We start from the raw sequence: 72089 nt of genomic DNA on the forward strand, positions 1-72089 counted from the left end.
ATAATAGGATTTGGTATACGAGTAATGTGTGATTCATAACACATTATAAATGGTAATATACATTTATATTGGCGTTTATGTACATACTATTCATGAAATGTTGCAAATTAGGGTGTTTGATACATAATTGGCAGGAGTAGAAGTAATGGATTGCAGCAAATTGGCAGAAAATGGGACCCCTGAATTAGGAATGGAGTTCAACAGTGAAGAGGATGCGTACAAGTTTTACAACAAGTATGCCTTTAAAATGGGTTTCAGTGTACGTAAAGACTATCTGAATAAAGACAAAGACGGCATGACCACGTCTAGGAGATATAGTTGCTGCAAGGAAGGTGTGAAACGCAAGTACGAAGGTGATGTGATGCCAAAGAGGACACGAGCGCCGACGAAAACAGGGTGTGGAGCTAAGATGGTTATCGTGTTGTTTAGAGGGACAATGAAGTACCGTGTGCATGACCTTGTCTTAGAGCATAATCATGAGTTGCACATTGCTCAATGTGCTCACATGATGCCATCACAAAGAAAAGTGAGTGTGGCTCAAGGATTCCAAACTGAAATAAGCGAGGATGCTGGGTTTTCATTGAAACAGAGCCATGAGCTTATGGGAACGGAAGCAGGTGGGATGGGTAATGTGGGATATACTCGGGATGATCTTAAACGATATCTTCGAACAAGACGGGAAAGGAGCTTGAAATATGGAGAAGCAGGTAGCATGCTGAATTATTTTCAAGAGCAAACACTCGAGAATCCATCCTTTTTTCATGCCGTACAGCTGGACTGTGAAGAACAAATAACGAATATCTTTTGGGCTGATGCAGGAATGTTAATTGACTACAACTTTTTTGGAGACGTAGTCACATTCGACACAACCTACAAAACAAATAAAGAATACCGGCCACTTGGAGTATTTGTGGGTTTTAACCAGCATAGGCAAATTGTGATATTCGGTGCTGCCCTTATGTATGATGAGACGATAGATTCTTTCAAATGGGTGTTTGGTACATTTTTAGAAGCAATGTGCGGAAAACATCCAAGTACCATACTAACCGACCAAGATCACGCCATGGCAGCCGCTCTTTCAATTGTCATGCCTGAAACATTTCATGATCTATGTACGTTTCACATAAGGCGTAATTTTATGAAACATCTTGGCAATCATTACAAGGAAAATAGTGATCTTCCATACATGTTTGGTGCCTGCATGTATGAGTTTCAAGAAGTGGAACAATTCAATAGGGTGTGGGAGGCGATGGTGAAGAAACACAATCTTGAAAATAATGAATGGCTCTCGGGGTTGTACAAAATTCGTGATAAATGGGCAAGGTGCATGATGAAAGAAAGATGGACTGCGGGAATGCGAAGCACCCAACTCAGCGAAAGCCTAAATGCAGCAATTAAAAATCATTTGAAACTGGATCATGACCTTGTGCAGTTCTTTAGACATTTCAATCAGGTGGTTGATGAAAAGAGACATAATGAACTGATCGCAGAATATGAAATGAGGCAAAAGCTCCCCATGGTAGGGTTAAGGCAAACACCTATGCTTGTGCATGCATCAGAGACGTATTCACCAACCGTATTTGTTGCATTCCAAAATGAATATGGCGAGTCAACAGCTATGGTTATATTGAGACAACAAGATGCAGCGATGTTTGTGGAGTTTACGGTCATGAGGTATGATGGAGGACCTGAAAGAACAGTAGTATTCAATCGGAATGATCTAAGTGTACGTTGCAGTTGCAAAAAATACGAGAATGAAGGCATTTTATGTGGGCACGCGTTGAAGGTGTTTGATACCGTGGGCATAAAAATAATTCCTCCTGAATACATTAAGAGGCGATGGACAAAAAGAGCTCGGGCTGGAGATTGTTTTGATCGGCGAGGACAGGAAGTTGTGGCTGATCCTAAAGTCATGATTTCAACTCGTTATCGGGAGCTCGCTCCAGCCATGATTAAGGTCGCAACTCGAGCAGCAATGTCGAAGGACACCAGCAAAGTAGCAATCACTGTCATATCCGATTTGTCAAAGAGAGTTGAGCTCCTCCTCTCAGAAAGTGAAGAGCAACATTTGCAAAATCAAAAAAATCTGAATATGGAGGAACGAGATAAAATTGAAATTGTAAATGAAATGGGGGAGGCAGTAGTCGCAAGAGACATTAAAAAACGAGGCGGTGGGAAGAAAAGTAAAGTGATGCGAAGTTGGGTCGATAAATTTGACAGAGTAAAAAGAAAATCTAGATTATCAAGAACTACACAGACTACGGTATGGATCAAATTTTGGTACTTGGGGAACATTTATGCTAAAACTAAGTTATTGTTATACTATTAACTAAAGTTTAGGTAACATTCATTATGAAATAATATTATTGTCGTGTCAATACTGTAGGTCTCAGAATCGGAGCCGACATCGGTTTCATTTGAGGAATACATGTTTATGGGATGCCGTTCATCTACTGACTCTGTTTCGGTTAATATAAAATGGACATAACTCTTACTTTTATTTGGATGTTTCTAACAACATAAATAGTTGCATTGATGTTACATTGTGTGATAATGTTGTTACGGCCGTCATCCCTCCTGATATATGTATTTTGTTTGTCTTATACAATGATTTGGCCCATACGAAACTTGTAGACGCATTCAATGAGTCAGACAGTGAATGGCCCTCCAAATGTTGTTGCTCCCGATACCGATGAAAGTCAAACGGTATGCATGCATTTAGTAGTTAAAATAAAACCTTCTTGTTCATGTAGTAGAGCTACCTTTTTTTCTTTAATTGTAACGGTGGGCTCCCGAAGGCTGTCAAATCATGCAAATTATGTAGTTAACGTATGTTCGCTTTAATAACGTATTATTTTTTATTATTTCAAGATCCACCGTTTGGCTAATCAGGGGCCTCCTGCAAGTGTCCCTACAGAATGGATGCATCTCAGATTTTCTATTTTTTTCAAGCATAACTCCATCAGAGATGTCTTAATGGTCTGATATATCATTTTTGTTATAATGTCTAGTCCAATTTAACTTTATAAGTGAGCAATATAGGCACTGGTAATGATTTGTTGACAGTCGATTACTTATACTATATAATGTAGGAGGAGCGTGGGATAATTTCAACACACTGTGATGTTGATGCATATCATGTATTTGCACCATCACCTCAGGTGATAAACTTTTATCGTTACAGCACATATTTATGTAATGTTATTAATTGGAGACTTGGATATCGTATATCATTAATCGTATGTTTTATTAATAATATTTGCTGATTTGCCATCGTTACGCATTTCAGGGAAGAAATAACACACAGGGATTGCAACTACGCGTTGACGTCGCCTCCCCCCAAAATGAGGTTGATGAATGATGTGTAACTATACATTTTGAACGAGACATTAAGTGGTTATCCCAACTTGAGAATGCTGCATATGTACGTTACAAGCAGTTAATAAGCTGTTACAACTTGTTGACGAGATTATACAGGCACCATTGATGTTTCACTCTTTTCAAATTTAGACAAATGGATTACAATTGTAATCGCATCTAATGTTAGTAGTCATCAATAGTTTGTATTGGGTTGTATAAAATTGTTAGAAAATTATAAAGTTGGTAGAAAATTGAAGTAACAATTTTACAATAGAATTAAACGTATTTTTTGTGATCGGATATTTTTCACTAAATCGACCATAACAGTTGAATGGTTATCGTGATATGTATACCATTCTACTACATTCAATTGCATACCTTAATAACATATTTATTGGCATAGATCGCACCGCCAAAGGTACGATATATAGGATAACACAATCTAAAGTCTAAATTGTCTTGATTTTGTTATGATGATAAATTCGAATTATTATTGGGCTATTTTTATAAAACATTATCATTTAGGCCATTTGTTTTGCATCGCTTGGCGAATTTAGTGCACCATTGACATGATATATCACAGGCACATCAATTGGTATTACAAGTTTTTAGGTTAATTAAATTATGGTCAAGTCAGGTCACGACCACATGTTGGTAATAGGTGCGCATAAGAAAATGATTTCTTGGAGAACTAATTTGTAACGTTAAAATGAAGTTTTACAATGCAACAAAAAAGGAAGAACGAACAGTACACAATGGATTACAACCAGTTAGGGATATGTTACTGTTACGTTACAACTAGTTACGACTGTTTAACAGGCATGATTAATATCCAAATATGGTAAGCAATTTGTTTGAGTAGAGATTATAATGAGTATAGTTTTACCGCTACCCTAACAAACATTGAACTACATCCCTTGTTATCAGTTGTATCCCATACAACACCTGGGAACGCCGTCATGCATTAGACAATGGGGTATGTACCTTTGAAAGTCATCGTCGCTTGATTCAGTAAAGTCAGATAGGTCCGGATCGGATATAAGCATGGGATCTGCTAAAATGTGCTGAACATCAAATTGTTTTCTAATACCATGTCTTTTTGCGGCTTGGATCTCGTGAAACCTGTGAAGCCTACGCTCCATCTGCATAACTTCTCGCTGTAGTCTATGTAATACGCTTGCATCATTGGCTTGTGGTCCTATAATAAGATCCGCCGACCTTGTTCTCGGGACGCGGAGGCCATGCCAGCGACAAAGTACCTCTAATTCCATTCTTCGCTCACGAACAGGCTCCCATATGGGTTCATGGTTCATAACGGAATAGCCAGACGGTAGATGATTATTGACGGTATTTTTAAAAATGTGACCAGCTAGTCCCAGAGAGTTGTTGGTGTTAAGCGGAGCATTCTTGAACTCGCGTTTGGTACCATATAAAATCCTCCCGTCTGGTGTTTCGTACTTGCTGATGGCATTTGTTGGACCCAACGATACTTTCCGTCTTTTTTGCCGAACATTTGATGGTGAGCTTGTATGAGATCCTTCGTTTGTGGATTGCATGACTATGCTGATAGCTACTGCTTTTTGGTTGGATGAAAGAAAGGATCTACTGATAAAGAAAAAGGTGGGAGAAAAAAAGAGTTAGAAATTTTTAACGGAGCACCTGTTTCAGACCATGCATAGTAAATGGTTTCTTCTGGCAACTTGACCAACTGCTTGCTGTGTCATTTCATGCTGTTCTCCACAGGATAGTACTCCTGGGTGAGTTGATGAAGCCATGGCAACCACCTATTAACGAGAGAATAGACTCAACGTTTGGTCAAATGTATAGTGTGTGGATGGAATAATGGTTCAATTCGATTGGATCATGACCTGTACTCCAACAACCATTGGGTCGTGAATACCCAGTTATACGTCAGTCACCTTACCTTTCAAGTGTAACAAGAAGTTGCAACCAGCATATGTACGTTACAAGAAATTAATAAGCTGTTACCGCTTATTGATGTGCTTGTACAGGCACCTTGTCATTTGCTTGTATGTTAAAACTTAGACAATTTGTTTATAATTGTATTAATGATAAGTATTACAGATAGTACTACAAGCACTTCAATAGGTAGTACTCCTTCAGTACAGAAATGAACTTACAATTGGCGGCTCAGCTTGGTTCCACGTGACCACATAATAAGTAACAGTTTCACAGAAGAACATGATACTTCGTTGGGACAAGTAATTCGAAAGTATGGTAACTAATATTTAAAATGCAACAAATTTTGATTACGCCATGTACCATTTTGAGTTACAACTAGTTATATATATGTTACAATTCATTACAACTAATGAATTTGCAATCGGCAGTTTTTCGTCTTATCTACTTAAAACTAGTGATATTACAACTAGAAATTTCCTGATATTACAACTAGTGATACTACAACTAGTTAATATCTGATGAACCTTTCCTCTTCTCTTGTTTGTGCAATTGCACTTGGCACAAACAACAAGTCCTCCCCCCAACACATAAAATTTCATTAGACACTTTAGTAAGTGTCTAATGAGAACATAAAGATGATCGATTCGAACCCCAAAACAATTGATGTAGCGGGGCCTTCTCGAACATCTCATTAAATTAGCGAGATCTTCTCGAACATCGTACAACCTACTGGCTGCTATTTGGCAGCCAAGAACTTGATTTTTGTGTGAACCCTCTATTGATGACACTGCAATTGAAGTTAGAGGCGGGTTGAAGAATAGTAATAATAAATTTCAGGCACGAGTTCATTGCCACCCTTCAGTAGAATGATATGGGAAGTGTGAAGTAATTTAAAATGAAAAATGTTTGTGCAGTAATGAAAGGTGGATGAAAAAATTTTTGTTGTTGAGGGATATACTACTGCACCCGCGCCCTTTTATAGTCCGCCAACAAAGAACAATGTGCTAAAATATCACTGGACAATGCATTCCAGGGCAAACAATTTCGTCCTGGCAGTGGAAGCTGTAGAGTTCAATGCATGCCATTGAACTGTGTCACATCTGTTCAGACAATAAAACAAATTATGCAGCTTTTGTCATGAAATGACCTGTACACCAATATTAAGGGTCACGTGGATAAAGAGTTACACATCAGTGGCCTGTACATTTCACTATGTACGGATTGCATTACAACCAGTTGAGTGTATGTTACAATTAATTATAACTAATGAATTTGCAATCTGCAACTTTTCGTCTGCTCTATTTAAAACTGAATAATATTCCAACTAGATATTCCCTGATGTTACAACTAGTGATAATACAACTAGTTAATATTCGATGAAACTTTCCTCTTCTTGGAATTTGTGCTATTGCCCTTGGCAGAAACGATAATTCCTCCCACTGACACATTAAATTTCTTAGACACTTTATTAAGTGTCTATTGAGAATAGTTACAATGATCGTTTCGAACCCCAAAACATTCGGTAGTGAGGCATTCTCGAATATCTCATTAAAATAGTGAGATCGACATTTTTGCATATGAAGCCAACTAGTATATCACGGGAGAAGAGACTGTAGACTCACATGCAGTGCTTGAACCATGTCAGATAAGTTTCGTTACATACAAAGCGTTAGATTTGTAGTACCGACAGTGAATATACGTGTTACGTGCTGTTTCTAATCGTTTACATGACAGCAATGTCGTCCCAAATGTGGAAGCATCATGATGGGTCACATGCTGCTACTGAATTATTTCAAATCAATTCAGACAATAAAATAAATTTTGCAGCTGTCTTCTTGTTCTGGTCCTGTACACCAACTTTGAGAGGGGTGGAAGACTACTAATAATAAATTTTGTATTCGGGTTCATTGCCACCTTTCAGTAGTATGAAATGGGAAGTGTGAAGTGGAATACAATGAAAAGTGTAAACGATAATGAAAGGGGGATGAACAAACTTTTGTTGTTGTGGGATATAAAAGTACAACTGCGCCCTTTAATTAAGTGACGCTATCCCATTCAAACTGATTGACAATCTACCAATTGTCCTTAATTTGCCAAATTTAGGAAATTATGAGGATGGAATGTGTATTTATGAACTTGAAGGATGAAATTAATCAAAATTATAAAATTACAAGGATCAAATGTGTTGTGCATGAAACTTTAGGGATGAAATTGGTTAACACCTTAAACATTAGGGGTGAAAAATATATTTTTGTCGACGATATAAACTAGCAAAGATGCTTCTCAGAAATTAGTAAGTATGAAATAAGTAACATGTTGACTGGATCTAACACAAAAACATCTCAGACATCAAACGACACGTTTGCGAGCTGTTCATGGCTAATATTCGGCCAAACAAAATTAGTCCAGTTTAGATATCATCTTATACCACATTTTTTAACAATATGTGTGGAACCCTCCTAATTTTGTACTACAATTACACGTTGTCGAACGGGAGTTACACCATGTGCAAACAGAGTTATGGAGTATACAAAATGCACACACCTTCAGCAACGATTGCACTTGGAACCTTTCCTGTGTATGTCCGCAAATTTTTCATTACTGCACCTATGAAATAGGCATGCCAGGAAGTAGGTGGCGGGATTGAAATCTATAGAGTAACATCCTTTCTTGGAATCATGTCCATTTGATTTCACACCTACTTTGAGTACAAGGCATACAGGAGATAGTGTCGAGACGTTTGATGAGTGTTACGGCAAGTTACTAAACAGTTACGGAAACTTGCCCTTTTTTTATCATGAAAGGAACTTAACAAAAACTCAGCAGGTCATGTGCGTTGGTTGAGGCTTCCGACCTTCCGTATACCGTTTATATGTGTATAAAGTTTTTTCATGCAGTATTTGTTAAAATCAAGAATTTTTTCATGTTTTATGCCTTACCTGTACATTATTTCATCACACACTTTATCATCTTGACCCCATATTTAATATTTGATGCACAAGTACTTGACGTGGCTTTACACCTTGTTCAAAGAAGTGTTATGTTTGAGCAAGTGTGGTAGTTACTGACAATAAATGGATACAGATAATAAAACCTCCAAACTTTAATGCCTGTGGTCGGTATTACAAGTTCTTAGCATATAGTTACGTTTTGTTTTTATAAAAATACTTGTACAAGGGAGGTTATTAATGACAATAAATGGTGTCTTTGGTTCATATAATAGGGAGATTTGGAAGGGCAGCGTCCTTCGCACCAAATTTGGACTTCATGGATGCATCTTAATGCTTTGAAAATGTAACTAATTTTTTTTCATTGTCCATACTCTTCATCGTACCTCAATCTAAATGGCATTGGTGCCATGGGTCTTCATTGTCCATACTCTTCATAGTGCCCGTATTACAAGTAGTTGGCATAGAGTTACGGAAAATATACATAAATATACATGTTCGGCTAATGTTATTACTGACAACTGCAACTCGAAGAACACAAAATACATGACTTAAAATCAGATTTTATGGCCAAAACCGATAAATAAACAGTATGTTACAAAAAGACGCACATTTCGTCGCTAATATGGCCAGGTCGAAAAACTACTACTTCAAAAACATCCTTTGCTACTATACAAAAAGAGTCCTGAATTTACATTCTTAACAAGGATGATCTTGCAACCTTTTACTGTTTACTCCCAACCGTGGCGACAATAGTGTCCTGAAACTTTGTATTATGCTCCGAACTACAAAGCCGCGCGGTGAAGATAATTCGATATTTCGCAACATTTTCCTGCACAATTTCACCTCTTGTATTAGTAAACCCGGGGATTGAGGTATTTATTACCCCTTTTTATTGCCACAAGTAGAAAAACAGATAGTTATAGAATATGATCACACCTCAGTAATTCGCACAGCCAATCTTCCACTCCAGTGTTCAAGAAAGGTCATCGTGAAAACTCCACTATCGAACCTGTACAGATCAACATATTGTGACTCAGAAATATGGACAATATACTAAAGTGATTGGAGTACACATTGCAATAGTAAGGTATCGGGGTGGTATTGAAAGATCCCATATTTTACATGCGATCGGGTGACACATGAGGTACATCAGCAACTAAGAGTTTGAAAGTTGCAAAGTCAAGTTCCATCCCAAATTTAGCTGCCATTATCAGTCCGAGGGCACGTTGCTGCATGAAACAGAGTCAAGTAACTATTTGTACGATAAAAAGTAATGAACAATTCCTATAAACACTCATACCAAGCGCTTTAGAACTGTAATATCTTTGCTCTTTGCTTGTTGTGGGTCAGGGTCTAGCAGATGCACTATGCGTTGTGAGACATGGAAGGAGTACACAAACCAGCAGCTGTCTACGAGGACAGGAACAAGAATCTGCAGCATAAAAAAAAATTTCATCAGCACGAGCATAATAGAGTAGTTTACCAATAACTTGCCAATATATAGCATGTCTCATCAATAGTTACGATAAGGTTATATCCATACCAACTGACACTTAGATGGATCAGCCGCTTTATCAGGCCCGCGAATCTTGAACAACTTCATAAGCTTAGTAGTTAGGATGTCATCGGGTTGTGTTTCGAATTTTCGAAGATTCAAAATGCCATCCTGTTAGCAATCAGTACAAGGGGATATAGATGTTTAGGGTGAATTTCACTGACTCGGGTAATAGATTGGTACATGCATTTGTGTGAAACTTTGATAATATTTTATTGAATGGTACTTATTATCTAACAATAATTTTAATACTTACAACTGCTATAGGCTCGACAATATAGCGCTTGAGTCTACTGGTTGTACTAGCCTCCCCACCCCAGTTTATATGCCTGGCAAATATGTCCATGACCTGCGTACAGTTACAGCCAAGTAGCAGAATGGGTTTAGTTACTGCCATTTGGAAAACGTATCGCTTTACCTTACCAAACCAACACAATGTATTATTTCTCGGGCTGAAAAAATATGCCTAACCCGAGTCGACACATGCATGCCATCACAAAGAGTCCTGAGGTCATCTCGTGTTAGAGAAAGTTGGAACATCTGAATGAGTGTCTCCCTGCCATTAAGTCAGACAAAGAGTTACTTTTAAAATTGGCAGTTGTTAGCAACCATGTTCTACAAAAAGTAAATGCTTTATCATAACGTTACATTCAACTTCAGCCAACAAATACTAGCGCTAATAAACCATGCATTCCCTAATATTCATCAATTTTACTACCTTATGCTAGTTCTTCATTACAAAAAGGATGTTCAAGAAACGTAATTCGGGACAAATGTTACAATCTTATGGTTACAATTGATACCATTTTAGACTAAATTGAATTCCAATTCGAAGAGCATAAAAATGCATGAATTGATTACGAATGGACTGGAGGGATGCATTTAACAAATAGTGGCACCAATAAATCCTTAAGTGCCTGTATTATAACCTCATAATCGTATGATAAATATATAGGAACCTTACTTGGGATTCTTATGTACCTCCCACGCGAATGCAGCGATCCTTTTGTCGTAAATGCTGATTGTCACGTGCGAAGGCAGAACATACTCGGCTGACCGTAGCATGCTGCTTTTCTTCATTGCCCGAGCTGGCCTGTGCTCATTCTCATCTTCAACAACTGCTGCAGATATCAATACATCAGAAAATCAAAATGTTATGTAGTTCACACTGACAGAATAATGATAAGGGGTTAATATCAGAAACCTACCTTGAGGTTTCTTCTAATCACACCTAGCACCCCTCATGTTTTCGAAATCACACTTAGTACCCCTGGAATGACAACTTTGGTATCATTGTCAACCCCTCAATATTTTTGTTCCACTTTTACCCTCCTTGTGAACTCTATTTATGTAGAGTTAATTTCGGAAGTCTCCCTTGAGGTTTTCCCTAAATTATGAAAAACTATTCTGTAATTATGTAATATTTTTTGTAGAAAGTGTAACTCTAATTGAACTATTTATAAAACTTATTAACACAAATACGATTATTACATATTGGACCCGTATGTATACTAACAACTTATCACACTTCTATTGTAATAGTGTACAAGAAGTTTACATAAAATTATAAAATATTCAACAAATGTTACACTATTTAGGGATGGTTGATCTAACAATTGTTCCTATCCCACTCTCTAATATTAAATAGTCATGGAGTTTCCAGTGACGTTAACTTTTGGCAATGGACATAGTGCCATTGCTAAAATTGCAATTCCTAAGTGAATAAAACACAATCTAGAAGTAATTCAAAGATGATGCAAATTCATGAGTATATAGCATCAGCAAGCCATTTCTACTTGACAATAGGGTATCGCAATATTAATAACTTACAAACTCCATTCAACTAGGATGCATAAAAAACTATTTATACTACCTCATTTTCACAAAAATGAAAGAGCAAGTTTATTTACAACTACAACCACATATTGAAACTATTGCTGCCATTTTGACAATCCATATTCACATTTTTTTTTATCTTCATTCAGATCAATGTAACATTTTTTAAACAATGTATAACTCTATGTGAATTATTTGTAAAACTTAATAACAGAAACGCAATCTGTTATAAAGATGTACAAGAAGCTTATATAAAATTACAAAATGTTCAAAACATGTTACGCTGTTCAGGCACGATATTGTAGTGTTACTAAAGTTGAAGGGATGTGAGTTACATAAATAGAGTTCACAAGGAGGGTAAAAGTGGAACAAAAATATTGAGGGGTTGACAATGATACCAAAGTTGTCATTCCAGGGGTGCTAAGTGTGATTTCGAAAACATGAGGGGTGCTAGGTGTGATTAGAAGAAACCTCAAGGGAGGTTTCTGATATTAACCCTAATGATTAGGTATACATGTTATACAAAAATTTAATGGGGCAGCACATTGCAATAACGTTTAACCGATCAGCTAAGAATTCTTCAATTCATATGCAAAACTCAAATGTAACTATTAATTCAGACTAAATACTATCAAGGTTTCTATCTTCTGAACACAACATAATAAATTTAATTTATGAGTACTTGTACATCAAATTCAAGACACTGTTTTTTTGTTCACTAACCTTTCCTTTTGCGACTATAAGACCGCAACCTTCTCGGTGTGTGTGGCAGATCCAAAGGATGCTCAATTCGAAAGGGACCTGTTCAGTCATATTGGATGATTGTTGGGGTATCATTTGACTTGTACACACTGTCTGAAATGTCCTTCCCATCACTTGTGTTGCCAACATTTTCTGCCTCCTTCCCATCAGTGGTTCTCCCACTTTGCTCTTTTCCAACTGTCGTCTACCCCATCGAATGTCGATTTGTTGGTTCAGTCTCATCTATTGCTCTGGTTGAGGTCCCAATGTCATCATCATTACCGCCTGCATCTTGTTCTTTTTCACTATCACCGTCATGGTCAGCATTGGAGTCCTTTCCTGCTTCTGTGGATTGATATTCCGAATGATCTTCACTGTCCATATCAAGATGTATTTGCTCTGAATCAGACATCCTCTGTTTCTGCTTTTCGTTTGAAACGACCTCTGTTGTTGCTGTTTTGGCCCTAGGATGAGAACACAGCAATTCTGCAATATTTAATATCCTTTTTTTGGCAACTCACTGTCATACTGTACACTTCTGAAAGCTCAACCTGCTTATACATTAACAAACCACAATGAATAGCCCGTTTCGACTTAATCTGAACAGATGAATTCATCATATTATGCATTGATCTGTATTAATTACTCATGGACCTCATGAAATCTGCCTGTTCGCTTTCAGGTGGTGAAATATTTTTCAAGAAAAGTTACATGAAAATGACTAAGCTGTATTTGGCACACGAATTGCATGAAGTATACAATTAACTTTGTATTTTGCATGAATAATATTCGAGAATTTTTTTTCTCTCTCGTTTCTGTCATAAAATATGGAACAAACGACATGAGCACACTGCGTTTCAAATGTAGCTAGATTATAGCTGAGCACTAGTGTTATTTGTGATCGGCGTTCGAAAAATCTTCCCACCTTTTTTCAAAGCTTAACTACTTCTTTGTCCCATACTCGATTTACAACTAACTTTCCTGATTTTGTATGTCAAGCATAGCAAACGCAAAATGATTGTATGCTGTACGTCAACACTTAATGATTGTATTTGACAAGATTACTTTCCTAAGTTACGTAGCTGTGGCTGCTTACGAATGATTGTTCAAATTATAAAAAATGTATAACTTTAACTTAAGCAACAATAGCGCATAATGAAGTATCAGTTTTAACAGTTAGGCAGCTTACTGCGATATCATGATGCCCGCTGTCCATCATTATTCCAACTAGTTCAGGGGGTAGTTCATTTATCTGTGCACCAGATTCAGCCTCTTCTTCTTCATGCGTCCCAATCTACGAAAACAAAATCAAACCATCACTTCATAAGTACATGGTATGTGTGGCCTATACATACAAACTAGTAAGTTAAAATCCATCAAAAAAAAGTTATCGCTCTTACTAGTTTTCCTTTTCCATAACCTCCGAGATTATCGATCTCCAATGCATCCCGTTCTGAAATTAAAGCATCTGTCCATGCCTTTACTCTTGGTGTAACTCGAGCCACTCTGTGCTTCAGTATTGTCACTCGATCAATGTAATGCACCTGCAATATAATTAGACACTGACACATCAATTATATCACCTACAATTCAAGTACTATGCATAAACAACCTTCATGTGCCTACTTAAAATTTCTTTTTGTTGCATCCCCTACTACTTAGATCACTTACTAACTTTCAATATCACATAACTAAACTTACCAGTAGGACAAACATGCAACCCCCAACATATTGGTGCTGCTTTCCGCTTTTCTTCTGTACTTCTAAAATCCTATTGCATAGTACATTTCTAACGTACTCTGCCCAGTTTAATGAGGGCACCTCAGTAACCACCTTCGTGCAATCCCATAGTCGAATTTTATGCTCAGCCCGTGTAGTTGGAGCTAATAGACATCCACAAGCAAATGCAACAAATAGTCGCTTGAACTCGTCCCCACCGCTCATGCTTACTAACTCTTCGGGCAGCTCTTTCCATTTGTATGTTCAGCGACTTGGTCCAGAATCTCCACCCTCACTGCTATCAGTATCTTCAACTGGTAAGGGGCCATCATTTGGGATTCCAAGGATTAAACTGATGTCTTTTGCTGTTAAGGGTAGCACACCATCTCTATGTAGCTGAAAGCTACTTAGTGTAGGATTAAAATTGTCGATCAGCCAGGTTGCTATGCCGTTCGGAATGGAGCGACACTTTATTTCCAGCAGCCCTCCAAACCCCAAATCTCTGATTTGCTGTTTTTTTGTTTCATCAATGTTCGATGCTAACCAAACCATCTGATTTGGTGAACAACGAATGGTGTACTTCGGATTCTATAATTAAGTTCAAGCACAAAAACTAGTTAGATATACACACATTATCACGTAACAACCTATTTCAGCATCCATGCCTTGTGCTTACCTTAATCTGCTGTTTTCCCGGTATAGTCTTTCCAAGACGCGCCATTTCTCTCTTGTACTCTTCTTTCTCTTTTCGATAGTTCTCTTTTCGATTCTGGACTTCTTCCTCGCTCAACTTATCATATGCTGCTTTAACCATTTTATTATACTGCATTGGATGCATATAATCATGAATCATGTTATATGTAATTCAATATTTTCTAACACAGATTAATATCAGAAACCTCCCCTAATGTTTGTTCTAATCACATGTAGCATCCCCCAAGTTTTTGAAATAACACATAGCATTCCCGACAGTAGGATGTGACAGGTTCTCCTAATCAAAAGGTGAGAAATTATCCAAAAATCACCAACATCTATCCCATGCCACAAACAACCTTAACTCGTTCAGAGGCAAAAAGAAATTCGGATAAGTATTGTTATACCATAACCAAAGTTGAACGGTCATAATTTAAAAATAATCAATGCAGTATACAGAGACCAATACTCCACTACAAGAACTAAGAAGAAAACTGCATACCAAAAAAGATTTTAAAAAATCAAAAAATTCTTTTGACAAACTGCTGATAACTGTTCTGAATTATGTAATATTCTTTGTACAACGTGTAACTCTAATTGAACTATCTGTAAAACTTACCAACACAAGTACGATTATTACATACTATACCCATATCTACACTAACAACTTATCACACTTCTGTTGCAAGGATGTACAAGAAGTTTATATAAAATTACAAAATGATGAAAAAATGTTACACTATTTAGGGATGATTGATCTAACAACTGTTCTTATCCCCCTCCTTAATATTAATTAGTCATGCCGTTTCCAGTAATGTTAACTTTTGGCAATGGACATAGTGCCATTGCCAAAATCGCAATTCCTAACTACATAATAACACAATCTAAACGTAGTTCAAAGATGATGGGAATTCATGAGTATATACCCTAAGCGAGCCATTTGTACTACATAATGGGGTATCGCAATCCATATGTTTCCAAAACACCATCTACAAGCAATAATCTAGACACTGAGGATTGCAATATTAATAATTTACAAACTCCATTCGACTACGATGCAGAAAAAAGCTATTTATACGACCGCATTTTCCCAAATATGGAAGAGCAAGTTTATTTACAACTACAACCACATTCTGAAACTATTGCTGCCATTATGAGAATCCATACTCATATTTTTTATCCCCGTTCGGATCAATGTAATATTTTTTAAATAATGTGTAACTCTACGTGAATTATTTGTAAACCTTAATAGCAGAGACGCAATCTATTGTAAAGATATACAAGAAACTTACATAAAATTACAGAATGTTCAAAACGTGTTACATTATTCAAGGATGATTGATCTAACACCCTTCCCTACCTCGCATCCCTCCAAACGATACATATCAGCATACTCCATGGTGTATGAAGATATGTAATTGTGTTACAACCCTGATGCTATCCTATTATTTATTAGATGATCATTTACATATACTAAAAACCAAGATTTAGACCTGTTTTGCTACTAGGAAATAAACTCTTTTTGGGCTATGGGTACAGGTGGAACAAAAATAAAGTCTCTATCCTATAATTCATTTTTTTCCTATCATTTTGAAATAGAGAGGCTGACAATGACACCAAAATTGTCATTGCAGGGGTGCTAAGTGTGATTTCGAAAACATGGAGGGTGCTAGGTGTGATTAAAAGAAACCTCAAGGGAGGTTTCTGATATTAACCCTTTTCTAATAGTGTTTTTTACTTTTACCGTGCAACAACTATAAATAATTAATGCTTTATTTAGTTCTTAATACATACCTCTATTATCTTAATGCCTTTCGCTGGAACGGTGCTTTGATACTCCTTCCTACACACATTAAATATTAACCAATTAGCTGTGCATTCTACTCATGATTATTATTTTCAATAAACATCAATATTACCTAAACTTCATCCACGCATTCAACGGTGGAACTGGTTCTCTAACTTCACTTGTATCCGCTGCCTCTATTCCTTCATTTTCGCCTAAACTCTTGTTCTGTCTTTCGCTTCTTATTCGTGCCATCCTGTTCATGCATAACAACAAATACAATAAACATATACCACCGAAGTCTCAAATACGACATACGAGTTACACGCTAACATTTCTACTCTGTTTCTTCTATGTACTTGTTAATCCACACCATATAACATTTATCCAATAAATAATACAATCTAACATACATCAATGCAGTCCAAAATACGACATTCCAATTTCAATCTAACAATTCTCTTCTCTTTCTCGCCGGTACCTGCTAATCCACACCATGTAACATTTATCCAACACCACGTAACACTTATCCAACACTTTGTTCATGCACAAGAACTAATACCATAAACATACATCAATGCAGTCCCACGTACGACATTCAAATTTCAATCTAACATTTCTCTTCTCTTTCTGCCTGGTATCTGCTAATACACACCATGTAACAGTTATCCAACACCATGTAGCATCTATCCAACATTTTGTTCATGCACAACAACTAATACAATAAACATACATCAATGAAGTCCCAAATACGCCATTCAAATTTCAGTCTTAACATTTCTCTTTTCTTTCTGTCCTGTACCTATTAATCTACACCATGTAACAGTTATCCACCAATATGTAAGATTTATCCAACATTGTCTTCATGCGCGTGAACTAATAAAACAGATACACTAATGAAAATCACAAAATGATACATACCAATTTTACACTAACATTTCTACTCTTTGCTTCTCTGTGCCTGTTAGTCCACGACATGTAAGACTTATCCAACATTATGTTCATGTACATCAACTGATACACTAGACATACATCAATGAAATCTCAAATATAACATACCAATCTCCGACTATCATTTCTAATTTGTCCTTCGCCTCTACCCTTTGTCATTTTCTACATCTTTTCCTTATACTATGTACTACATCTCACAAGTTTTGACTTTCTTATGTTAATGTTTTACACTTTAACACACCGTATCAATGTTTCTCCATGTCACTTTTTTCCTACATAACATAATTTTTAGCCAACGTGCTATATTACCCTTCATTGCACTGAATTATCTTGCCACTATTTAGTTTCGCAGTGTATGATACACTCAACGCATTGTACTATCTACTTAGCATTTTGTAATTCAGCATCTACACCCATTTTTACGCCTACGAAATCCCAAACCCATTCACACATTTTATCAAGCAGTTGTGCCGCAAGATTTCCCCCTCCTTTCCCATCTCCTGTTTCAATGATCACATACAATTTTACATAACACTTCTATCACGCTGAACGTTTTTACTTACTATACACAAAAGCGTCATAGTGTACACCAAAAACAACCACAAGTAAGGTCCTTCCACTTTGAAGTATAAATTACACAACTGTATCATCCCAGGTTTCCACATGTTTTACCTTTACGATTTGTGGTCTTTAACTACTCAGGATCCCACGCTCTTCAACTTTGAAGCTGAGGTTCACGTTTCTTCTTCTTTTACTAAAGCCGATTCACAACAAAATTGGCCTTCTACCACCACTTCTTCCTTCTGCTTCCTCTGCTCAGCCTTCAACAATGCCACAGTTCCACAGCTTGACTCCAATGTCACACTGTTCTTGCCAATCTCCTCTTTTTCTCTATTATTTCTCCTCTCGTCTATTGCCCTAGTTTTTTGATAGTTATGAATTTCGAATAGTGGCAACTGCTTCGTGGGTTTGGGAGAGGGTCTAAGTGGGAACCTTCATTTTCAACCTTTCATTTTGGGCGGGAGGACACTTACCAACGTTGCTGCCGTTCCGTAACTTGCCGTTACCCCAGATACGATTTTAGATTTTTTTTTTCCCTTCTCAATTAATAGAACGTCGTCGTTTTGGTCTCACCTGAAGGCTTGCTGACTTGGACCATTTCTCGCCTCACGTTCGATTTTGTGAGGGGACCGTTCAGGAGCGGTCCTTCTGAGGACCGCTCCTGCCCCGTATCCATTTTTCCGTTTCCTACTTGTCATCTTAACTTTCCCAAACCCTCTCTGCATTTTGACGACTTGATGGGATCTCTTGATGGTAAGAACGCGTTGACCGCTCCTACCGTAGGTAGGGATGCAAAGAACGACACGTGTTGTAGTGTAATGTGCTGGTAATAGAAACGTTATGTTGTGACCAACGTCGCGTGGAGATGAAACAAAATGAAACGTGTTCGGATGCAACCAAATGCCGAGGAATACCGTACACCCATTAATATGTGTCGTTTTTAATTTTAATATAATTAACCAATTGCAATGATATTTCCCTAACTTTGTTTTATAGGAACTAAATACGTCAAAATAATTTTTTTGTTAAGTCTAATACAAAGACTAAATCAATTGGGGAAGATTTCGTTATTATTAAGTTGAAGCATTTAATTGTTCATTCTTATTTTGGCAAACTTAACCAATATATATCAAGCACGATCATATTTTATTTTTGTAAGTAATTGAAACTGAAATTATATTGCAAAATCATTGCCAATGTTTCCTACTTCTTGCTATGGTATGTTTGGAAGACTTTAACTTTACCAATTAAACTTAACTAATACAACCATATTTTTGGGTTCAATCCAAGCACAAAACTAATAATGACATTTTAAACATTTCCAAAAATTTAAAAACTTCAGAAACAATAATGGAGACACAAAAGCTCAATGGCTGCTTAGGATGCAAATGTTGTCTTCAAATACACGCACAATACATTTATGTCTGTGTCTATATGCATGGATTTATATCACTCTTCTAAGGATGAAAGAGTGGAAAAAAATGCCAATACCTCGGCATTAACGTCACATATTTTAGTAATAGACATAAAAAACCAAACCAGTACTACTATTCAAGGACTGTTATCGATTTCATTACACAACAATACATACAATTTCATGGACAACAAATATAGAACACACAATTAATACAAATTTATATGAGGTAGGTCATCAGTAGAGTTGATCAAATTGAATATAAATGATGAACCATGGATTTGGGAAGCGTGTGAAAAGGAGGGGATTTATTTTAAATCAAAAAAATATAGACATAATAAAAGATAACAAATTTTAAATACGTCCACATGGCGAGAGGATACATATTTTACTTCACACAAGGTTGGTATCATTAAATCATTAAATGGTTCATGGGCATTTTTAGTGAAAACAACCAATTGCAAATATATTTCCTTAGTTTCGTATTACAGTTCTTAGATTGTCATGCTTGCTTTTGGTAAGATTCGTAAAACAATAAATGAATTGAGGGAGGTTTCCTTAACACCGGTTTATAAAATTTAATTGTTGATTTTAATTTCGGTAACGTTACTAACCAATACAATTTTTGATTGTTAATTATAGTCAAATAACATTTCTTTCCTATTTTTCAAATGCCACATTTGCAAGTGTAGACTTTTACAGACTATACTTAATGAATAAAAGCACATATTTAGTTCCAATGCAAATAAAAAGACATTAATGATATTTTGATCGTTTCAAATCAATTAAAAAATTGAGAAAAAAGAATGAACAATTCAAAGCTCAATCGGATGCTTAGGCTGAATATTTGGGTACTAAATATATATATTATATATATGTGTGAATCCTTTTCTATTTTAAGTTGACGCACAACTAGTACATTTACCTCCAGTTTTTGTTCTTCCAATTTCTTCTCCCCCGCACGTGTCAAATTTATAATTATTATCTATTTTAATTTCGATACTTTCTTTACACACAATAACATTTAAAGGGAGTTGTCGTATTTTTCCATTCCTTACAGGAAAATGGGCAAATGCTATGTACTTCTGGTTCAATCCTACAATTATCCCTTCCTCTACTATCCAAACAGTCGCTAGCATACGCTATTCCTTGATACTTGGTTGCATCCGGACACGTTCTATTTTGTTTCATCTCCACGCGCATTGGCCACAATATAACGTCTCTGTTACTAGCACATTATACTACAACACGTGTCATTCTTTGCGTCCCTACGATAGGTACGGTCCTACCATGAAGGGATCCTGACTTGATGCCTCAAAACTGTTGGTTATTTGAAGCATAAACAAAGATATCAAAACTATATTGAAGGCTGAAAAAGGAGCTTTATTTCTTCATTCATCAACACCCTATTTATAGTGCTTACAAAGAAACAAACTAAAATAATTTCAGCTAACAATTCTCTAGAAAATCTAACAAAAACTACTTGATAACATGATCTTCTACCTGGCAAATCTTAGCAAAAATATTTGATCCTAACAATAAGACTTATTCTTCTACCAATTGAATGATTCTGATATCAAACTTAATCTGATAAAATCTGTAGGAAAAGCTGGCATATCTCAACACTCCTCCTTGGCACTTTTACTGTAGATCCCCAACTGTCTTCTTAGGCATTCAAACCTTGTTTTGGACAAGGCCTTCGTAAAAATATCTGCAATCTGATAATCAGTCTTGCAATGAACTAGAACAATTTCTTCATTCTTTTGAACTTCTCGAAGAAAATAATATTTAATTTTGAAATGCTTAGTCTTCCCATGAAATACTGGATTGTTGGAAATAGCTATAGCAGCTTCATTATCAACAAAAATTTGAGTAGCTTCTTGTTGAACTTGATTTAGATCAGCTAACAATTTCCTAAGCCATAAGGCTTGATTAACAACGGCCGTAGCAGCAACATATTCTGTCTCAGCGGTAGATTGAGCTACCACATCTTGCTTCTTAGAATTCCAGGAGAAACATCCAGAACCCAGGTTGAACAAGTATCCAGAAGTGCTCCTCATATCATCATATGAACCAGCCCAGTCACTATCTGAATAGTCATGTAACTCTAATTTTTTTGATTTTTTGAAACAAACTCCAAAGTTAGCAGTGCCTTTGACATACCTGAGTACTCTTTTTGCAGCTTTGAAGTGCAACTCACTTGCACAATGCATAAATCTAGACAGTAAACTCACAGCATACATAATATCAGGCCTTGTTGCTGTAAGATACATCAAACAACCTACAAGACTTCTGTATAGGCCTTCATCAACTTTGGCAGCTCCATCATCTTTACTAAGCTTCTCGTTCTCCATCAATGGAGTGCTAATTGATTTGCAATTTTCCATATTAAACTTTTTCAACACATCTCTTGCATATTTGTGCTGACTTATGAAGATTTCTTGTTGAGATTGAATAACCTCCATGCCAAGAAAATAGGACATCTCTCCCAAGTCTGTCATTTCAAAGACTTGCTTCATCTGCTCCTTAAACTGATTTACCAAGATTGGCTTACTTCCTGTGACAAGCAAATCATCAACGTATAGTGAAATAACAATTATATCATCATTGACAATTTTGACATAAAGAGTTGATTCACTCAAACTCTTCTTAAATCCAATCTTCAGAAGATGATCATCAATCCTGCTGTACCAGGCTCTTGGTGCCTGTTTTAGGCCATATAGCACCTTGTGAAGTAGGTACACCTTGTCTTCTTGACCTTTCACTACAAATCCTTAAGGTTGCTCCACAAAGATCTCCTCTTCCAAGTAGCCATTTAGAAATGCTGACTTGACGTCAAGTTGATAAACTCTCTAGTCCTTTTGAGCTGCAAGTGCTAGGATCAACTTGATGGTGTCAAATCTTGCTACTGGTGCAAATGTATCCGAGAAGTCCATTCCAAATTGTTGAGCATATCCCTTGACGACCAACCTTGCCTTGTGCTTGTTGATGGAACCATTAGCATTTAATTTGGTTCTAAAAACCCACTTTACACCAATGGGTTTCTTGTGAATTGGTCTGTCCACAAGCGCCCAAGTCTGGTTCTTTTCAATCATTCTCAACTCCTCCTTCATTGCCTCGATCCACTTCAAGTCTTTGGCAGCTTCTTCATAATCTGCAGGTTCAAGAACTGCAACATTACATTTGTTATAAATGTCAGAGAGTAATTTGGTACCTCTAACTGGAATATGATCTATTGATTCATCAATATTCTCCTCCTGCAATTCTTTAGATTCTGATCCCTTGAAATGTTCAACTTTGGAATTGATCCAGTCCCATGTTGCGTATTCATCAAAATGGATGTCTCTACTAACTATCACTTTTGCAGTCAAAGGTTGATAAACTTTATAACCTTTGGTACTGCTGCAATAGCCAATTAGAATCCCAACTTCTGCCTTTTCGTCAAGCTTGCCTCTCTTTACATCAAGAATATGTGTGTAGCAAATGGAGCCGAACACCTTCAAGTTTTGTACTGAAGGTTTATATCCAAACCAAGTTTCAAACGAGGTTCTGCCATTCAATAATTTTGTAGACAACCTGTTTAAAAGATACACTGCAGTATTGACAGCTTCTGCCCAAAACTTCTTTGGCAATTTTTTCTCAAACAACAAACACCTGGCCATCTCCATGATTGTCCTGTTCTTTCTTTCACTTACTCCATTTTGTTGTGGAGTATAAGTGACAATTAATTGATGTTCAATTCCTGCATCTTCACAAAACTTGTTGAACTGATTAGAAGTATATTCTGTTCCATTATCTGACCGAATCACTTTAATCATCTTGCCACTTTGATTTTCAATCCAATTTTTAAACTTCAAAAAAATAGCAGCAACCTCTGATTTTTGTTTCATGAAATAGACCCAACAATATCTACTGAAGTCATCAATGAAAACTATGAAATACCTGCTGCCATTTAATGAAGAAGTTCTCATTGGACCACATACATCTGTGTGAACACGTTGAAGCCTTTCTGAAGCTCTCCAAGATTTGTTGTGAGGAAATGACAATCTGCTTTGTTTTCCCAATTGACAAACTTCACAAACTCCACCTTTATCTTCTATAAAAGGCAAGTCCTGCACAAGACTATTCTTATGCATGTAGTTAAGTGCAAAATAGTGATAGTGGCCCAATCGTTTATGCCATAATTTAGATTGATCCACTAAACTTGGATATGCACTTGAACCTGCTTTCAACCAATTTAGAGAAAAACTGTTTCCATTCATTTTTACTGAAAAAAGTTCACCTCCATTTTGATCATAAATGATGCAGTTCCTATTTTTGAAGACAACAGAATAATTTTTCTCAAGCAACTGTCCAACACTCAACAGGTTTTGATTAATTTCAGGTACATATAAAACATCATAAATTATTTTTTTACCTGAACCATAATCAATAACCACATTACCTTTGCCTTTCACCCCAATACAATCTCCATTTCCAATTTTAACTTTGGAAATATATGATTTATCCAATTCCTTGAATATGGACTCATCATATGCCATGTGATGAGTACAGCCACTATCAATTAGCCAAGCTTCACTGGAGGTCTTGCTTGCAAAGCAAGTGGCCACAAATAATTGCCCCTCCTCTTGTTGGTCAGCTATTTGAGCATATTAGTCTCTTCTGTTATTTTTGCATACCTTTTCAACGTGTCCCTTTTGATTGCATGACCTACATTGGATGTCAGGTCTCCACCAGCAATATTGTTACAGATGTGAAGTCTTTTTGCAATGTGGACATTGAGGAAATTTTCCTCTTCTTCCTTCATCTCTGCTAGACTCACCTTCTTTCTTGCTCTTCTTGTTCCACTGCTGTTTCTTTTCTTTGCCACCTTGTTGATTTTGAATTTGTCTCTCACCTGAAAAGCACCTTCTACTACTTCCTCCTTTCGGATAGCTCTTCTCTGCTCTTGTGCTTGTAATGCATTGATTAGTTCTGGCAAAGTGATTTGAGACAAATCCCTTGAATCTTCAAGGGAGCAAATCTTGGCCTCAAACCTTTCAGGTAAGCTCACCAAGACTTTCTCTATAACTCTGCTATCTGGTAATTGTTCTCCAATCGATTTGATTTTATTCACAACATCTAAGAGTTTGTCAGAGTACTCTTTGATGTTTTCTGTGTCTTTCATCCTAAGGAGCTCAAACTCTCTCATAAGGTTCAAAACCTGCATTTGTCTTGTTCTGTCATTGCCTTGAAAAGCCACTTTGAGAGTATCCCAAGCTTTCTTTGCAGTTTCACAAGTCATAATTTTTGTGAATACTGCATCAGAAACTGCTAAATGAATGCACGTCATAGCTTTTGATCTCCCTTTGGTTGCATCTCTATGGGCTCTCATTTCTGCAATAGTTGGATCTTCCGATAATTCAGGAACAGGATCTGTCTCTACCACATCCCAAAGATCATTAGCATCCAAATAGGACTTCATTTTGACAGCCCAGATTTGGTAGTTTTCACCAGCAAAATTTGGAGGATTGGACAAGAAGTTATTTCCTGGCATTTTGATGTTGAAGGCTTAAGTGTATAATTTTATAGTGAAAAGGGTTTCTCACCAAGTTCACTCACTCTCAAAGAAACAGGCCCTTAAGATTTAGGCTCTTGATACCACTTTGTTGGTTATTTGAAGCATAAACAAAGATATCAAGACTATATTGAGGGCTGAAAAAGGAGCTTTATTTCTTCATTCATCAACACCCTATTTATAGTGCTTACAAAGAAACAAACTAAAATAATTTCAGCTAACAATTCTCTAGAAAATCTCAACAAAAACTACTTGATAACATGATCTTCTACCTAACAAATCTTAGCAAAAATATTTGATCCTAACAATAAGACTTATTCTTCTACCAATTGAATGATTCTGATATCAAACTTAATCTGATAAAATCTGTAGGAAAAGTTGGTATATCTCAACAAAAACAATAACACAATCAAAAACTCCCTTTTCAAGGCTTCTTGTGTCCCTATGGCCTCCCTTTTAAACATCCCAACTACATAGTATAGTTAATATAGTGCTATCCAAACACTCCCATAGTAAATATTCAGATATTCAAATTCTCTCTCTCTCTCTCTCTCTCTCTCTTCCCCTTGTTACTATCAACCGATTCTGCCTTCTGAACTAAGCGTTTGAAATTTGGAATTCATTCTTAAAGACCCAAATTTCAGGAACAAAATCCTATTTTTCATCCATTGAATTTTTAAAGAGAGAAAGGAGACGAAAGGGTGTTTTTGTGGTTTGGGGGGGGCGCATTTGGGTAGAAAGCCTTGTGAGAAGAAGAGAGGAAGAAAATTCATCACTCCTACCTTTCCTCTGATTTCTGGATCTACAAGAAAGATTTCGTGGGGGAGGAGGATGTTTTCATTGGTAGGAGTTGATGTGTTTTTCATGAGTCTACAAATGTGGGGTGTGGTGGTGTTGATCACTGTTGATAGTGGTGGCAGAGGAACTCAGGAGAGGAGGTGGAGATGAGGCCTGCTGGCGAACAGACTTGGAGTTATTAATATGGTGAAAGCAGTGAATGATTTAATGGGAGGTCGTGGCAAACTGTAAGTCTCTTGGTCTACACGTGGGACTATAGATCGAGTTTATCCAAGCTTTTACCATGTAGAAATGTCGGCCACATGAGAGTAAGAAGTTTTTTGGCATTACAGTTTTCGAAGAATTTTTCGAGAAAAAAATTACTTTAGCACTTTTTAAAATGTAATATAATATGAGGTAAACAAAAGTGATTAGAAAATATATAAAAAAAAATATTCACTGAAGATAGAAAACAATTTTCTCCAGAAAGTGCAATCCAAACTTTTTGAATCCTAAGGATACCAAGAGTTGCTTTTTCTCTATTTTTTATTTGATTATCAACCATGGCAAGATCTATAGGTGTATCCAAATTTGCGGAAACATAATTTAAGTTTGGGTTGGCTAACATAATATCTATATTTATTGTTCTTCATTCAAAAGATATTTTTTTTCATGGCAATTTCGTTTACAAAAGACGCTTAAGTACTAAAATTAGTAGTATCTTGGAAGTTTAGTGAAGCTCACTACTCACAAATCATGCTTTTATGTATAACAAGTGGATATCAGTACTAAAAGTTAAGTGATTGTGTCATGTAAATATAGTGATATGCATAATTGGCAGTTCAATTTTGTCCCCACTTGCCAGGGTGCGCAAGTGACCACTAAATTTCAATTAAATGTCTCATCTTGGTGTTTTTTTTTTTTGTCTAGAATTAATTATCCAACTAGTTCTCCAAACTCCATCAAAATTCATCCATAGCTCCATCTGATTATCTATTTTAGGGGTTATTTTTTGACTATTTGCCTCGCCCAATATACCCATTTATGAAGATCAATGTACGCATGTGAGATGCCAAAGTACACTCTCTGCACATATGTTAACGTCTAAATGAAATGTTGCAGCAATTTGCAGCTGGGGATCAAGCCAATAGGGATATTTCGGGGCTTTGACCATTTTATTGATAAAATAAGATTCAGTAGTCAATTCAAATGAACAATTAGGACACGTGTTGCTATACAAGTTGAAATAGTATGGCCATTTAACACAGTCACCTGGCCGTTAAAACTCCTTTCCTCTGGGTTAAATCTTTTGCAATTTCCTCTGTCAACCAAAAGAAAAAAAAAACATGTGTTATCTTACCTCTGTTATTAATAACTGGACAAATTAGCAGAAATACATGTCATGAAGCAGATTGAAGGAATAGTTTTTAACTGAAGAAATTCAGATTTGGCATCTTAAATACGAGGTAAGCCATTCATTAGAAGCTGGGAGTTTAATTCTTGAAGAAACATGACAGAATGCATGGAGTGACATCGTCAAGAAAAAACCACGTTTTCTTATTCCAGCAAGATAATGTCTTGGTCTGGCGATCACGCCTTCTGTAATTTATTTCGGATGGCAGTCACTCACTAGCCCACTTCTTAGCAGTTAATTTTCTTCTGTAAGCTGAAGTTAGTTAGGACAGCCACTACCTAAACGTTAGGATCATTTTCTTCATTGCCAGAATTATAACCATGTTAGCACTTAGCTTGAAAAATGGAATTGCTCTCCTCAAGCATCTCTCTCTTCCTCTAGCTTTCTCTTGTAACTCCCTCTACAACAATTTCTTTCTCTGTTTTCCTTCAATTCTGTCCTCTGCATTTTGTGGGAATGTCAATATTATCCTCAATGAATTTTCGTATTATTTGAGCCGAAGCAAATTACTGCTTCAATACTTAATTTTCAGCAGCAATATGTACACTGAATCGGATTAGCACAGAAATATAAGAGGTGTTAACATCTGGTATGAATAAAGGGACAGATAACAGAAATATAGCAGACATAACACAGTTACATACTTTCCCTTGCGAGACTAGTGTGGTCTAATTTCTCCATTCCATTTTTTTTTTCAGACATAATTTGTTCATTCTTCTCTGAAGGCTTGCAAGATACTGCAGTATAAAACATGATGAAAAAGAGAAGGGATTGAAGTTGGAAGGATAGTTTCCCAACTTTTCTTCTGGCTCTAAGACATGTAAGAAGCTATGGCTTCCAAAAAGAAGCTACTGATGATTTCTTTACTCACTGTCCTTATAATAGTAATACTGAGGAAGACTGGATATAACATAGCATGCAAAACCTGATTTATCTGCTCTGATGACTTAAATCTGGAGGTAATTGTGTGTAAAAGCTGATATATGCATCTATCACTAAAAACCTGATTATATGCTGAGGCATTCACTATTTTGGACTTTAAGTTAAGCCGCTCAACAGCCTTCTGCGACATTCTGCTTTGAGAACCTTTAGTTCTATATCAAGAACAGAAAGGGCCATATACGGACCCAATGCATTTTGTCTAATTAATAAGGCATTACTCAAGACTCGGAACTTAGATGCTAATTACTATAATGACCAAGAAATCATAGATAACCTGTTGAATTACAACTGAAAAAGAAAATCCTCACTTTCTACAAAATTAGCTTGGATTTAAGTAACAGGAAGCCTCAGCAAGCCCAAGTCCAAGATCAAACCAGAATCCCTAAATTTGTACTAGTAGAAGCCACTTTACATTCTTAAAATATTCCACAAAACACAACAGAAGTCAGCCAAAAATGTGAGTACAGTGGTAACGAAACTAGAAAACTTGAGGCCTCTTAATGGATAATATATGATAATTCGTGAATGGCAAGCCATGATCATGAATCTTTTTCTCCATTGCTGCTACCATTTTGAAATCTCCTTTCGGGCGCTTCAAATCATCTGCCTCAGATTTTGTCTCTACAAGTCTTTGTTTAACTGTCACATGTATTGTGCTGTTGGATTTATCCCCAATAGAATCCTGAAAGTTATTAATCGGGACGGAACAGAGACGAAATTTGGGACACATGATTTCAAGCGGGAACTGGGACCAAGTCTAGATTTCAAATATCCCAACACATCTCATGTCCATCCCAATCTGTAATAATCTCTCCGATCCCATGGCCTCTACAAGAGGCACGAGCCATACGAAGGATCCAATGCACAATCGATCACCACATCCAATGAATCTGGTGCATGGTTCGAAGTCTCGGCCGAGACCGAGACGACTCGGCCGAGTCGTCACCGTCTCGGCCCCTACCAATACGATACCGTGACGAAACGATACCGAAATACTTGACTCGCCGAAAAATCTGCCGAGTCGTCACCGCGACGGATTGACTCGGCCGAGTTACACTGAGTCACTCCGAGTTATCCCGAGTCAAGACGAGAAATCAGCCGAGTCACACCGCGACGGATTGACTTGGCCGTTTCTTTTGCCATTTTTTAATTATTTTTATTTAGCATACTTTTTTATATTATTAACAATTTTTAGAATATTAAATACTTTAAAATTGGCATCTCACCGAGACCGCGATCGATATGCCGAGACCGATGTGGAACGTTCCAGGCCGCGACCGCGACCGCGAGCGTGACTTTGAACCGTGATCTGGTGCCAACGAACCGTATGCAATACAGCTCCCGTCATGGAGAAAAGGCCCCAACTGATGAGCTATCCTACCATTCACCTTTTCAGCGTCAACATTGTAATTCAGGCTTTGATCACAGCATATGCTTCATTCAACATTTTGCAACATGAATCCAACTCTTCTTCGCAAGAATCCAGGGAAACTGCTTTGCCGTTTTCCAATCTCAATTGCTCTTCTCCCTGTTAACTCCAAGTCTGCAAACCATTAGGTTCTCTTGGATGGCTGAATAATGCAGCCTAAAATGGGTTTTCCCTTGTGAAGCAATGCAATTAAAGTCCCAAATCCATCCTGGTAATTGCAGATAAAGGCCTCAGTGCCATGAACAAGGTCCAAATCCCAAACAAAATCAGGAGCAGCCGCCCCTTCTGCCATGGCCTGAAGATTACTCCACTTTGTTTCTTCTCCAGTACTGCATGAGAAGGGAACATCTTTAAAATAATTGAAAGCATGGCTTCCTTTGCTCTGATTTCGGCCTCTGTAACTCGACCCTCACCATTCTTTTCACAGGACTTGATTCGTCTCCTTTGGCCACGGTAGGCATCTTCCGATGATTTCCTCCAGCCTTGTGGGCAACACTGACACATTCATCTAGTTCGGCTTCAGGAGAGAGAGGATTCGCCATTGATATGTTCGCAGCTTCTTTATTGTGTTTTGCGCTTTGAAATTTTTTGCTGGTGAGTCAAAAACTTAAAAAGAACCTACAGTGATAGACAATAATCGATCTTGGGCCAATATATATAATGAGGGATAATGTTTTAGTCAGTTTAGCACTCAGAAGCAAGCAAGATTTTTTTTTATTTAATTTTCACTGTACTGATAAAAGAGTGTAGGCTTTATGAAGAAGTATTATAGAAGTCGATGTGTAATTTCGTGCCAATATTTATGATGGAATGCTAATTGAGAATGGGTTGGAACTTTGCGAAAATACTGCTGTTTTGAATTCATTTTAGGCCTTTCAACTATACTAAATATGGACAGAGTAGCCATCGACTTATGATACTGAATTATGAAATTATTAATGAAACTAGCAACCATGAACTAAATGAAGTTCAAAGAATATGGCTAAACTTAAAAGCTGAATTAAGCAAAAGTTCCATAGGTGATCTTCCCAGTGATGGGCATGATGGCCAGTTAGAAATTCACATGGCACTAAAAGAAGCATTGAAGAATTACGTTAGTATGAAAAATTTTTCATAATCAAAGTTATTTTAGAAAACATAAACTCCTTATTTGTTACCATAACAAATTTCAGGATGCCCAAGGCATGACATGGCCAGTATGAGCATATCTGGGAACTTAATGTACAACTCTAACCACTAACAGAGTAATGAACTAGTGCTTATTCATAAGTGGATCGACATCCGAAACAGATCTAAAGCTATCACCTTCAGTTGTCCATGTATAATTTGTTATCAGAAAACACGACAGATTCTCCCTCAATGTGGCTTGGACTTTGAAAATTTTCTGGAATAGTTGACTGCACTGATGATAGTTTCATGCTTTCCAATCCAATGGCAACTTCCTTCATAGTTGGCCTTTTCTTCCCATTTAAGTTTAAGCATCGTTGTGCAAGTTTAGCAACTGCTGTGATCTCCTGTTCATTCCCTTGATTTATGAGCTCAGGATCAAGAATATTTCTGAGAGAATCCTGTTCCATGGATATCAGGAACCTTGTTGCCAAACTCAAGTTAGAATCTTCATCTGTTGCTGCTGAGGATATTGGCTTTTGTCTTGTCAAAAGCTCAGCAAGGACCACCCCAGCTGTAAACATCACTTTTCTCTGTAAATTGGCTTGACTGGAAATATTCTGGATCCAAATAGCCAAAAGTCCCTTTAACTACAGTAGTTAAGTGAGTTTTGTCAATTGTCACAGACCTTGAAGTTCCAAAGTCTGATACTTTTGCTATGTATTTTTCATCCAAAAGTATATTGCTGGATTTGATATCTCTGTGGAAGATTGGAATTGAACTGCTGAGTGTAGATACGCCAATGCTCCTGCTACCTCGATGGCTATTCTTAGTCTCAAATTCCAAGTCAAGGGAAGCTCCTCATTATTTCCATTATGTATGAGGGTAAAGAGGGTTCCATTAGGGATAAATTCATAAACTAGTAGTGGGACTTCAGTCTCCAGACAACAACCTAGAAGCTTTACCACATTCTTATGATTGATTTGTGAAAGCAAGACAACCTCGTTGATGAATTGCCCCAATTGGTTTTCATCAACCTTTTTTGACTTCTTGATTGCTACGATTCTGCCATCCGTTAGCATCCCTTTGTAAACTGTACCTTGACCTCCTTGACCTAGTATGCGATTTTCATTGAATCCATCACTGGCCTTGTTCAATTCTTTAGCAGAGAATAGCATTGTTTTCTCAACCCCACCTTCATCAGCAGATAACTGGTGTTGCAACAAAAGACCTCCATTTCGTTTAAAAAATTTCTCTTGGCGCTTTTTGTTGCGTCTCTTTTTCACTACTTTGTACAAGGTATAAGTAGCTATCATGAGAAATAGTACGCCAACACCCGCAAAAGTACCTGTACAAATCCGATATTGCAATGATTGCAAATTTTTAGAGTCGAGACTGTTGTTGTACAAGCACGGTGCATATTACAGTTAACACACACTGAAAGATTGGTTTCAAACGAGTTGCCAGTTGAAGTTCTTGTGGGTGGTGGCTTTGGCCGGGAGATTTTTGGGCTGAGAAAGAGGAAAAGGTTTACTTGTCTAAGTTTTCTACGTATTAATGTGCCTTTCCTATGTGTGGCTGTAGTTCTTTATGTCCTTGGTGGGGGTGTCAAAGTTGAAGCGGAAGAGAGCAGTAAGGCAATTACCAAATGCAAGAGCATCGGTAAAATCAACCGATTGAAGCCCATTAGAATGGTTTTTCAAAGAAGCAAGTTTCCCTTTACGGAAGAGAAAGTTGCAATTGTTAATTGTGCACTACAAAGGACTTCGAACTGCCTATAGGGTCGTTTTATAGGCATTCGAAGTAAAGGGAAGGAAATCAGTAAAAAAAATTTCTCTCTACTTGAGAGCTTTCTCTCTCTAGCTGAGACCTTTTTCTCCTCTGGGTGGGAGAGTGAAATTTCAAATTCCAAAACCCCCGCTCAAACGCTACCAGCACCTATTCACTCGATCAGATATCTGTTAAGCTCAACATACTTCTGATTCCCAATTATAGTTGCCAAAATTCTGTAACCAGACAACAACCTTTGAAGTGCGGAAGTTGAGGAATCTAGAAAAACCAAAAAGATACTTTAAAACTTTGAGGATGCAATAGACTTGAAGGGTTGATAGAAAGGCCAACCATAAAGGAGGAAGCAAAAAGGTGGTCGGCCACACCAAGACAGCAAATGTTTGTTTCAAATCTAGGCCACCCATAATCAAGGTACAACAGTCTTGTTCTGCTCTACTGTGCCTGCTTCATGCATATTCACATGCACGATTAGAGTTGCATTTGCCTATCTGAAAGTGTTTTTACATTTAGAAGAGTGTAGTCTGTATTTCCTTTTCCTACTAGTTTGTCAAATTCTATCATTTGCATTGATATAGTTAGAGGAATCCCTCTTAGATCTCCTAAGCTCCATGGCGGATGAACTGGAGGAGGTTTTGAAAAAATTTGCTCTGTCCAACTTAGAACAGGATGGAGCATGGTTGGAGCTGGATGATGTAGATCTAGGAGTTTCCGAATGTATGACTAGTCTCATTGGGAAGATAAGAGGAGAAAAAGTGGCAAATTTTACGGGAGTTAAGAATTTTGTCACTGTAGCTTGGGGATATCCTAAGGATCTCACTATAACTGAATTGGGGCCTAATCTATTCCAGTTTTTCATACCTGACCAGGAGAACAGGTTAAGAATACTTAATGGAGGGCCTTGGCTGATTGATAGTCAAATATTAGTGTTAAACAGATGGGAGAAAGGAATTGAGGAAAACCCTGAGGCCTTTAAATTCGCACCAATATGGGTACAAGCTTGGAACTTGCCAATCCACTGGATTTCTAAGGAAGTTGGGAGGAAAATAGGCAAGGTGTTTAAGGAAGTCAAGGAAGTGTTAATACCTCACTCTGGAGGTAAGGAAGGAAAACATCTTAAGATGCTAGTGACTGCTGATATGACTCAGCCGTTGCTCAGAGGAGTTGCAGTTAAGATGAATGGAGTAACAAAATGGATTAGTTTCAGATATGAAAGGGTACCAGATTTCTGTTACAACTGCGGAATAATTGGCCACAGTGAAAGGAAATGCAAAAATGTGGTGGCTATAAGAAAAGGGCAACAGGAAAATCAATTTGGTCCCTGGCTGAGAGCCCAAGTTGGGAAAGGCTCCCCTCAGAAGGATAGTACATCCAATACGTACATCCCAGAGAAACAGGTGTGGGGATTTCAAAATGGAGAATGGATAAAGAAAAGAGGTGGAAAAGCTGTAGTAAATGATGTAACAATTCCCAGGACTGATAAGGAGAAAGAAGTGACAGAAACTATAAGCACAGATATAGTGGTGCAAGGCAGGGGGGAGGGTCTAGGGAGAGAGATCAGAGACCAGGGATGGAGGATGAGAAATCACAGGATGTATTGGAAACTGGGAAAGTAAAGAAGATGGAGGAGGTGAGAAAAGAGGAAGGAAGTCTTTCTGTTCATGTGGAGAGTGGAAGGGGGGAAGAGATAGTACCAATGGAGACACTAGCACAGACGGGAGAGTTGGGGAACAGGAATAAAGGACACCAGATGGTTGAAGGATTAAGTCAGGAAATAGATATGCAGGTTGATGGGGAGGAACCTGATCAATTGAAAGGAGGTGGTACTAAGAGAGGAAGAAGAGTGAAACTGCTGAATAAGACAAACACTGGAGGAAGACATCCTCTGAAAGAGATCCAAAATTTGGGAACTGGAACTGGACTGAACATCAAGAGAAAGTTTTACATTGTTGATGAGGAAATGGAGGAATTGGACGCACCTGATCAGGCTTATAAAAAGAATAGAATAAAAGGAGAGGAGGAAAACAGCAGCAGGAGCAGATGGGAGGAAGAGGCCAGCCCAACATGGTCTCTCAATCAACCATGAGAGCTCTGGTGTGGAACTGCCAAGGTGCTGGGAGCCCCTTGACAGTTCCCCATTTGAAGGAGGAAAACAGACTCCTCTCCCCAAATTTAATTTTCCTGAGCGAAACAAAAAATAGGAAAAATTACATGGAAAAAGTCAAAAAAATTTTGAAGTTTGAGAACAACTTTATAGTTGAAGCCATGAACAAAGTGGGAGGTATGGCACTTTTTTGGAACAATGAAGTGAAGATCTCTGAAGTACTAGGAACAGCTTTCACAATTGAGGCAAAAGTGGAAGATGAGGAGAAGAAGAAAAACTGGTGGTTCATTGGAATATATGCCAGCTGTGATAGTCTTATAAGAAGGGGGCAGTGGGAAGTAATTAACAGAAGAAAAACAGGGTGGGGGAAAAAATGGATTATCATGGGTGATTTCAATGATATTATCTCCAACGATGAAAAATGGGTGGTAGGATGAGGGATAATAGAAGTTTCCAAGATTTTAGGAATTTCATTAATAATAACCAGTTGATAGATGTGGGCTATGAAGGGAAGCCATGGACGTGGAGTAACAACTGGTATGGGATTGGGGAAGTAAAAGAAAGATTAGATAGGGGATTATGCAATGTAGAATGGTCACAATGTTTTGATGAAGCCTATTGCACACACATTGAATCTCATGCTTCAGACCATAGTATGCTGGTGCTGGAAACCCAGAGAGAAAAAAAGAGAAGGAAAAAAAGGTTCCAGTTTGATAAGAGATGGCTGCAGAAAGAAGAAATAGAAGGAGTGATCCAGAAGGCATGGAGTATCCCCTGTAAAGGAACAAGATGGTTTAAGGTGAAGGAGAAAATAAAAAGCTGCAGGGTGGAGTTATTGAAATGGAGTAGCTGCAAGAAAGGGAACTCGTTTGAAAAGATTAAATGGTGCAAAAAACAGATTGAAGACATTAAGGCATCGACATCAGATGATAAAAGACAGCAAGTACAGGAAATGAAAAAACAGCTAAAAGTGGCTTATAATGAGGAAGAAGCTTTTTGGAACCAGAAATCTAGAATAAGCTGGCTGAAGGAAGGGGATAAAAATACTCAATTCTTCCATGCAACAGTGAAGGGGAGGAGGAAAAGGAATAGATTGCACAAGTTAAGAAAGGCGTGTGGTGATTGGACAGCAAATGAGGATGAGCTGGGTAGAGAAGTTGCTAAATACTATGGTGAATTGTTCAAGTCCACGGCAGCTGGGGAGCTTGATGAGATCTTAGAAGGGATTCCTATCACTATAACTGAACAAATGAACAAGGAACTGACTAAAAAAGTGGATGAAAATGAGATAAAGAATGCATTCTTCTCTATGGATCCTAATAAGGCTCCTGGTAGTGATGGCATGTCCCCCCTCTTTTTCCAAAAATTCTGGAGTCTTATCAAAAAGGATCTAGTAAATGCAATCCAAGGTTTCTTCCATGATGGTGTCATTCTAAAGGCCATAAACCATACTGTTATCTCTCTGATCCCAAAAGTTGAATGCCCCACAGAGATTAACCAGTATAGGCCTATTAGTCTTTGCCAAGTGGTTTACAAAGCACTAGCTAAAATCCTTGTTAACAGACTCAAGCCTTATCTCAGTAGATGCATTAGTAAAAGTCAGTCTGCATTTGTACCAGGTAGGCAAATCCTAGACAACGTCATCTTGTCCCATGAATTGATGCATTTTCTCAAAAATAAAAGGCATGGTAGAATGGGATATATGGCTGTGAAACTAGATATGTCTAAGGCCTATGACAGGGTAGAATGGAGATTTTTGAAGGCAATAATGGAGAAAATGCGATTCTGCTCTACTTGGATAAATTGGATCATATCATGTATCAGCTCAGTTACCTATTCCTTCAACATTAATGGCGAACACAAGGAGCTTATTACACCTTCAAGAGGTATCAGGCAAGGAGATCCTCTATCTCCTTACTTATTTTTGTTATGCTCAGAAGGACTATCAAGCTTATTACAGAAAGCAAAGATGGGGAAGGAGTTAACAGGAGTTAAAATCAGCAGGGGGGCGCCAGTCATCACTCATCTATTCTTTGCTGATGACTCCTTGGTGTTCTGCAAAGCTAGTAAACAAGAAGCTGAGAAACTGATCATGATACTTAAAGAGTATGAAGAGGCAACTGGGCAGCTTATTAACTTGGAAAAGTCATCAGTGTTCTTTAGCAAAAATACAATGCCAGATGTGAGGAATGAGGTTTGTCAGGCGCTGGGGTCAATTAAACAGGTAGAGCAAGGCAAATACCTGGGACTGCCCATGATTATTACAAAATCTAAGAGCCAGGTTTTTGGATTCATAAGGAACTCTATAGATAAGAAACTGCAAGGATGGAAAAATAAGCTTCTGAGCCAGGCAGGGAAAGAGATTACGCTCAAAGCTGTGGCAATGGCCATGCCTGCCTACACAATGTCCTGTTTCAGACTAAATTCAAAGCTGTGCAGAGAAATAAGCTCGAAAATGGCAGACTATTGGTGGGGTGATACTGATGGTAAGAAAAAGCTTCACTGGATAAGCTGGAAGAAGATGACAGAGAAAAGAAGCAAGGGAGGGATGGGGTTCAAAGATCTGCAACTGTTTAACAAAGCTCTTCTGGCTAAACAAGTTTGGAAACTGATAACGCAACCAAATTTGTTAGTTAGTAAAGTGTTAAAAGGAAAGTACTACCCCAAGCAATCTATTTTCAAATGCAAGGTGCCTCAGAATGCATCTTGGATCTGGCAGAGTTTAGCAGATATCAGAAAGGATATGCAAGCAGGAATTAGGAGGAAAATTGGCAACGGAAAAGGAACCAGAATTTGGTGGGACAACTGGATTCCAGATAGACCTGAAGGAAGACCAACATCAGTTCAACCACAGGGGTGTCAACTGGAGTATGTCTCTGAACTGATCAGGAATAACAGATGGAATAGAGTGCTGGTATTCAAAACTTTCAATCCACAAGATGCTGAGAGAATACTAAGCATACCAATAAGTATGACTGGAATAGAGGACAGCTACTGGTGGAAGCATTCTCAAAATGGTCAGTACTCGGTTCAATCTGGATATAAGATTTGGATGAAGGAAACAGAAGCAGAGAGATCAAGAATGCGGAAAGAAGCTGGAACAAGCTATGAAGGAACCAATCCTAGAATCTGGAATTCATTGTGGCAGCAGAATGTAAGTCAGAAAATGAAAGTTTTTGTTTGGAAATGCCTGCACAATGGTATCCCAGTCAGAGAGACAATCTATACTAGAACAAGGCAAGGACATCCCATATGTACTGGATGTGGGGAGAAGGAAGAAACCATTGAGCACATGTTGTTCCAATGCAATAGGGCTATGGAAATCTGGAAATTGGCACCAGTACAATGGGATGGAATAGCACATCTATCAGGCTGCTTTACAAAATGGTGGATAGCAATTCAGGAAGCTCAAGACAGCAGAGGTGTTAAGGATCAAGTCAATCTCACCATAAACATACTCTGGCAGATATGGAAAGCTAAGAACGATAGAGAGTTTAACCATAAGGAAAAGGAGCCTTCCAAGGTAATTGAGAAGGCGCTGAAGGAATGGATAGAATTTGAGAAAGCTAACAAAGGGAAAGATTCAAGGAAGAGCACTCAAGAAACAGAGCTACAGCAATGGAATGACCAAGATCAAAATGAGAGCCATGCTGGATTGATATTAAAGATCCACACCAGTCAGGACAAAAGGCAAGCAGCAGTAGGGATTGGAATCTCAGCAACAGACAACATGGGAAGATTGCAAGCAATTTGGGCACTAAGAGAATGGTTATCAGGCGACACCTTACAAGACCAGGTTGTTGCAGTTAGGCTAGCTCTACTGAAAGCTGGAAGTCAAGGCTGGAGGAACATCAGAATGGAACTGGACAACCGCAAGGTGGTAGATGCCATTAAGGGAGCAAGGCTCAACAATCAGCAGATGACTACATTAATAGAGGACATTAGATCAATCTGTACCTTGTTTCATCAGTGCTCCATCTTTTTTGCCAACTCTAGGAAATTAGAATTGATAGGATGTTAATTGTTAGTAATTTTATTGTTAATTTTCCTTTTTATTCTTGCCAAATATTGCTTTAATTTGCTTTAATTGTCAATATATATTTATATTTGGTATTTGGATATAATTTCAGAAATTGGAGCAGAAACCTCTTGAGAAGATTATTGTGAAACTTTACACAATTCTGGTGCAAACCAACGAGAAAGAATGGAATTGCATTTGGGAATTCAATTTGGCTAGACAACATATCAAAATTGGTGGGGACCGCAAATTAAAGTGGAGCAGAAACCTTCTTGAGAAGATTATTGTGAAACTCTATACAATTGGCCCATATGCATGGTGTAAACCAACGTCCATTTCTTTCTATGATGAAAAGGAATTGAATTGCATTTGACTGGCCAACATCTCAATTAGGTGGGGACCGTGAAGAATTGACCATTGTGTAAAAACACATTTTTGGTTTGCTCTCTTATTTGTGAACTTGTGCACTTGGTCAAAGGAAACCGACAAACCATAGTTGGCTTTGCTTTTGTTTTCGGTGGAGTTGATTAGGTAGGGAAGGAATGTTTTCTTTTGTGAGCGTGGAGTGAAGTTTCGAATTGGCTTGTTTTTATGCGTGGGAGAGCCGCACATTTCCGGAGTTAGTTTTTCTTCTTCTCTTCCGTCTGGGAAGAGGAGTTTTAGTTTTCTCTTCGAGGGATGTTCCGGAGGAGAGAATAGGGAGTTGTTTTGGCTTGTTGAATTCTAGTGTGCAATTTTCTTATTCTCTTCCGAAAGCTTTGTTATTCACTCTCTCAATTATCGAAGAAAGATGATGTCTTTAAATTCAATTGAATTGTGTGAAGATTTTCTTATGAGGCGTGGCTAATTTTCTCATCTAGTCAAGGATCAACGCGACGACGCAGTCCCATATATCTGTGAGATTTAATTAATTTTACGTGTTCCTTAATTTGTTAATATTTGCATGTTTTCTATTTTAATTTCCATGGGATTATTTTGTTAATTGGATATCAAGGGCCCGATGTGCAATTTGACTTATTAATCTCTTGTCAAATTAATCAATTAAATCCGTAATTGTTTAGTTGGTTAATATTAGTGACAATTAGTATTTTCACATACTAGGGGAACATACAATCTGATTTAAATAACCCTCGTAGCGTGTTATTAATTTGGGTTAGGCTTTTCTAGTTTTTAATGCAATTAGGAAATTAATTTCTACGGTCGTACCTAGGAGTATTTCCTGGTTAGGGGTAATCAATGGTCGTACCTTGGTTATCAATAAATTAAGGAAAAGCTGGTCGTTAGAGCTTATCGACGACTATAACTAACCTGTTAATAAAATTAAGTGAACCTTCTTTGCATCAATGATCGGATGAATGGACTGTGTCTACGTAGTTGTATCCTTGGCTAGAATTTATTTATTATTTATTTAATTTCCATTTACATTCGTATTAATTATTTATTTATTTTTGGTTAAATTGTTTAATTATTTTTTAGTTAAATTGTTTAATTATTTATTTTTAGTTTTATCTGATAAAAATCCCTCGTGTCTCGAATTTAAAAAGAATCGAATTTTTTCTAGTCCCTGTGGATTCGACCCTGCTTACTACTATACACAGAAAATTTATTTTTCTTAAGCAGGTATTTATTATTGCACAGGCACGACACCTGTCAATTTTTGGCGCCGTTGCCGGGGACTGGCGTTAATTATTTGTTTCTTTTTAAGTTCATTTTTGTTCTAATTTTCTGGTATTTTTCTAGTTTATGCCTCGTTCTTCTCGTACAGGCGAATTAATTTTCGACCTTGAAGTAGAGAAGACCGCGCGTAAAACGAGGAAAGAAACCAGGTAGCTCAGAGAAGAGCAATACGGTATTGCACCTCAGGGACTTGATCCAGAGGTTGAGCCGACAAATTTGTCTGGTGACAATTCGAGTGATTCAGACCAAGAGAAAGTCACTATGGCAAATGCACGAACACTAAGGGAGTTGGCTGCTCCTGATTTAAATCAGCAGCCCTTGTGCATTACTTTTCCAAATTTAAATGATGACACTCCCTTTGAACTAAAATCTGGTCTAATTCATCTCTTGCCATCTTTCCATGGTCTACCAGGCGAGGAGCCCTACAAGCACTTGCAAGAGTTCGACGTCGTTTGCAACAGTATGAAACCCCCGGGAATTACAGAAGAGCAAATAAAGATGAGGGCCTTCCCCTTCTCTTTGAAAGACTCCGCAAAAGACTGGCTCTACTACCTACCGCCTGGTAGTATCACCACGTGGGACCAATTGAAGAAAAAATTTCTGGACAAGTACTTTCCGGCGTCTTGAGCTGCGAGCCTAAGGAAAGAGATATGTGGTATCAAACAACACCCTAGCGAGTCTCTCTATGAGTACTGGGAGAGATTTAAGAAACTGTGCACCAAATGCCCTCAGCATCAGATAAGTGAGCAACTGCTTATTCAATATTTCTATGAGGGGTTGCTTTTCAGGGACAGAAGCATAATCGATGCTGCAAGTGGAGGGGCGTTGGTGAACAAAACCCCTCGAGGAGCATGGGAGTTGATTGAAGGGATGGCTGAGAACTCACAGCAGTTTGGTTCAAGAGAAGACATCCCGACGCGTAGGGTGAATGAGGTGGAAACGTCCTCTATCCAACAGCAGATCTCCGAATTAACATCTTTCGTAAGACAATTAGCTGTGGGGAGTGCTTCACAAGCCAAAGTGTGTGGGGTGTGCACTGCCGTGGGTCATCCTACGGAAATGTGTCCACTGGTTCAAGAAGAAACGGCAGAACAGGTGAACATGGCTGGCCACGTGCCCGCGCTAAGAAAGCAGTACGACCCGTACTCAAACACCTACAATCCTGGTTGGAGGGATCACCCCAACCTTAGCTATGGAGGAAATAGGCAGTCTAACTTTGTGCCAAATAGATCACAAGGGCACCAACAGCAGTATCATCCTCGCCCACCACCACCACCATCCTCTTCAAACTCAAGTCCGTCCATGGAAGAGATGATGAAGCAATTACTTGCTAACCAACAAAAGACGGATTCAGACCTGCAAAGCATGAGAAATCAATTGGGACAGGTGCAATCATTGCAAAATCAAATGAATCAAATGGCTATAACAATCAACCGTTTGGAGTTCCAAATTCAAGGAAAGTTGCCATCTCAACCTGAGGCAAATCCAAAGAATGTAAGCGCAATGACCTTAAGGAGTGGCAAGGAAGTTCAAGGACCCAAACCGGTGATTCCTAAAGACAAGGACGAAAAACGGATTGAGAAAGAATTGGAAGAGGAGGGCACAGACAACAAAAATGCAAAGGTACCCTCGAACCCAATTCCTACAACTAAAACTAATCCACCTCCCTTTCCTAGCAGGTTAGAGAAACCAAAGAAGCAAGACAAGGAAAAAGAGGTCCTGGAGATCTTTCGCAAGGTGGAGATCAACATACCCCTACTGGATGCGATTGAACAAGTACCCAGGTACGCAAAATTTTTGAGGGACCTGTGTGCCAACCGCAAGCGGTTGAAGGGAAATGAACGAGTTATAGTTGGGGAGAATGTTTCAGCAATTCTACAAAGAAAGCTTCCACCGAAATGCGGAGATCCAGGTATGTTTACTATTTCTTGTAGGATAGGTAATATTTTGATTGGAAAGGCCATGTTAGACCTAGGAGCCTCGATTAATGTCATGCCAAAGTCCATTTCTGCTTCATTGAACTTAGGCCCTTTGAAAGAGACTGGGATAATAATCCAATTAGCTGACAGGACCAATGCATACCCTGACGGGTTGATTGAAGATGTTTTGGTAAAAATTAATGAATTGGTTTTTCCATCTGATTTTTATGTGCTCGACATGGAGGATGAACACTCCCGTGATCCGTCACCTTTGTTGTTAGGCAGACCCTTTTTTAGCACAGCCCGAACCAAAATTGATGTTAATAAGGGTACTTTGTCTATGAAATTTGATGGTGAGATTGTTCACTTTAACATCTTTGAGACCATGAAATATCCATCCGATTCAAATGTTGGCTCTGTTTTCTCGATAAATGTTATTGACGCTGCTATACAGGAGGTTTTTGAAATTGAAGGCAGGGATGAGCTAGAGGTCGTTCTGACCAGGCACTTCGAGTCCGAAACGACCTCTGGAGTAGAGTTGAGTGAAGAGCTTAAATGCGTGATTGGATCATTGCAAACGTTACCAACCACGAAGACAAGGTATGACCTCGCACCCATTTTTATACCTAAACCTCACAAAAGGTTACTTCCATCTGTGGTGCAGGCACCTGTCTTGGAACTAAAATCACTGCCGAAACACCTAAAGTATGTATACTTAGGTGAAGGGGAGACACTTCCAGTGATCATCTCCGCGGGTTTATCAAAGGTTCAAGAAGAGAAACTACTTCGAGTTCTTAGGGAACATAAGCAGGCGATAGGATGGACCATCGCCGATATCAAGGGAATTAGCCCCGTGGTGTGTATGCACCGAATTCGACTCGAGGAGAATGCTAAACCCGTACGGCAAGCTCAACGGAGATTAAATCCTCTCATGATGGAGGTCGTAAAGAAAGAGATTTTAAAACTGCTGGACGTTGGAATTATATTTGCAATATCAGATAACCCGTGGGTAAGTCCAGTACAGGTGGTCCCGAAGAAGGCGGTGACGGTAGAATCAAACCAAGAGGGTGAGCTCGTACCAATTCGAAAGCCCACCGAATGGCGACAGTGTATCGATTACCGAAAGCTAAATGCCGTCACGAAAAAGGACCATTTCCCCCTCCCTTTCATTGACCAAATGGTGGAGCGATTAGCATGTCGGGTTTACTATTGTTTCTTGGATGGATTTTCAGGTTATTTTCAAATTGCCATCGCACCCGAGGATCAAGAGAAGACTACTTTCACCTGCCCATTTGGAACATTTGCATACCGAAAGATGCCATTTGGATTGTGTAATGCACCTGCTACCTTCCAAAGATGCATGGTAAGTATCTTTTCAGAATATGTTGAGAAGATTATTGAGGTTTTCATGGACGATTTCAGTGTATATGATGAAAGTTTTGAAAACTGTCTAGATAACCTGAAATTGATCTTAGTAAGGTGTATAGAAACTAATCTCGTGCTTAATTGGGAAAAATGTCATTTTATGGTTGAACACGGGATAGTTTTGGGTCATGTTGTATCATCTACAGGTATTGATGTTGATAAGGCAAAAATAGATGTTATATCTACTTTACCTTACCCCGCGACTGTGCGGGAAGTTCGTTCCTTCTTGGGTCACGCAGGTTTCTATAGAAGGTTCATCAAGGATTTCTCGAAAATTGGAGCACCTTTGTTCCAACTTTTGCAAAAGGATGTATCCTTCGAATTTGATGAAACATGTAAGGGGGCATTCAATAAGTTAAAGGAGTTATTGACCACCTCACCTATTATCCAACCCTCTGACTGGAACCTCCCATTCGAGATCATGTGCGATGCCAGTGACTATGCAGTGGGTGCGGTATTGGGTCAAAGAGTAGGAAAGGCAGCTCATGCTATCTACTACGCATCTCGAGCCTTGAACGGATCTCAATTGAACTATTCAACCACCGAAAAGGAGCTTTTAGCAGTTGTTTTTGCCTTAGAAAAATTTCGGTCTTATTTACTTGGTGCTAAAGTTATTATTTTTTCTGATCATGCAGCTTTGCGGTATCTGTTGACCAAAAAAGAGGCAAAACCGCGATTGATACGGTGGATATTGTTGCTACAAGAGTTCAACCTGGAGATCCGAGATAAGAAAGGGGCGGAGAATCTGGTAGCAGATCACTTGAGTCGAGTACAAGTCGTCGAAGATGACATCCCACTGAGAGAAGCATTCCCCGAGGAGCATTTATTTTCTATTAATTCATCTTTGCCTTGGTATGCAGATATTGTTAATTTTCTAGTCACCGACAAATTTCCTACAGGATAGCCTAAGGCAAAGAGAGACAAGTTGAAAAGTGATGCAAAGTCTTACATTTGGGATGATTCTTACCTCTGGAAGCGGGGCGCCGATCAAATCATCCGTAGATGTGTAAGTGAAGCTGAATTTCAATCTATTTTAGCCTATTGTCACTCTTTTGCATGTGGATGTCACTTTGGACCAAAGAGAACGGCTCGTAAGGTGCTAGAGAGTGGATTCTATTGGCCAACTCTATTCAAGGATGCCTACTCATTTTGTAAGTCATGTGATAAGTGTCAAAGAGTGGGTAATATCTCTCGTAGGGATCAAATGATTCAAACCCCAATGATTTTTGTTGAAATTTTTGACGTTTGGGGCATTGATTTTATGGGTCCTTTTCCTTCGTCCTTTGGTTTTTTGTATATATTGCTTGCTGTAGATTATGTTTCGAAGTGGGTAGAAGCAAAGGCCACCCGCACTAATGATTCCAAAGTGGTTGCAGAATTCGTTAAGTCTAATATTTTTGTTCGCTTTGGGATGCCGCGAGCAATTGTAAGTGATCGGGGTACTCATTTCTGCAACAAAATGATAGCTGCAATTTTTAGGAGATATGGTGTATTGCACAAAGTCTCTACATCCTACCATCCTCAGACAAATGGTCAGGCGGAAGCATCGAACCGAGAGATCAAATCAATTCTAGAAAAGATGGTCCGACCCGATAGGAAGGATTGGAGTGTGAGACTAGAGGATGCACTATGGGCATATAGGACGGCATACAAGACACCTATTGGCATGTCCCCTTACCGATTGGTATTTGGAAAACCATGTCATCTCCCGGTAGAGTTTGAGCATAGAGCGTTTTGGGCGGTCAAGCAATGCAATATGGATATCGAGGAGGGCGGAATTCAAAGGAAGTTGCAATTACAAGAGTTGGAAGAAATCCGAAATGAAGCATACGAGAATGCAGTGATCTATAAAGAGAAGAATCGGATCTTTCATGATCAACAGATCTCTAGGAAGACATTCGTCTGCGGGCAAAAAGTTTTACTATACCACTCCAAATTGAAACTATTTCCAGGTAAATTACGTTCTCGTTGGATTGGCCCTTTTGTTGTGACTAATGTCTTTCATTAAGGTGCAGTAGAGATCCAAAGTTTGAAAACGGAGAAGAAATTTGTGGTGAATGGTCACCGTCTCAAGCCGTATTATGAAGGATTTCCAATTGAACGGGTGGAGATGATGCAACTGGAAGACCCGATTTGCTTAGTTTAAGCAAGTTCTGGACTCCGTCTAGCCAAAGACGTTAAAGAAAGGCGCTTTTGGGAGGCAACCCAATTTTTGATTTTGTTGGTTTTTGTTGTTCAATTCGTTAAATATGTCGTTTCTCATTTGGGTATTGCTTAAACTTGATATTTTCTCTACTATGATCAGGACAGGTGATCATGGCGTACCCGCACAGAGAGGGCACGCATTAATCTTACAAATTCCAACTTCAAGGTCAGAGGATGTTTCTAAAACATGACATGCCCACGCCATGTTAGTAAAATCTCAACATTCGGAAGTGGAATCTTGGCGTGCCCACGAGGAGAGGGCACGTATTAATGTTCAAAAACTGATTCTCAAGGACAGAGAATGTTTTCTAATCTTGGCATGCTCACGCCATGTTTGACGAACTAAAAAAAAAAAATCAAAATGCTGTTATTTTCCTTCTTAACATTTGTTTTAGTTTTTCCGCAATTCAATTCTGAATTTAAAAAAAAAAACTGTAAGATCAAAAACTATTTTTTTTCCTTTCTTTTTCTCTTTTCTTTCTTTTCTTTTTCTTTCTTTCTTTTTCTTTTCTTTCTTCTTCTTCCCGCTGTCCGTGTTTTCTTCTTCCTCGCGCTCTCCGCCAACCTCTATTCTCCACTTCGTGCGCCTCACCTCCATCGCCACCACTGTCCACCACCCATCCAGCTCCTCACCGCCTCCCTCTTCTCTCTCTCTTCACACCGCACGACAACCAGCTCGCGTCAACCTCCTGCAACCCAAGCTCCACATCAGCAGCCCACAGCCTTGAGCAACCCAGCTCACGGACAGCCATGAACAGCGCTGCTCTCCACAGCATCTCAGCTCTCTCTCTCTCTTAGCTCAGCTCAGTTCAGCTCACGCTGCTCGTTGCTCGCGCGTGTCGCACCACCAGCTCGCATACACACGACGCACAGCTTCCCTGCTAAGCCGCTGCCTGCTGCTTCTTCCATCACCACCACCCCAGAGCTGTGCGCATTTCCTCCTCCCTGTCCATAGCTGCAGCCGACTGCTGCCTGAAACCCACGGCAGTCCAGCTCTCTACCCACAACCAGCTCCACAGCCACGTGGAGATCTTCCTTCATTCTCCACCAACAACCCCAAGCAGGCTTCACCACTGAAGCTCCACTACCAACCCACACCACCAGCTCTTCTCCACTTCACTTTGAGCCCCCTAGCTGCCACTGCACCAGCTACGACTGCCCAAGCTCCGCTGCCTACCACCTGAAGCCCACGGACTTCAACCCCAGCACGCGCCGCCACCTCCACCAGCTCTCCTTGCGCTACCACCACCAGCCCACACCGTTAGCTCTCCCTCTACCTCACACTTCGATCTCACTGTCCAAACTCAACCAGATCGCTTGGGAGGTGATTTTGTTCTTGGGTTTCTTTATGAATGAAAATAGGAAGTGATTCGCTTGATTTTCCCTTTTCCGTTGAATTGCTTAGGAGTCTCTGTTGAGTTTTTGGTCCTTGGGTCTTGGGGCACATCTGTCAGTTCATTTGACTTGGGGATTTTCTGGAGTTAATTTCGGGTAGAATAAATTTTATTTGCTGCTCCATTTGCGGATATTTTCTGGTGTTAATTACATTGTTGAGCATTGATTGGGTTTTGACTACTTGAGGTTTTTCTTTCATCTGTGGGGATAAATTTAACGGCTCTTATGCCAGTTCATTTATTCGAGAATTGTTAGAGGTGATTTGGGAGTTACTTGTCACTTGGGTCCTATTTTAATTTCTACTATTTTGTGGTCTTGATTGGTAGTTTGGATTTATCAGCGCTTTGGTTGGTCATTTGAGTTGTTTCTTAATTGTGGGGAGTTCCTTCCTGCGTGTGTTTGTTGATTTGAATGGTTATTGGGATTGGTTGAGTGTGTATTTAACTATCCAATTGGAGACAATTGTTGAGATTTTGGGTCGAATTGTGTTTAAATTGCTGTAATTTGTGTCCAATTGTGGGTAATTTGCTGAGATTGTTTGTTAAATTAGGAGGTGCTTGTAATGCTTAAATTTGCTTATTGAAGTAGTTGAGTTTGGAACCACAAGTGCTTATTGATTGCATTTACTATAAGTGTTGGGGTATTTGTATAACTTGTGGGTGATTCATTGGAGTGATATTTGGAGAAAATGGTGAGACTCAGATCAACCCCAGGGGCTAATCCACCGATGTCTTGACGATTTCAGGGGAGTTTCGTTGCCCTTCTTCTTACTTTTTCTATATATTTGTTACATTGAGGGCAATGTATATTTTAAGTGTGGGGGGGATTTGGATTTGATTGGAGTTTCTTTAAATTGTTGCTTTTCTTATTGTTGTCTTGATGAATAAATGTGGCAACTCGCTCTTCTATTGCTAGTTGTGATTTATCCTATGAATTTTGTTTAGATGGCAAGTAAAAGCATATTATCTTGGTGAATATCATGAGTTTAAGGACTTGGTGCAAATTGTGGTTAAATTGTTTAGGCAATATAAATATTTTACTAGCAATTGTTGTGTGGATTGGGCGATTGTTGATCTTAGTTCTCCATATTAGGAGATGACGTGGGCCATGATCTTTAATTATCTGGTATTCTGGTGCTTTAATTGTGGTTAATAAATGGCTCTACTCCGCTAGTGTCATCACCCAGTAACCGGGAGTCTTCACCACAAGTGTCGACTTTCGCGTCAAAAAGTGGTGATATCTATGAGTAGGTAGTCCTGAAGCTGTGAAAAGTTGAGTAACTGGGCTCTTTCATCTAAAAATGTCAGAGTTCACGTCAAAAGACTTGAATAGCTTGGGACTGAGCATTTATTCAAAAAAAAAAAAGAAAAAAAAAGATATATATATATATATATATATATATATATAAAAGAATAATATGTAAGCTTATGATCATGTTGGCCTGCCGATCCTTGTTCTTCAATGTTGAGATTTTGGTTGTCAGTTGACCCAATTGCTAACTTTTGCTAGTTTAATATTTTGATTTCTTAAACGACTTAGCTATGAATTGGACGAGTCTATGATTTCAGGAGCTAACCGGGAGAAATATGTCTTGACACTTAACTACTAAAACTTGATTTTGGGATAAACGCAACTTGGCAGTAAATGAAATGAGAGTTAGCCATTATTGAATTTAGTTGTTCTCATGCTTGAGGACAAGCATGATTTAAGTGTGGGGGGAATTGATAGGATGTTAATTGTTAGTAATTTTATTGTTAATTTTCCTTTTTATTCTTGCCAAATATTGCTTTAATTTGCTTTAATTGTCAATATATATTTATATTTGGTATTTGGATATAATTTCAGAAATTGGAGCAGAAACCTCTTGAGAAGATTATTGTGAAGCTTTACACAATTCGGGTGCAAACCAACGAGAAAGAATGGAATTGCATTTGGGAATTCAATTTGACTAGACAACATATCAAAATTGGTGGGGACCGCAAATTAAAGTGGAGCAGAAACCTTCCTGAAAAGATTATTGTGAAACTCTATACAATTGGCCCACATGCATGGTGTAAACCAACGTCCATTTCTTTCTATGATGAAAAGGAATTGAATTGCATTTGACTGGCCAGCATCTCAATTAGGTGGGGACCGTGAAGACTTGACCATTGTGTAAAGACACATTTTTGGTTTGCTCTCTTATTTGTGAACTTGTGCACTTGGTCAAAGGAAACCGACAAACCATAGTTGGCTTTGCTTTTGTTTTCGGTGGAGTTGATTAGGTAGGGAAGGAATGTTTTCTTTTGTGAGCGTGGAGTGAAGTTTCGAATTGGCTTGTTTTTATGCGTGGGAGAGCCGCACATTTCCGGAGTTAGTTTTTCTTCTTCTCTTCCGTCTGGGAAGAGGAGTTTTAGTTTTCTCTCCGAGGGATGTTCCGGAGGAGAGAATAGGGAGTTGTTTTGGCTTGTTGAATTCTAGTGTGCAATTTTCTTATTCTCTTCCGAAAGCTTTGTTATTCACTCTCTCAATTATCGAAGAAAGATGATGTCTTTAAATTCAATTGAATTGTGTGAAGATTTTCTTATGAGGCGTGGCTAATTTTCTCATCTAGTCAAGGATCAACGCGACGACGCAGTCCCATATATCTGTGAGATCTAATTAATTTTACGTGTTCCTTAATTTGTTAATATTTGCATGTTTTCTATTTTAATTTCCATGGGATTATTTTGTTAATTGGATATCAAGGGCCCGATGTGCAATTTGACTTATTAATCTCTTGTCAAATTAATCAATTAAATCCGTAATTGTTTAGTTGGTTAATATTAGTGACAATTAGTATTTTCACATACTAGGGGAACATGCAATCTGATTTAAATAACCCTCGTAGCGTGTTATTAATTTGGGTTAGGCTTTTCTAGTTTTTAATGCAATTAGGAAATTAATTTCTACGGTCGTACCTAGGAGTATTTCCTGGTTAGGGGTAATCAATAGTCGTACCTTGGTTATCAATAAATTAAGGAAAAGCTGGTTGTTAGAGTTTATCGACGACTATAACTAACCTGTTAATAAAATTAAGTGAACCTTCTTTGCATCAATGATCGGATGAATGGACTGTGTCTACGTAGTTGTATCCTTGGCTAGAATTTATTTATTATTTATTTAATTGCCATTTACATTCGTATTAATTATTTATTTATTTTTGGTTAAATTGTTTAATTATTTTTTAGTTAAATTGTTTAATTATTTATTTTTAGTTTTATCTGATAAAAATCCCCCGTGTCTCGAATTTAAAAAGAATCGAATTTTTTCCAATCCCTGTGGATTCGACCCTGTTTACTACTATACACAGAAAATTTATTTTTCTTAAACAGGTATTTATTATTGCACAGGCACGACACCTGTCAAGAATGTATTAAGCTAAGCATTTATGCTCTAAACATCTGGATAGATGAAGAATGGGTGAATCCCAATCTTGATGCTAGGCATCAGTGATCTTGCGGGGCAGCTTGCCCGTTTGTTTGGACCTTTGTCCAAATACTGTAAAGGTTACGGTTATTTATATAAAAAGCTAACGTTTCGACGAAAAAAAAAAAAAAAAAAAGTAAAGGGAAGACTTAGTCAGTAAACGCGCAGAAGGCCTACGCATTTTACAATTGAAACTTCTTCTGTAGACCCCAAATAGGACGGTTGACTTCAAATGAATGCAGTCAAGACGTAAAGGACTATTTGTTGGGCAATAATTTTCAGCTTCATTTGTGTATGGAGTTTACTGGGGAAGCTGTCACAGTAGTCGCTGATGACATTGAGGTCCACGTCTTTACGGGGCTGCTCATGCTAAAGACATAATGACTCCGCAAGGGAAGACTTTCAAGTCCACCCTGGTCTTTCCATTTATTCACGTGAAAAACAATAAGGGAACCGATAAATTTTTTCCACTTGATATGAGAAAAAATTCATAAATGTGTTTTTGGATGTAATGTATGTCATGAAAGTAATTAAGATATATGCTTCAGCCTATGAGGTTTTAGTCTAGTGACTAAGAGTGTATTAGATAAAATTAAAATTTGAAAACTAAAATATGAAATTTAAACTTTGAAGGCAGAATTCGTTAAATTATTGAATTGTTAAGTACCATATTTGATATATTTGAGTATATATTATATTAAGTAATACGTGGTTAGTTTATCACTTATATTTTTTTAAAAAAAATTATCTAGAAAATTCGATGCCACTTAATTAAATCAGAAGTTCGATTTTTTTTTATCAAACACGTTTGAACATGTTAAGATATGAACTCACTTAGTTTAAATATTGAATTGGGTTATCAAATAGGGGTCTAGGATTGAGGTTCCAGGATTTAGAGGGCTTGGGTTCAAATCTCTCCTCCCTACACCCGCTTCTTAAATTTCATTCTCTTTTACTAGAAAAAATTTTTAAAAAATAAAAAATATATGCTTAGAATGGTAGGATTAAAGAGTAGTTACAATTGACTGAAAGTCTCGACTCAAGATAACAATCTTCTGTCATGCCAAAGGGGTAATGGATCTTTACTTTTCCAGAGGTATCAATGCAGCCATCCTTGGCTATAGGAGGGTATGTTGCTGCTGGTGTGATAGCTGGCTTTAAGGACACCGTCAACACGAAATGTATCATTTGAACAAGCTTCATCACTGGGGAAACTTTGGACTGTGATGGCTATTTAATTTTGGGATGATGAGTTTTTTCTGGTGTTCTTGGAGGAGGCCATATTTCAATATATAGATCCTTCCCTGAGCAAAGCCACCCCAACATTAGAAAGTCACTCATCCTCAAATTGACTTGGCAAGTTCACTTGAATTATTCTGATACCGTGTGGTATGGGATCCTGAACGTTACTAATTGCATTTCAGCACTATTTCCTTTTTAACACTACTCCATCTTCTGTATGTGGACTCTTTACTTTTTTTTTCGTCATTTGCGCTACAATTGCAATATCAATTCATATGAGCACGAAACTCCAGTCATCGTGGTCGAGGGAACGGAATTTTATCAACTTTTCTCTGTTGAAAATTGTGGAATCAAGAAGAGATCAGATGATTGACTTTTCCCTGTATCACCTCTCTAGATAATAGAAAAATCGCCAGTAGAAAACTTGGGTTTTTTGTCCCATTAGTTTCCCAGCATGTACCCTACTACCACCACTACCAAACAAATGAACGAAGAATTGCAATTATAGTAGATGAACAAAATAACCTTAAGATTTACCACGTCTTGGCTGTTGCAATCGTGAATGAACTTATGTTCTTTGCCACTCTACCTTGGCTGCTCGTGCATTGGCTGATCGGGCCGTGTGAAGCACTCTAGGAACATAGGATGACTTATTCTCTCGATCCCAAGTATTACCATAAGTCTAGTCAGTCTCTTTCTGGGACTTCTACCAACTTTTCTGTTTTGAAGATGAATAAATCCAAAGAGAAAAATTGATTGACTTTTTCATCTATCACCTCTCGAGACAATATGAAAATTTCCAATGGAAGAGTTGTTTTTACCCAGAGAAGAAATATAGTTTTGGTCCTAAATGTTTAGCACCTGTGTGATTTTGATATCTAAAATTTTCGATAAAAATAAATCTGGTTTTCAATATGTAGAATTTGGACAATTTTAGTCCGTAAGATTTCAATAAAACTAATAACGCACAGTCACATGTCCGTTAAATTGAATTCAAAAATGAAAAAGGAAAGTAACAAATAACTTTACATAAGAACATTATGAACTAATAACTCATCTACTAACACTGGAGTAACTAATTAATCACAACAAAGGGAAAAAAAAAAGAGAGAAGAAATTAGTTAAACTACACAGTTCAAACCAATCAAAGTACCTAACTCATATATCCAGAACTCATTTTCACTCTCTATTCCAACCCCACTCCCCCTTAAGCAAAAAAATCCCTACAGGTTTTTGTATATAATTTCACAAATTTCTTTATTTTATTTCTATTTTTGTGGTTAATTAATTACTCACGTGTCATCACATAAGTTAATATTCTTATTGTCTAAAGTCAGGTGCTTTTTTATTCTCTTTTTTTAATTCAATCTAGTGAACATGTGACTGCAAATAACATGATTTCGTTAGTAATTAGGGAAAATCCGTCAATTACACTAAATTTGCTTCAATTGGAAATATTGGGAACCATATTTATTTTTGCTGAAAGTTAGGAACTAAAATTACACTGGTGCCAAACATTGGAGAGGTCTAAATTCACACAAGTGCGAAACACTAGGAACTAAAACTTTTTTTTCCTTTTCCTATCAGTATGAAATAACCCTAAGTTGGTTCACCACATCTTAATTAGTCGATGCAATCGTGAATAAACTTGTGTTCTTGGACACTCTAGTCTCATAAAGACTGCTAACCTTGTGCATAAATGTAGCCTGCACATGCATTAGCTGAGGGCATGTGAAGCACTCTTAATACCTAGGATGGTTGACATACAATTGAACGCAGTCGTCAAGATTCCAATTGGATTGTAGATATCTCTATGGGAATTATTGAGAATAATTAGATAGATTGCTAATTGCAGAAAGAATGAAAGGAAGTGATAGAAGCAGAAGCAAGAAGCAAGAATAATAGGGAAGGAAGAAAGGAAGAAGAAGATGAAAGAAAGAAACAGATATGGAAGAACATTCAATGCAAAAGGATTGGGACATTCATTCACTCCGTAGCTGATTACAACTTCCTCATACAATGGATATTTATAGGCTAGTATACTCTCTTCCATTTATATGGAAGAACTAACTGCTGTAACAACAAACCTAACCAATTGATACAATTGAAATTTAACTATTGGCTAATATATGATTGCTACTGTATCCTCTGATGAAGCTTGATTCTTTTTGCTAACACAACAAATGAAAAACTGGTTGTTGGTCTATGATTTCGAGCATGATTTGCTTATGGTGTTTACTGTAGAAGTTGTCACAGTAGCCTCGGACGTCTTCGAGTGGTTCGTTGGGATTTGGGGCAGGGACGGTCATTACAAAGACTGTCCCTGAATGGTTCCCTCACAAAACTTAAGAAGTGGTTATTATGCATACACGTCGACAGGCAGAAAGAAGGCATCAAAACGACACCATCTAATTAGCAAGTTTCAAAAAAAAAAAATATCAATTTCGGAAACACCAATATAAATGGTGTTATATGGGAACAGGATTGTTAAAATATGAAATTTGAATTCAACAACAGTTCTTTTGTGATTCTATTATCTCGTTGTTCCTATATATATATGCCACATGTTTGGATATTCTTTGCTAGATAGTTTCTTTTGTAATGCATAACAATCATCTGTAGTTGCCTCTATGCAAGTTTGCTTGTCCTTTGGAAAGATTCTTCCAATTATATATATTTAATATTACGGGTACAAAATTAAACTCTAATTGTTAGAATTTTCCCCTGCATGATTTGGCATATTAATTAGGCATGAGAAGAGTAGATCTGAACAGAGAGCAGTAGTTTTTTTTCGCCTATTCTTCTTGATGGCATTTTTACTGTTTCATTATCACATTGAGGGCAATGTGTGATTTAAGTGTGGGGGGATTTGGGTTTAGTTTTGATTGGTGTTTCTTTAATTTGCTGCCTTTCTTACTAGTGTTTTGATGAATAAATGTGGCATCTCACTCGTCTATTGCTGGTTATGATTTATTCTATGAATTTAGTTTAAGTGGCAAGTAAAAGCATGTTATCTTGGTGAATATCATGAGTTTAATGACTTGGTGCAAATTGTGGTTAAATTGTTTAGGCAATATAAATATTTTACTAGCAATTGTTGTGTAGATTAGGCAATTGTTGATCTTAGTTCTCCATATTAGGAGATGACGTGGGCCATGATCTTTAATTATCTGGTTTTCTGGTGCTTTAATTGTGATTAATAAATGACCCTACTCCGCTAGTGTCGTCACCCAGTAACCGGGAGTCTTCACCACAAGTGTCGACTTTCGCGTCAAAAGTGACTATATATATGAGTAGTTAGTCCTGAAGCTGTGAAGAGTTGAGTAACTGGGCTCTTTCATCTAAAAATGTCAGAGTTCACGTCAAAAGACTTGAATAGCTTGGGACTGAGCATTTATTAAAAAAAAAAAAAAAAAAAGAGAAAAGAAAATAATAAGTAAGTTTATGATCATGTTGGCCTGCCGATCCTTGTTCTTCAATGTTGAGATTTTGATTTTCAGTTGACCCAATTGCTAACTTTTGCTAGTTTAATATTTTGATTTCTTAGACGACTTAGCCATGAATTGGACGAGGTCTATGATTTCAGGAGCTAACCGGAGAAATATGTCTTGACACTTAACCACTAAAACTTGATTTTGGGATAAGCGTAGCTTGGCAGTAAATGAAATGAGAGTTAGCCATTGTTGAGTTTAGTGTTCCCATGCTTGAGGACAAGCATGATTTAAGTGTGGGGGGAATTGATAGGGTGTTAATCGTTAGTAATTTTATTGTTAATTTTCCTTTTTATCATTGCCAAATATTGCTTTAATTTGCTTTAATTGTCAAAATATATTTATATTTGGTATTTGGATATAATTTCAGAAATTGGAGCAGAAACCTCTTGAGAAGATTATTGTGAAGCTTTACACAATTCCGGTGCAAACCAACGAAGAAGAATGGAATTGCATTTGGGAATTCAATTTGGCTAGACAAAATATCAAAGTTGGTGGGGACCGCAAATAAGTTGTATTGTCTAAAGTTTGCTTTCTTTGCACATTTGTGGTCTTGCTTTCTTATTTGTGAACGTGTGCACTTGGTCAAAAGAGAAACCGACAAACCATAGTTGGCTTTGCTTTTGTTTTCGGTGGAGTTGATTAGGTAGGGAAGGAATGTTTTCTTCTGTAAGCGTGGAGTGAAGTTTCGATTTGGCTTGTTTTTATATGTGGGAGAGCCGGCACATTTCCGCAGCGGAGTTTTTCTTCTTCTCTTCCATGAGACTATTTTGATTGTATTAGACTACAGAGAATATAATTCTTATTTTTATTATTAGTAAGAGATAAATGTCTTTGAGTTCAATTAAATTGCGTGGGAATTTTCTTATGAGGCGTGGCTAATCTTCTCCTCTAGTCAAGGATCAACGCGAAGACGCAGTCCCAATTATCTGTGAGATCTAATTAGTTTTTACGTGTTCCTTAATTTATTAATATTTGCATGTTTTCTATTTTAATTTCCATGGGATTATTTTGTTAATTGGATATCAAGGGCCCGATGTGCAATTTGACTTATTAATCTCCTGTCAAATTAATCAATTGAATCCGTAATTATTTAGTTGGTTAATATTAGTGACAACTAGTATTTTCACATATTAGGGGGACATGCAATCTGATTTAAATAACCCTCGTAGCGTGTTATTAATTTGGGTTAGGCTTTTCTAGTTTTTAATGCAATTAGGAAATTAGTTCCTACGGTCGTACCTAGGAGTATTTCCTGGTTAGGGGTAATCAGCGGTCGTACCTTGGTTATCAATAAATTATGGAAAAGCTGGTGGTTAGAGTTTATCGGCGACTATAACTAACCTGTTAATAAAATTACGTGAACCTTCTTTGCATCAATGATCGGATGAATGGACTGTGTCTGCGTAGTTGTATCCTTGGCTAGAATTTATTTATCATTTATTTAATTGCTATTTACAATTGTATTAATTAATTATTTATTTTGGTTAATTATTTTTAGTCAAATTGTTTAATTATTTATTTTTAATTTCATCTTGATAAAAATCCCCCGTGTCCCGAACTTGAAAAGAATCGAATTTTTTCCAGTCCCTGTGGATTCGACCCTACTCACTACTATACACAGAAAATTTATTTTTCTCGAGTAGGTATTTATTATTGCACAGGCTCGGCACCTGTCAATTTTTTGGCGCCGTTGCCGGGGACTGGCGTTAATCATTTGTTTCTTTTTAAGTTAATTTTTTTCTGGTATTTTTCTAGTTTATGCCTCGCTCTTCTCGTACAGGCGAATTAATTTTCGACCCTGAAGTAGAGAAGACCGCGCGTAGAACGAGAAAGAAACCAGGCGGCTCAGGGAGGAGCAATACGATATTGCTCCTCAGGAACTTGATCCAGAGGTTGAGCCGACAAATTTGTCTGGTGACAATTCAAGTGATTCAGACCGAGAGGAAGTCACTATGGCAAATGCACGAACACTAAGGGAGTTGGCTGCTCCTGATTTAAATCAGCAGCCCTTGTGCATTACTTTTCCACATTTAAATGATGACACTCCCTTTGAACTAAAATCTGGTCTAATTCATCTATTGCCATCTTTCCATGGTCTACCAGGTGAGGAGCCCTACAAGCACTTGCAAGAGTTCGACGTCGTTTGCAACAGTATGAAGCCTCCGGAATTACAGAAGAGCAAATAAAGATGAGGGCTTTCCCCTTCTCTTTGAAGGACTCTACAAAAGACTGGCTCTACTACCTACCGCCTGGTAGTATCACCACGTGGGATCAATTGAAGAAAAAATTTCTGGACAAGTACTTTCCGGCGTCTCGAGCTCCAGACAACAACCTAGAAGCTTTACCACATTCTTATGATTGATTTGTGAAAGCAAGACAACCTCGTTGATGAATTGCCCCAATTGGTTTTCATCAACCTTTTTTGACTTCTTGATTGCTACGATTCTGCCATCCGTTAGCATCCCTTTGTAAACTGTACCTTGACCTCCTTGACCTAGTATGCGATTTTCATTGAATCCATCACTGGCCTTGTTCAATTCTTTAGCAGAGAATAGCATTGTTTTCTCAACCCCACCTTCATCAGCAGATAACTGGTGTTGCAACAAAAGACCTCCATTTCGTTTAAAAAATTTCTCTTGGCGCTTTTTGTTGCGTCTCTTTTTCACTACTTTGTACAAGGTATAAGTAGCTATCATGAGAAATAGTACGCCAACACCCGCAAAAGTACCTGTACAAATCCGATATTGCAATGATTGCAAATTTTTAGAGTCGAGACTGTTGTTGTACAAGCACGGTGCATATTACAGTTAACACACACTGAAAGATTGGTTTCAAACGAGTTGCCAGTTGAAGTTCTTGTGGGTGGTGGCTTTGGCCGGGAGATTTTTGGGCTGAGAAAGAGGAAAAGGTTTACTTGTCTAAGTTTTCTACGTATTAATGTGCCTTTCCTATGTGTGGCTGTAGTTCTTTATGTCCTTGGTGGGGGTGTCAAAGTTGAAGCGGAAGAGAGCAGTAAGGCAATTACCAAATGCAAGAGCATCGGTAAAATCAACCGATTGAAGCCCATTAGAATGGTTTTTCAAAGAAGCAAGTTTCCCTTTACGGAAGAGAAAGTTGCAATTGTTAATTGTGCACTACAAAGGACTTCGAACTGCCTATAGGGTCGTTTTATAGGCATTCGAAGTAAAGGGAAGGAAATCAGTAAAAAAAATTTCTCTCTACTTGAGAGCTTTCTCTCTCTAGCTGAGACCTTTTTCTCCTCTGGGTGGGAGAGTGAAATTTCAAATTCCAAAACCCCCGCTCAAACGCTACCAGCACCTATTCACTCGATCAGATATCTGTTAAGCTCAACATACTTCTGATTCCCAATTATAGTTGCCAAAATTCTGTAACCAGACAACAACCTTTGAAGTGCGGAAGTTGAGGAATCTAGAAAAACCAAAAAGATACTTTAAAACTTTGAGGATGCAATAGACTTGAAGGGTTGATAGAAAGGCCAACCATAAAGGAGGAAGCAAAAAGGTGGTCGGCCACACCAAGACAGCAAATGTTTGTTTCAAATCTAGGCCACCCATAATCAAGGTACAACAGTCTTGTTCTGCTCTACTGTGCCTGCTTCATGCATATTCACATGCACGATTAGAGTTGCATTTGCCTATCTGAAAGTGTTTTTACATTTAGAAGAGTGTAGTCTGTATTTCCTTTTCCTACTAGTTTGTCAAATTCTATCATTTGCATTGATATAGTTAGAGGAATCCCTCTTAGATCTCCTAAGCTCCATGGCGGATGAACTGGAGGAGGTTTTGAAAAAATTTGCTCTGTCCAACTTAGAACAGGATGGAGCATGGTTGGAGCTGGATGATGTAGATCTAGGAGTTTCCGAATGTATGACTAGTCTCATTGGGAAGATAAGAGGAGAAAAAGTGGCAAATTTTACGGGAGTTAAGAATTTTGTCACTGTAGCTTGGGGATATCCTAAGGATCTCACTATAACTGAATTGGGGCCTAATCTATTCCAGTTTTTCATACCTGACCAGGAGAACAGGTTAAGAATACTTAATGGAGGGCCTTGGCTGATTGATAGTCAAATATTAGTGTTAAACAGATGGGAGAAAGGAATTGAGGAAAACCCTGAGGCCTTTAAATTCGCACCAATATGGGTACAAGCTTGGAACTTGCCAATCCACTGGATTTCTAAGGAAGTTGGGAGGAAAATAGGCAAGGTGTTTAAGGAAGTCAAGGAAGTGTTAATACCTCACTCTGGAGGTAAGGAAGGAAAACATCTTAAGATGCTAGTGACTGCTGATATGACTCAGCCGTTGCTCAGAGGAGTTGCAGTTAAGATGAATGGAGTAACAAAATGGATTAGTTTCAGATATGAAAGGGTACCAGATTTCTGTTACAACTGCGGAATAATTGGCCACAGTGAAAGGAAATGCAAAAATGTGGTGGCTATAAGAAAAGGGCAACAGGAAAATCAATTTGGTCCCTGGCTGAGAGCCCAAGTTGGGAAAGGCTCCCCTCAGAAGGATAGTACATCCAATACGTACATCCCAGAGAAACAGGTGTGGGGATTTCAAAATGGAGAATGGATAAAGAAAAGAGGTGGAAAAGCTGTAGTAAATGATGTAACAATTCCCAGGACTGATAAGGAGAAAGAAGTGACAGAAACTATAAGCACAGATATAGTGGTGCAAGGCAGGGGGGAGGGTCTAGGGAGAGAGATCAGAGACCAGGGATGGAGGATGAGAAATCACAGGATGTATTGGAAACTGGGAAAGTAAAGAAGATGGAGGAGGTGAGAAAAGAGGAAGGAAGTCTTTCTGTTCATGTGGAGAGTGGAAGGGGGGAAGAGATAGTACCAATGGAGACACTAGCACAGACGGGAGAGTTGGGGAACAGGAATAAAGGACACCAGATGGTTGAAGGATTAAGTCAGGAAATAGATATGCAGGTTGATGGGGAGGAACCTGATCAATTGAAAGGAGGTGGTACTAAGAGAGGAAGAAGAGTGAAACTGCTGAATAAGACAAACACTGGAGGAAGACATCCTCTGAAAGAGATCCAAAATTTGGGAACTGGAACTGGACTGAACATCAAGAGAAAGTTTTACATTGTTGATGAGGAAATGGAGGAATTGGACGCACCTGATCAGGCTTATAAAAAGAATAGAATAAAAGGAGAGGAGGAAAACAGCAGCAGGAGCAGATGGGAGGAAGAGGCCAGCCCAACATGGTCTCTCAATCAACCATGAGAGCTCTGGTGTGGAACTGCCAAGGTGCTGGGAGCCCCTTGACAGTTCCCCATTTGAAGGAGGAAAACAGACTCCTCTCCCCAAATTTAATTTTCCTGAGCGAAACAAAAAATAGGAAAAATTACATGGAAAAAGTCAAAAAAATTTTGAAGTTTGAGAACAACTTTATAGTTGAAGCCATGAACAAAGTGGGAGGTATGGCACTTTTTTGGAACAATGAAGTGAAGATCTCTGAAGTACTAGGAACAGCTTTCACAATTGAGGCAAAAGTGGAAGATGAGGAGAAGAAGAAAAACTGGTGGTTCATTGGAATATATGCCAGCTGTGATAGTCTTATAAGAAGGGGGCAGTGGGAAGTAATTAACAGAAGAAAAACAGGGTGGGGGAAAAAATGGATTATCATGGGTGATTTCAATGATATTATCTCCAACGATGAAAAATGGGTGGTAGGATGAGGGATAATAGAAGTTTCCAAGATTTTAGGAATTTCATTAATAATAACCAGTTGATAGATGTGGGCTATGAAGGGAAGCCATGGACGTGGAGTAACAACTGGTATGGGATTGGGGAAGTAAAAGAAAGATTAGATAGGGGATTATGCAATGTAGAATGGTCACAATGTTTTGATGAAGCCTATTGCACACACATTGAATCTCATGCTTCAGACCATAGTATGCTGGTGCTGGAAACCCAGAGAGAAAAAAAGAGAAGGAAAAAAAGGTTCCAGTTTGATAAGAGATGGCTGCAGAAAGAAGAAATAGAAGGAGTGATCCAGAAGGCATGGAGTATCCCCTGTAAAGGAACAAGATGGTTTAAGGTGAAGGAGAAAATAAAAAGCTGCAGGGTGGAGTTATTGAAATGGAGTAGCTGCAAGAAAGGGAACTCGTTTGAAAAGATTAAATGGTGCAAAAAACAGATTGAAGACATTAAGGCATCGACATCAGATGATAAAAGACAGCAAGTACAGGAAATGAAAAAACAGCTAAAAGTGGCTTATAATGAGGAAGAAGCTTTTTGGAACCAGAAATCTAGAATAAGCTGGCTGAAGGAAGGGGATAAAAATACTCAATTCTTCCATGCAACAGTGAAGGGGAGGAGGAAAAGGAATAGATTGCACAAGTTAAGAAAGGCGTGTGGTGATTGGACAGCAAATGAGGATGAGCTGGGTAGAGAAGTTGCTAAATACTATGGTGAATTGTTCAAGTCCACGGCAGCTGGGGAGCTTGATGAGATCTTAGAAGGGATTCCTATCACTATAACTGAACAAATGAACAAGGAACTGACTAAAAAAGTGGATGAAAATGAGATAAAGAATGCATTCTTCTCTATGGATCCTAATAAGGCTCCTGGTAGTGATGGCATGTCCCCCCTCTTTTTCCAAAAATTCTGGAGTCTTATCAAAAAGGATCTAGTAAATGCAATCCAAGGTTTCTTCCATGATGGTGTCATTCTAAAGGCCATAAACCATACTGTTATCTCTCTGATCCCAAAAGTTGAATGCCCCACAGAGATTAACCAGTATAGGCCTATTAGTCTTTGCCAAGTGGTTTACAAAGCACTAGCTAAAATCCTTGTTAACAGACTCAAGCCTTATCTCAGTAGATGCATTAGTAAAAGTCAGTCTGCATTTGTACCAGGTAGGCAAATCCTAGACAACGTCATCTTGTCCCATGAATTGATGCATTTTCTCAAAAATAAAAGGCATGGTAGAATGGGATATATGGCTGTGAAACTAGATATGTCTAAGGCCTATGACAGGGTAGAATGGAGATTTTTGAAGGCAATAATGGAGAAAATGCGATTCTGCTCTACTTGGATAAATTGGATCATATCATGTATCAGCTCAGTTACCTATTCCTTCAACATTAATGGCGAACACAAGGAGCTTATTACACCTTCAAGAGGTATCAGGCAAGGAGATCCTCTATCTCCTTACTTATTTTTGTTATGCTCAGAAGGACTATCAAGCTTATTACAGAAAGCAAAGATGGGGAAGGAGTTAACAGGAGTTAAAATCAGCAGGGGGGCGCCAGTCATCACTCATCTATTCTTTGCTGATGACTCCTTGGTGTTCTGCAAAGCTAGTAAACAAGAAGCTGAGAAACTGATCATGATACTTAAAGAGTATGAAGAGGCAACTGGGCAGCTTATTAACTTGGAAAAGTCATCAGTGTTCTTTAGCAAAAATACAATGCCAGATGTGAGGAATGAGGTTTGTCAGGCGCTGGGGTCAATTAAACAGGTAGAGCAAGGCAAATACCTGGGACTGCCCATGATTATTACAAAATCTAAGAGCCAGGTTTTTGGATTCATAAGGAACTCTATAGATAAGAAACTGCAAGGATGGAAAAATAAGCTTCTGAGCCAGGCAGGGAAAGAGATTACGCTCAAAGCTGTGGCAATGGCCATGCCTGCCTACACAATGTCCTGTTTCAGACTAAATTCAAAGCTGTGCAGAGAAATAAGCTCGAAAATGGCAGACTATTGGTGGGGTGATACTGATGGTAAGAAAAAGCTTCACTGGATAAGCTGGAAGAAGATGACAGAGAAAAGAAGCAAGGGAGGGATGGGGTTCAAAGATCTGCAACTGTTTAACAAAGCTCTTCTGGCTAAACAAGTTTGGAAACTGATAACGCAACCAAATTTGTTAGTTAGTAAAGTGTTAAAAGGAAAGTACTACCCCAAGCAATCTATTTTCAAATGCAAGGTGCCTCAGAATGCATCTTGGATCTGGCAGAGTTTAGCAGATATCAGAAAGGATATGCAAGCAGGAATTAGGAGGAAAATTGGCAACGGAAAAGGAACCAGAATTTGGTGGGACAACTGGATTCCAGATAGACCTGAAGGAAGACCAACATCAGTTCAACCACAGGGGTGTCAACTGGAGTATGTCTCTGAACTGATCAGGAATAACAGATGGAATAGAGTGCTGGTATTCAAAACTTTCAATCCACAAGATGCTGAGAGAATACTAAGCATACCAATAAGTATGACTGGAATAGAGGACAGCTACTGGTGGAAGCATTCTCAAAATGGTCAGTACTCGGTTCAATCTGGATATAAGATTTGGATGAAGGAAACAGAAGCAGAGAGATCAAGAATGCGGAAAGAAGCTGGAACAAGCTATGAAGGAACCAATCCTAGAATCTGGAATTCATTGTGGCAGCAGAATGTAAGTCAGAAAATGAAAGTTTTTGTTTGGAAATGCCTGCACAATGGTATCCCAGTCAGAGAGACAATCTATACTAGAACAAGGCAAGGACATCCCATATGTACTGGATGTGGGGAGAAGGAAGAAACCATTGAGCACATGTTGTTCCAATGCAATAGGGCTATGGAAATCTGGAAATTGGCACCAGTACAATGGGATGGAATAGCACATCTATCAGGCTGCTTTACAAAATGGTGGATAGCAATTCAGGAAGCTCAAGACAGCAGAGGTGTTAAGGATCAAGTCAATCTCACCATAAACATACTCTGGCAGATATGGAAAGCTAAGAACGATAGAGAGTTTAACCATAAGGAAAAGGAGCCTTCCAAGGTAATTGAGAAGGCGCTGAAGGAATGGATAGAATTTGAGAAAGCTAACAAAGGGAAAGATTCAAGGAAGAGCACTCAAGAAACAGAGCTACAGCAATGGAATGACCAAGATCAAAATGAGAGCCATGCTGGATTGATATTAAAGATCCACACCAGTCAGGACAAAAGGCAAGCAGCAGTAGGGATTGGAATCTCAGCAACAGACAACATGGGAAGATTGCAAGCAATTTGGGCACTAAGAGAATGGTTATCAGGCGACACCTTACAAGACCAGGTTGTTGCAGTTAGGCTAGCTCTACTGAAAGCTGGAAGTCAAGGCTGGAGGAACATCAGAATGGAACTGGACAACCGCAAGGTGGTAGATGCCATTAAGGGAGCAAGGCTCAACAATCAGCAGATGACTACATTAATAGAGGACATTAGATCAATCTGTACCTTGTTTCATCAGTGCTCCATCTTTTTTGCCAACTCTAGGAAATTAGAATTGATAGGATGTTAATTGTTAGTAATTTTATTGTTAATTTTCCTTTTTATTCTTGCCAAATATTGCTTTAATTTGCTTTAATTGTCAATATATATTTATATTTGGTATTTGGATATAATTTCAGAAATTGGAGCAGAAACCTCTTGAGAAGATTATTGTGAAACTTTACACAATTCTGGTGCAAACCAACGAGAAAGAATGGAATTGCATTTGGGAATTCAATTTGGCTAGACAACATATCAAAATTGGTGGGGACCGCAAATTAAAGTGGAGCAGAAACCTTCTTGAGAAGATTATTGTGAAACTCTATACAATTGGCCCATATGCATGGTGTAAACCAACGTCCATTTCTTTCTATGATGAAAAGGAATTGAATTGCATTTGACTGGCCAACATCTCAATTAGGTGGGGACCGTGAAGAATTGACCATTGTGTAAAAACACATTTTTGGTTTGCTCTCTTATTTGTGAACTTGTGCACTTGGTCAAAGGAAACCGACAAACCATAGTTGGCTTTGCTTTTGTTTTCGGTGGAGTTGATTAGGTAGGGAAGGAATGTTTTCTTTTGTGAGCGTGGAGTGAAGTTTCGAATTGGCTTGTTTTTATGCGTGGGAGAGCCGCACATTTCCGGAGTTAGTTTTTCTTCTTCTCTTCCGTCTGGGAAGAGGAGTTTTAGTTTTCTCTTCGAGGGATGTTCCGGAGGAGAGAATAGGGAGTTGTTTTGGCTTGTTGAATTCTAGTGTGCAATTTTCTTATTCTCTTCCGAAAGCTTTGTTATTCACTCTCTCAATTATCGAAGAAAGATGATGTCTTTAAATTCAATTGAATTGTGTGAAGATTTTCTTATGAGGCGTGGCTAATTTTCTCATCTAGTCAAGGATCAACGCGACGACGCAGTCCCATATATCTGTGAGATTTAATTAATTTTACGTGTTCCTTAATTTGTTAATATTTGCATGTTTTCTATTTTAATTTCCATGGGATTATTTTGTTAATTGGATATCAAGGGCCCGATGTGCAATTTGACTTATTAATCTCTTGTCAAATTAATCAATTAAATCCGTAATTGTTTAGTTGGTTAATATTAGTGACAATTAGTATTTTCACATACTAGGGGAACATACAATCTGATTTAAATAACCCTCGTAGCGTGTTATTAATTTGGGTTAGGCTTTTCTAGTTTTTAATGCAATTAGGAAATTAATTTCTACGGTCGTACCTAGGAGTATTTCCTGGTTAGGGGTAATCAATGGTCGTACCTTGGTTATCAATAAATTAAGGAAAAGCTGGTCGTTAGAGCTTATCGACGACTATAACTAACCTGTTAATAAAATTAAGTGAACCTTCTTTGCATCAATGATCGGATGAATGGACTGTGTCTACGTAGTTGTATCCTTGGCTAGAATTTATTTATTATTTATTTAATTTCCATTTACATTCGTATTAATTATTTATTTATTTTTGGTTAAATTGTTTAATTATTTTTTAGTTAAATTGTTTAATTATTTATTTTTAGTTTTATCTGATAAAAATCCCTCGTGTCTCGAATTTAAAAAGAATCGAATTTTTTCTAGTCCCTGTGGATTCGACCCTGCTTACTACTATACACAGAAAATTTATTTTTCTTAAGCAGGTATTTATTATTGCACAGGCACGACACCTGTCAATTTTTGGCGCCGTTGCCGGGGACTGGCGTTAATTATTTGTTTCTTTTTAAGTTCATTTTTGTTCTAATTTTCTGGTATTTTTCTAGTTTATGCCTCGTTCTTCTCGTACAGGCGAATTAATTTTCGACCTTGAAGTAGAGAAGACCGCGCGTAAAACGAGGAAAGAAACCAGGTAGCTCAGAGAAGAGCAATACGGTATTGCACCTCAGGGACTTGATCCAGAGGTTGAGCCGACAAATTTGTCTGGTGACAATTCGAGTGATTCAGACCAAGAGAAAGTCACTATGGCAAATGCACGAACACTAAGGGAGTTGGCTGCTCCTGATTTAAATCAGCAGCCCTTGTGCATTACTTTTCCAAATTTAAATGATGACACTCCCTTTGAACTAAAATCTGGTCTAATTCATCTCTTGCCATCTTTCCATGGTCTACCAGGCGAGGAGCCCTACAAGCACTTGCAAGAGTTCGACGTCGTTTGCAACAGTATGAAACCCCCGGGAATTACAGAAGAGCAAATAAAGATGAGGGCCTTCCCCTTCTCTTTGAAAGACTCCGCAAAAGACTGGCTCTACTACCTACCGCCTGGTAGTATCACCACGTGGGACCAATTGAAGAAAAAATTTCTGGACAAGTACTTTCCGGCGTCTTGAGCTGCGAGCCTAAGGAAAGAGATATGTGGTATCAAACAACACCCTAGCGAGTCTCTCTATGAGTACTGGGAGAGATTTAAGAAACTGTGCACCAAATGCCCTCAGCATCAGATAAGTGAGCAACTGCTTATTCAATATTTCTATGAGGGGTTGCTTTTCAGGGACAGAAGCATAATCGATGCTGCAAGTGGAGGGGCGTTGGTGAACAAAACCCCTCGAGGAGCATGGGAGTTGATTGAAGGGATGGCTGAGAACTCACAGCAGTTTGGTTCAAGAGAAGACATCCCGACGCGTAGGGTGAATGAGGTGGAAACGTCCTCTATCCAACAGCAGATCTCCGAATTAACATCTTTCGTAAGACAATTAGCTGTGGGGAGTGCTTCACAAGCCAAAGTGTGTGGGGTGTGCACTGCCGTGGGTCATCCTACGGAAATGTGTCCACTGGTTCAAGAAGAAACGGCAGAACAGGTGAACATGGCTGGCCACGTGCCCGCGCTAAGAAAGCAGTACGACCCGTACTCAAACACCTACAATCCTGGTTGGAGGGATCACCCCAACCTTAGCTATGGAGGAAATAGGCAGTCTAACTTTGTGCCAAATAGATCACAAGGGCACCAACAGCAGTATCATCCTCGCCCACCACCACCACCATCCTCTTCAAACTCAAGTCCGTCCATGGAAGAGATGATGAAGCAATTACTTGCTAACCAACAAAAGACGGATTCAGACCTGCAAAGCATGAGAAATCAATTGGGACAGGTGCAATCATTGCAAAATCAAATGAATCAAATGGCTATAACAATCAACCGTTTGGAGTTCCAAATTCAAGGAAAGTTGCCATCTCAACCTGAGGCAAATCCAAAGAATGTAAGCGCAATGACCTTAAGGAGTGGCAAGGAAGTTCAAGGACCCAAACCGGTGATTCCTAAAGACAAGGACGAAAAACGGATTGAGAAAGAATTGGAAGAGGAGGGCACAGACAACAAAAATGCAAAGGTACCCTCGAACCCAATTCCTACAACTAAAACTAATCCACCTCCCTTTCCTAGCAGGTTAGAGAAACCAAAGAAGCAAGACAAGGAAAAAGAGGTCCTGGAGATCTTTCGCAAGGTGGAGATCAACATACCCCTACTGGATGCGATTGAACAAGTACCCAGGTACGCAAAATTTTTGAGGGACCTGTGTGCCAACCGCAAGCGGTTGAAGGGAAATGAACGAGTTATAGTTGGGGAGAATGTTTCAGCAATTCTACAAAGAAAGCTTCCACCGAAATGCGGAGATCCAGGTATGTTTACTATTTCTTGTAGGATAGGTAATATTTTGATTGGAAAGGCCATGTTAGACCTAGGAGCCTCGATTAATGTCATGCCAAAGTCCATTTCTGCTTCATTGAACTTAGGCCCTTTGAAAGAGACTGGGATAATAATCCAATTAGCTGACAGGACCAATGCATACCCTGACGGGTTGATTGAAGATGTTTTGGTAAAAATTAATGAATTGGTTTTTCCATCTGATTTTTATGTGCTCGACATGGAGGATGAACACTCCCGTGATCCGTCACCTTTGTTGTTAGGCAGACCCTTTTTTAGCACAGCCCGAACCAAAATTGATGTTAATAAGGGTACTTTGTCTATGAAATTTGATGGTGAGATTGTTCACTTTAACATCTTTGAGACCATGAAATATCCATCCGATTCAAATGTTGGCTCTGTTTTCTCGATAAATGTTATTGACGCTGCTATACAGGAGGTTTTTGAAATTGAAGGCAGGGATGAGCTAGAGGTCGTTCTGACCAGGCACTTCGAGTCCGAAACGACCTCTGGAGTAGAGTTGAGTGAAGAGCTTAAATGCGTGATTGGATCATTGCAAACGTTACCAACCACGAAGACAAGGTATGACCTCGCACCCATTTTTATACCTAAACCTCACAAAAGGTTACTTCCATCTGTGGTGCAGGCACCTGTCTTGGAACTAAAATCACTGCCGAAACACCTAAAGTATGTATACTTAGGTGAAGGGGAGACACTTCCAGTGATCATCTCCGCGGGTTTATCAAAGGTTCAAGAAGAGAAACTACTTCGAGTTCTTAGGGAACATAAGCAGGCGATAGGATGGACCATCGCCGATATCAAGGGAATTAGCCCCGTGGTGTGTATGCACCGAATTCGACTCGAGGAGAATGCTAAACCCGTACGGCAAGCTCAACGGAGATTAAATCCTCTCATGATGGAGGTCGTAAAGAAAGAGATTTTAAAACTGCTGGACGTTGGAATTATATTTGCAATATCAGATAACCCGTGGGTAAGTCCAGTACAGGTGGTCCCGAAGAAGGCGGTGACGGTAGAATCAAACCAAGAGGGTGAGCTCGTACCAATTCGAAAGCCCACCGAATGGCGACAGTGTATCGATTACCGAAAGCTAAATGCCGTCACGAAAAAGGACCATTTCCCCCTCCCTTTCATTGACCAAATGGTGGAGCGATTAGCATGTCGGGTTTACTATTGTTTCTTGGATGGATTTTCAGGTTATTTTCAAATTGCCATCGCACCCGAGGATCAAGAGAAGACTACTTTCACCTGCCCATTTGGAACATTTGCATACCGAAAGATGCCATTTGGATTGTGTAATGCACCTGCTACCTTCCAAAGATGCATGGTAAGTATCTTTTCAGAATATGTTGAGAAGATTATTGAGGTTTTCATGGACGATTTCAGTGTATATGATGAAAGTTTTGAAAACTGTCTAGATAACCTGAAATTGATCTTAGTAAGGTGTATAGAAACTAATCTCGTGCTTAATTGGGAAAAATGTCATTTTATGGTTGAACACGGGATAGTTTTGGGTCATGTTGTATCATCTACAGGTATTGATGTTGATAAGGCAAAAATAGATGTTATATCTACTTTACCTTACCCCGCGACTGTGCGGGAAGTTCGTTCCTTCTTGGGTCACGCAGGTTTCTATAGAAGGTTCATCAAGGATTTCTCGAAAATTGGAGCACCTTTGTTCCAACTTTTGCAAAAGGATGTATCCTTCGAATTTGATGAAACATGTAAGGGGGCATTCAATAAGTTAAAGGAGTTATTGACCACCTCACCTATTATCCAACCCTCTGACTGGAACCTCCCATTCGAGATCATGTGCGATGCCAGTGACTATGCAGTGGGTGCGGTATTGGGTCAAAGAGTAGGAAAGGCAGCTCATGCTATCTACTACGCATCTCGAGCCTTGAACGGATCTCAATTGAACTATTCAACCACCGAAAAGGAGCTTTTAGCAGTTGTTTTTGCCTTAGAAAAATTTCGGTCTTATTTACTTGGTGCTAAAGTTATTATTTTTTCTGATCATGCAGCTTTGCGGTATCTGTTGACCAAAAAAGAGGCAAAACCGCGATTGATACGGTGGATATTGTTGCTACAAGAGTTCAACCTGGAGATCCGAGATAAGAAAGGGGCGGAGAATCTGGTAGCAGATCACTTGAGTCGAGTACAAGTCGTCGAAGATGACATCCCACTGAGAGAAGCATTCCCCGAGGAGCATTTATTTTCTATTAATTCATCTTTGCCTTGGTATGCAGATATTGTTAATTTTCTAGTCACCGACAAATTTCCTACAGGATAGCCTAAGGCAAAGAGAGACAAGTTGAAAAGTGATGCAAAGTCTTACATTTGGGATGATTCTTACCTCTGGAAGCGGGGCGCCGATCAAATCATCCGTAGATGTGTAAGTGAAGCTGAATTTCAATCTATTTTAGCCTATTGTCACTCTTTTGCATGTGGATGTCACTTTGGACCAAAGAGAACGGCTCGTAAGGTGCTAGAGAGTGGATTCTATTGGCCAACTCTATTCAAGGATGCCTACTCATTTTGTAAGTCATGTGATAAGTGTCAAAGAGTGGGTAATATCTCTCGTAGGGATCAAATGATTCAAACCCCAATGATTTTTGTTGAAATTTTTGACGTTTGGGGCATTGATTTTATGGGTCCTTTTCCTTCGTCCTTTGGTTTTTTGTATATATTGCTTGCTGTAGATTATGTTTCGAAGTGGGTAGAAGCAAAGGCCACCCGCACTAATGATTCCAAAGTGGTTGCAGAATTCGTTAAGTCTAATATTTTTGTTCGCTTTGGGATGCCGCGAGCAATTGTAAGTGATCGGGGTACTCATTTCTGCAACAAAATGATAGCTGCAATTTTTAGGAGATATGGTGTATTGCACAAAGTCTCTACATCCTACCATCCTCAGACAAATGGTCAGGCGGAAGCATCGAACCGAGAGATCAAATCAATTCTAGAAAAGATGGTCCGACCCGATAGGAAGGATTGGAGTGTGAGACTAGAGGATGCACTATGGGCATATAGGACGGCATACAAGACACCTATTGGCATGTCCCCTTACCGATTGGTATTTGGAAAACCATGTCATCTCCCGGTAGAGTTTGAGCATAGAGCGTTTTGGGCGGTCAAGCAATGCAATATGGATATCGAGGAGGGCGGAATTCAAAGGAAGTTGCAATTACAAGAGTTGGAAGAAATCCGAAATGAAGCATACGAGAATGCAGTGATCTATAAAGAGAAGAATCGGATCTTTCATGATCAACAGATCTCTAGGAAGACATTCGTCTGCGGGCAAAAAGTTTTACTATACCACTCCAAATTGAAACTATTTCCAGGTAAATTACGTTCTCGTTGGATTGGCCCTTTTGTTGTGACTAATGTCTTTCATTAAGGTGCAGTAGAGATCCAAAGTTTGAAAACGGAGAAGAAATTTGTGGTGAATGGTCACCGTCTCAAGCCGTATTATGAAGGATTTCCAATTGAACGGGTGGAGATGATGCAACTGGAAGACCCGATTTGCTTAGTTTAAGCAAGTTCTGGACTCCGTCTAGCCAAAGACGTTAAAGAAAGGCGCTTTTGGGAGGCAACCCAATTTTTGATTTTGTTGGTTTTTGTTGTTCAATTCGTTAAATATGTCGTTTCTCATTTGGGTATTGCTTAAACTTGATATTTTCTCTACTATGATCAGGACAGGTGATCATGGCGTACCCGCACAGAGAGGGCACGCATTA

General features: G+C 38.5%; 3 protein-coding genes, 2 non-coding genes and 1 pseudogene across 5 annotated transcripts; 3 read left to right on the plus strand and 3 right to left on the minus strand.

Moving 5' to 3' along the window:
- The first annotated feature begins 145 nt into the window (after window positions 1-145).
- On the plus strand, window positions 146-3361 carry LOC140015835 (protein FAR1-RELATED SEQUENCE 5-like). The gene is made up of 6 exons (XM_072068661.1): window positions 146-2263; window positions 2387-2467; window positions 2635-2706; window positions 2872-2979; window positions 3093-3161; window positions 3290-3361. The coding sequence occupies exons 1-6, from the start codon at window positions 146-148 to the stop codon at window positions 3359-3361; spliced, it is 2520 nt and encodes an 839-aa protein (XP_071924762.1).
- Window positions 3362-30744: 27383 nt separating this feature from the next.
- LOC140015836 (wall-associated receptor kinase-like 9) lies at window positions 30745-32136 on the minus strand (annotated as a pseudogene).
- Window positions 32137-35041: 2905 nt separating this feature from the next.
- Window positions 35042-38629, plus strand: LOC140015837 (uncharacterized). Its single transcript, XM_072068662.1, has one exon. The coding sequence runs from the start codon at window positions 35042-35044 to the stop codon at window positions 38627-38629; it is 3588 nt and encodes a 1195-aa protein (XP_071924763.1).
- A 2307-nt stretch (window positions 38630-40936) lies between these two features.
- LOC140016326 (small nucleolar RNA R71) lies at window positions 40937-41043 on the minus strand. Its single transcript, XR_011822723.1, has one exon. It is a non-coding gene; the product is annotated as a small nucleolar RNA R71 (small nucleolar RNA).
- A 20092-nt stretch (window positions 41044-61135) lies between these two features.
- Window positions 61136-64723, plus strand: LOC140015838 (uncharacterized). The gene has a single exon (XM_072068663.1). It carries the CDS (start codon window positions 61136-61138, stop codon window positions 64721-64723), a length of 3588 nt encoding a protein of 1195 aa, XP_071924764.1.
- Window positions 64724-67030: 2307 nt separating this feature from the next.
- On the minus strand, window positions 67031-67137 carry LOC140016327 (small nucleolar RNA R71). Its single transcript, XR_011822724.1, has one exon. It is a non-coding gene; the product is annotated as a small nucleolar RNA R71 (small nucleolar RNA).
- Between the last annotated feature and the right edge of the window lie 4952 nt (window positions 67138-72089).

This window comes from Coffea arabica, chromosome 10c, assembly GCF_036785885.1.
Source record: "Coffea arabica cultivar ET-39 chromosome 10c, Coffea Arabica ET-39 HiFi, whole genome shotgun sequence".
Lineage (NCBI taxonomy): Eukaryota > Viridiplantae > Streptophyta > Magnoliopsida > Gentianales > Rubiaceae > Coffea > Coffea arabica.

Coding starts and splice junctions, on each gene's coding strand:
- LOC140015837 (XM_072068662.1), top strand. CDS start 35,042: ATGAGGGATAATAGAAGTTTCCAAGATTTTAGGAATTTCATTAATAAT.
- LOC140015835 (XM_072068661.1), top strand. CDS start 146: ATGGATTGCAGCAAATTGGCAGAAAATGGGACCCCTGAATTAGGAATG. Junction 2,264..2,386: donor CAAGAACTACACAGACTACG/GTATGGATCAAA, acceptor TCAATACTGTAG/GTCTCAGAATCGGAGCCGAC. Junction 2,707..2,871: donor ATACCGATGAAAGTCAAACG/GTATGCATGCAT, acceptor TATTATTTCAAG/ATCCACCGTTTGGCTAATCA.
- LOC140015838 (XM_072068663.1), top strand. CDS start 61,136: ATGAGGGATAATAGAAGTTTCCAAGATTTTAGGAATTTCATTAATAAT.